The sequence below is a fragment of the Lytechinus variegatus genome, chromosome 6 (assembly GCF_018143015.1).
Source record: "Lytechinus variegatus isolate NC3 chromosome 6, Lvar_3.0, whole genome shotgun sequence".
Taxonomy (NCBI): Eukaryota; Metazoa; Echinodermata; class Echinoidea; order Temnopleuroida; family Toxopneustidae; genus Lytechinus; species Lytechinus variegatus.
The window spans coordinates 17597334-17657563 of NC_054745.1; the positions used below are offsets into that span (position 1 = coordinate 17597334).

Below are 60230 nucleotides of genomic sequence, written 5' to 3' on the forward strand. Positions count from 1 at the left end.
GTAGATTTTTATATGCTATTCACGATAATGTCTTTAAGCAGGCTTATAGAAAAGGTTTTTCTCGGAGAGAGGAATGCCTCCTTCATCAAATCACAATAGGTAAGTGCAAATTAAACTATTATATGTTTCAAATTAAACAGCACTCTTCAGGCCTCTGTGAGGTGTGCAATGTATTTGAGACTATTGAACATTATATTTTATTTTGTTCAAAATATGTAAAGGAGAGACGCATCATGTTTAATAAACTTAAGATGAATGACCCGAATCTAAAACAATTGTTGATTAATCCCGATTATACGCGGGAACTACTATGTTTTATATATGCTACTAACCGTTTTGAAAAGTTAGGTGTGTGTCATTTTCTTCAAACACTAGACATGAAAGGATTGATATTCCTATTTATAAGAAAAGACAAAACAAAATAATAAGAATAACGTGAAATTGTATGTGATGTCACAGTTGAATTGTTATTTGACTAAGACTTTAAGAAATTATCTTTAACTAGTCATGCTAGTAGCCGATTGGTTAGCTGTTGTGCCCTTTTTCACGAAGAACCTTTTAGCACGCGCGATATTTAATTTCTCTATTTGTATTAATATGTTTATTCCTCGAAGATTTTTAATTTCGTAGGACCTACTAAAATAATAGGTGGTTGGGTGATTAATCTGTATTAATACTTCATATAAAAATCGTCACCAATGGTTTGACGTCGTATGGATCCCCTTTGCCGACGACGTCCTACTTACGAAAGCTGCGACTGGCGCGTATTATCTGGAGAGATTGAAGAGCGCCATCATATTCAAAATCAATCAATCAATCCGGTTTTTTGGCAATTAATGCCAAGAGGCCTGTTAATTTGCATTTTCAAAATTTTTAGTCATTAAAGACAAAAATTGAAGAGCCCCGACGGGGGGATTTTGCATTGCAAGTCCCCTAATGGAGGCTGCACGATAGAGAGCCGTCTGTGTACGAGGAGAAAAAAAAGGAAAATGTTAAAAAACTCCTTGAAACAGACGGCTGCCGGCTGTCTACATAGCGCTGTGCATGCACTCGCCATGCATAGAGCGGCTACTAGTCATTATGTAGGGAGTTTCAAAGACATACGTGCATCTCTCGCATGCGGTGCTCACGCTGGACAATTTTGGTTGGGCTGCGCTGGAGAACTGAGATGTCTCGTAACGGGGGTCTTGCGAGCGGGGCTGGGCGGCTTCTGAGCTGTCATTCGGAGTATCTAGAGAACTGAAAATTGGGTCTGAAAAAGAGAGTCATCAAAGTGGCACGTCCCCTTACAGTCAGTCGGCAAGCCCTGAAAAAGTAGCTTCTTTTATCCAAGTGATATTCATGACTATAGGGTTTTTGCATAGTTAATGAGCTTGGTGCGAACCAAAACACCTCTTTTTATTCTGCCATTGCTGCTCTAAATATTAACCAAATTTCATGTTTTTGGTATCTTTGTAAAGAAGAATCATTCTTTCAGGTCATGTGTTTGGAATTCTTTAAAAAATGTTGTAGTATAGGGAAAACTTTTGATATAAAACATGAAACAAAATGATTGTTTTCATGCAACAAATGTTGTTGTTTTCACACTTGATTTCTGTTTGAGTACAAATGATTTTCAGATCATAATAAAGCTGAAGATCTACGCTTTAATATGATATAATTTGTATAAGAAGATGTATCTTAGATGGGTCAGCAGCCAGCTTTTCATAGGCCAAGTACATTTAGCAGCTCAAAAACAAGGATACTGCACTCTGATTGGTCACAGAGACCACACACCCAGGCAAATTCCAATGTTCCCCACACTGGGCCTCTGCAAGGTCACACTCACCATGTGGTAATCTCTTCAAATAACCCGCGCCTGTTGTTGTGAAAACATTATTCAGCCAATCAGAACTCAGGATTTTATGTTACTCAGAAATTTTAGAAATCTCGTCTTGCATCTTGATGGAAAAAGCTGGCTGCTGACCCATCTAAAAGATGCCACATATCAAGAGTGACATTGTAAGAAAGTATAGAGTTTGAGCTTTCTGATGATATAAATAATGTTGGTACCGACAACACAAAATGTTGCACAATTTGCAAGTGAAAACAGAGGAAGAAATTTCTGTTTGATGCATCTTTTCTCGTAAAAAAATTACTTATTTATCAAAATATTTTATTCAAAAGAAATAACCAATATGAAAGAGTAACATTTACTCTTCCCAATGGTACAAAAATAATCAATTTTACTCCAGGAGAAAGTGGTTAAATTCTTTGAGAAAGAAAGTCTCACAATTCACGAGATTTTGCAGGGACATAAATTCAGCCACGAGAGGACTTGGATAAATCTGGCCCATTTGCTCATTAACACAGGGGCTTGCCGACTGACTGCGTACCACCAATATATGTAAGTGCCCCTCCGGGGATGAGATATACTTTGGTTTTATGCCAGAGAAAGGTACGATGGATGATCATGCAATATTCATTTTGAGAAGGTTGCAAGAGGAATAGGGAATTGAAGGGAAGAAACAGTATGGCTTTGACTAAAGCACTAATTTTGATAGAGTAGAGTCCGAAGGATGGTGATGGAGTGGGCGGGGCGATGAAGAACAGTGGTATACCAGAGGTAACGGTTATCTCAACCAAGACAAAATACACGAGAGGCGAGTAAATGCAGTTTCCGTGGAGTTTAATAAAAATTGTTTTCTGAAAAGCATCTTCCAAATGATGTATACCGAAATGTAAAATGATGTGTCATCAAATACATCTGCAAATAAAAAAGGTCCAATCGTTCGCGACGTCCGAGCCAGCGATTGCTCGACGGAGGTAAAACAGCTGTTCGTCTAGTGATTTCGCTCCGCGACAAAGAAATCAAGGGTCTTCCAGTTCGCGGATGTATTGAGTTTTTTATGACTCGGGCACGCGCCGAGTTGTGAGGGCCCGCCCCCATGTAGAGCGGGACTGACCACGTCAGCGAAAGGTGATTTGTCCCCTTCCTCTCGTACGATTCCGTGGAATGCTGACACAGCCCACGTTGAGACTCCCAATAACTGCACATGGAAGAGAGAAAAGGAAAGAAACAGCGGCACCAATTGTACATTCTAAGGGGGGGGGGGTACATAATTACCATAAACATGAGAAGAGTAGCAAAGCCCAAAGTCTAATCACGTACGTGAACCACCTATAGGCTATGTATCAACTCAGCGGAGCCCGCCATTATAAAAGCCCTCTCGCGGTAGGTCGCCTAGCAATCTTTTTTTGCGACGCATGTGAGCACCGTCTTGCTCACTCTCCAAAATGTATGCGATATTAAAATCCTAAAAACTAATGGAATCGTTAAAATTTAGTAGGGCTATGAATACTTATCATTTACATTGACTATCAGTGTATCAACCTATATCAGATTTACAAGCAAGTGTGGATAAGATTTCGAATTACCAGTAATTTTGATGAGTGATACAATATGCCAAAATTTATGAAAATATAGCGTAAATTTCATATAGCATTTCAAAATCGTTATTTTCAATATCTTCACAAATTTTCATTGCTTTAAAAAACATCTTATTACTTTAATTATAATTTTCCCGAACTGATAACGTTGGTAGGCTATTTTCTCCATCGCTTAAAAGGAACTGTCGGGCTTTCGAAATCAGGTTAATTTTTGTTATATTTCTAAAAGAAAATCGTTAGATTCGAGCTACTATACCGTTCTCCCGAAGAAGGGTTATCATCTCATAATGTTGTGTAAATGATACATAACAATACAACTTACGAGTGTAGCAATCCATGTTGGATAACATTTTTCAGTATGAGTTTCGTAATGAAGAGAAAAATTAGGTTCATTCTTAGCATGCTAGCCGCAGAATAATAGATTTTAGCGTGTGCAGACAGGGCTGATCGCCTTGACTGTCCGTTCGGATTATCCAGTCCGATACCGCGTCGGGTTGTATATTCCACGTACCTTTTCCCCTTGCGATGACCACTGTACAGTTTTAGTGTTTAATTTTGATACTCAATCTGTGAAATTAATAGTTTACCGATATCTAAAAAAGCTTGGAATATACCTGACACATAAATTATTTCATTTTCGGTAATTATTATTTCTTTCCTGAATTACAAAAAGTCAAACTGCCTAGTGTCAAAAATGTACAACATTGACAAGGTTTGGGAAATATCTTGTCATCAGTATCTCACGGTATATGTTAAACAGAAAATATAGAAAAAGTGTATATTTTGTAAATTCCACGGCCACCTTTTACCATCATGCGACATATAAAACCGACCTGCATGGCCGCCGGGGGGGGGGGGAGGTACTCAAATTATTTTAAAATCAAAGTAATAGCAATTTTATAGATCTGCAATATTCCTATCCATGCTCTCGTGATAATGACTCGTGATAATGACTTAAAATCATGGTGAGTTGCAATGGGGAGGGGTCGATGAGGGATACTGAAAAGGGCCAAAATGAGATTGCAGGCCGGTAGAAATAAGAGGGGCAAATATTAATAGGTTAGTTTTATTGGAGGAGAACTTGACCATAACAGATGGGAAGGAATAATATGAGACGGTTGAAATTTAGATTGGGAGAGCTGATCTTTGAGATATAAAATGTCACAAACACAAAAACAAAAGGAAGAGAGAACAGGGAGATTATAGGAGGAAAAGAGAAGCCCTTGCAATAAAATATATCAAACAGGCACTTGTCTGGGGCGAAAGTGAGTGATGATAACTTATGCCCGCCCCCCCTCCCTCCACTCCCTAGTCAATCTTGGTAGCAGAGACACCGAGAAGATGATTGATGAAAAAGGGGCTAATGGGACCCACAGAAAAAAAAATCAGTAATCTTGAACAGGACAGCTTGAAAACTTATAGTAGGATCCTCATATTGTATAGAATTATAATTATGATAAAAGGTAAAATTCCACGATAAACAACAGGAATTAATATTAGAAAATAAGGTTATTTGAAAGAGAGTGGGAAAAGGACCCCCCCCCCTTTCTCCCGATCCGCTTGAGACACCTGAACCCGGCTCCCGGCCCTTCCTCTTCTTCTGTATATACCATCTCTTTAAGGCGACCGTGGAATTTACAAAAAATACAGTTCTATATTGTCTGTTTAACATACAGTGAGATACTGATGACATTCGGCAAACTTATATTTTCCAAATCTTGACAATTTCTATCATGATTCTTGACCTATAAGATTGACGTTTTGTAATTCATGCAGGAAAGAAATAATAATTCTCGAAAATTAAATCATTAATATGTTTCAGGTTTATTCCGTGCATTTTTCGATATCGATATTTCACGGATTGAGTATCAAAATGAAGCACTATATAACTCAACAGAGGTCACTGCAAGGGGACAAGGTACGTGGAATATACCACCCGACACCAGTATGGGACTAGATAATCCCGCGGGACACACCAGGGGATCAACCATGTCTGCGCGCGCTAAAAATTATCATTCTGCGGCTCGCGTGCTAAGAATGAACTTGATTTTTCTCTTCATTACGAAACTCATCCTTAAAAATGTTATCTAACATGGATTACTACACTCCTAAAATATATTGTAATGTATCATTTACACAACATTATGAGATGATAACCCTCCTTCGGGCAATCAGTTGGTATAGTAGTTCGAATCTAACAATTTTCTTTTAGAAATATAACAAAGATTAACCTGATTTTGAAGGCCTCCCATTTCCTCATAAAGCCGAGAAACAGTAATCTATCAACGTTATCAGTTCGGGAAAATTATACTAAATGTAATAAGATGTTTTTTAAAACAATGAAAAAATATGTAAATATTTAAATTAAGGATTTTGAAATGCTATACAAAATTTACACTGTATTCTCATAAATTTTGGCACTTTGTATCACTCATTAAAAAGGCTGGTAATTCGTAATATAACCGTCACTTGCTGGTAAATTCGGTACGAGTTTGTACACCGATAGTCAATGTAAATGATAATCATTCACAGCCTTACTAAATTTTAACGATTCTATTGGTTTTTAGGATTTTAATATCGCAGACATTATGGAGAGTGAGCAGATCGATGCTTACAGGCGTTGCTAACGGGGTTGCTAGGCGCGAAAATCCGATTTAGCTCCGCCCACTTTTTACACTGAGTTGGAGGGATTCACGTACGTGTAATAACAGTGGGCGAGCAAGTCTGCCTGCGCCCATGGAGCTATTAGTGGGTAAGGTAACCATCGCCGTCACCATGGCAACAAGCGAGAGAGAGAGTAAAGTTAATATCTACTGCTTGTTAGAGGGTTGTCAATAACAAAATCATAAAAAATTAGGTCGATATTAAATTGGTATTTAAGACAGAAAGGCGATAGACATACTAGCAAAATTGCTTAAATTAAGGGGGAGAGGTCGTCGAATATACAATCTGTGTGTGTTTGAAGCCCAGCGCCCCATATTTTGAATGCAAACATCGGGAACACCCGCCATGGCTGCAGAAGTTGCAGCCCCAATACGGAAAGAATGGGAAGAGAAGTGAGCAACGGGTAAACCGCAAAAAGTAATGGCACGTTTTAAAACTTGGCCAAATTTGTGCCTCGTTAGGGGTGACGAGTCAAAATGACGGAAAAATGCAGAGCCACACGAGCCCCGCAGAGCGAGGTAATCATTTACAGCGCGAAGTGGGCATAAATACAAACAACATTCTGTGGAATTAAAATCGAGCATCCAAGTCTAGTTTGATCTGTTTTAGACTTCGCAATCATAATGCGCAGTTTTGCTTGATTACCCATCCCTTGAATAATAACATCTTTTTCTGACAGTCAGGGAAACTCCCGGTTTTCCGAAATCGTTTGAAAAGTCCCTTTTTCGAGATAATTGCGTTCACCGAAGCGTGAATCACCGCTGAAAACCTTCGCCCTGTGTAGTCTTTCTCGGCTGTTTTCAGACCCTTATGTATGTGTGCGAAACACTCGGTAAGAGCGGTGAAAATGCGTACGCGTGCATTGTTCGGGACATTGTTATCTTTAAAACATGTGCCTCTCTCTTCCCCTCTCTCTCTTATTTATTGTCAAGCATTCAATTTGATTTTCGTTCATCACTTACCCTTAATCCGGACGTTAAATGTGCCGTAATTAGACCATATTTTTGGATCCACCGTCATGTATATCCGTAATATCCAACTTTCATGTTAATTCCACCTGAGCATTCATCTTCAGCTTATGATCTGCTGCACAATCCATAATCAATACATTATAATATTATTTCCACTACTAGTGCCGGCGGAAGTCATGGAAATTATTTAGTCGATATGCAATTTCAAAACATGCCGAATACAGGTCTGTCCTAAAACAATCATTGGCTGGTTGACGAAGCCAACGAATTGGAAAAAAGTATACTGTATTCACCTTCAAAACAAACATACTGCAAAGTATTGGGGCTAGCGGTCATCAAATCAAGTGCATTATAAAAGTCTGCCTGTCAGTTCGATCCATGCATGTCCAAACTTCCCTCAAACGTCCAGCCCAGATGAGTTAAAAGCAATATCATGATGTCATTATGATCATGACCATGATCTATGCTAGCAGTGAACAGGGTGTGAGATCAATGGTTTAGATTATGAACATTATCGAGAACTGCATGTCCATTTTCCATTGCACTAAACCGCCGGAGAGCTGGTTAGAGGTTATTACCATAGGAACGAATATATTTTCCAAGTCTTTCTTATCATATATTACGTAATGCCGTACCCAAATTAACTTTCAGCATGATCATGGAAGGTCCATGGTAGTACCATAGCTCTATGCACACTTTGTACACGCAGTACACACACACCACACGTTCGGCTACAACATGCAGCGGAGTATCGCGGCACAAAGGCTGAACGCAGAGACTAACCTCCTCTTACGAGAACTTTTGCTTGCATTTTTCAGCATAAATGTGTCTTCTTTCTTCAATAGCGTCTAAGCACCACGGTGGCGAATTCTATTTTTTGGAATATAGATGAGAAATTTAGTTTTCTTTAACATATTTGAAAATAAAAATCCGCCACCGTGGTGCTTTTTTTATATGAATTTTTTTAGTGAGGGTATGTCAAAAAAAAACCCCATTCACTTTGTACAGGAAAGCTATTCGGTGAGATCCTAAAAGGTTACGTCATGCGACCACAAATCCCTGTTATTCGAGATTCTGTCGCTCTCGCAAAAGCGGGAGTTTCCTTGACTGTCTGATAAAGAAACGGGTTCATGTCTAGATCGAGACGTGAACTCCCCTACTCGAAGAAAACCAAAGAAAGCGATTAGAAAGGCAGCCCGAAACAATGCCAAATCATAGATCGAGACGTGAACTCCCCTACTCGAAGAAAACCAAAGAAAGCGATTAGAAAGGCAGCCCGAAACAATGCCAAATCATACGTATTAACGCATACGTGAGTCGATGAATTTAGGATGGAATTGAGAATAGGCAGAGTAATGGGACACCGGGTATCACGGCGAGCATTTTTCCGCCTGCACCCGTCTATCAGCCGCCGGATTACAGAAGCGTCAGTCACATCAGGCCAACCCAATGTTTGCATCGTAAAAGCCAGGCCTGAAATATAAGTACTTATTGTTGCCCCCGCATACCCATTCCAAGAGAGATAAGCAATAAATTGAGCAACCTGCTCAACGTCAGGACCTATACTTATATCATAATGATATTGCAGCCGAAACTGCTTAAACACAGACCAAGCGTTCCTATAAGTATGATGAGTGCTGTGCGCCCGCGAGGAAAACAACAGATGCTCTCTCTCTCTATACGAAGCTGCTCCAAAGATGGGCGGGAAGTTTGCTGCCAGCCAGATCTGCGTCTGGAGCTAACCTGCGAAACCTGTCCATCTGAAAACGAGAGAGGGCATCAGCCTTTTCATTGCAAGAGCCTGGCACGTAACGTGCTTTGAACATAATATTATGTTCCAAACAAAGAACTACAAGCAAACGAACCAGTTTCATTACACTAGGACATTTTGAAGTTAAGGAATTAACAACATGAACAACTGTTATCTGACCAATATAAGACCTTGGAATTAGATAGAAGAGCCCCCCTCACATACGTATACCGACTACTATTGGGAAAAGCTCTACAAAAGCGATGGAATAATTTTTCTCCAGTATTTCAGCTGGCCGTCTCCCTTGAGCCCACTTATCCTGGAAGGATATACCAAAGCCAATGCTACCCGCAGCGTCAGTAAAGAACTGAAAATGAGCATTAGTTACCCATGTTGAGTGTGAAAACATAACCGTGCCATTGAAATCGGACAGAAACGTAAGCCAGGCTTGCATGTCCTCTTTCGCGCCGCGTGAAAGCCTTATCTGGTGGTTGGGGGTGCGGACCCCTTTAGTAAGATCGATAAGTCTCCTTAGGAAGGCTCTTCCTGGAGCCACGGCTTTACACACGAAATTAAGGCTGCCAATTAGCGACTGCACCTGCCGCAACGAGAGCTTATCTTAACAAAATCAATGAGCATTGCCTGTAACACGTCTACTTTCTCCTTGGATAACCGAACTTTCTGCTCAGCCGCGTCGATTTCAAGCCCTAAAAATGTGATAGTGGGAACGGGCCCCTCAGTCTTCTCCTCCGCTATCGGGACGCCAAAAACCTCGCACATTGCCCTAAAATGATACATCAAGGAACGACATTCCTGCTGTGTTGCGCCAACGAAAAAGAAATCATCCAAATAATGCAAAATTTGCTCTGAATTCGCAATTTCACGGCAACATGACTCAAGAAAAGTGCTAAACGCTCAAAATGGGCACACGAAATTGAGCAGCCCATTGGCAAGCATTTATCGAAGTAATACGCGCCATCAATGCAAAACCCCAGAAGGTCAAAATCGGAGGGATTTACTGGTAGTAAACGAAAAGCGGATTTGATATCGGTTTTCCCATGAGAGCATTAGTTCCCAAGTGAGCAACGAGATCAACCGCCTCGTCGAAAGAAGTATAATTCACGGAACATAAATCGGAATCAATGTGGTCATTAACCGAAGCCCCGCGAGGAGAGGATAGATGCTGAATTAGCCGGAATTCTCCTGGATTTCGCTTGGGACGAGCCCTACCGTGGAGCAGCGAAAGTTATCGAAAGGCGGGTCTTGGAAAGGACCCGACATTCTCCCTAAACTAACTTCCTTACCAACTTTCTCCAACAGCATGTCCATATGCTCCCTAGCCGATTTCAAATTACGCGAGAACACAGAGCGACGCTCGCCTGTGAAACCCAAGGAAAAGCCAAACCTAAAACCAGAAATCAGAAACGCTGCATTCTGTTTATTATGGTGCCGTCGAAGAAATGGGAGCATGCTGCCAAGTTTAATTGGAGTTGGAGCTAGGTTTCTGTTTGGCAACTGCAGCGGCAGAGTTGCAGGCGTGTGAGCCATGTGCTGCTGAGGAGCATTTTCCGCACCGGTGAGCATAACGGCAGGCAATGCGTTGGCATGACCCAGCGTTAAAGGCGAAACAGACTGGTGAGGAGCGGGAGGGGGCAGGCGCGGCGCCAGGGGCCCGAGTTGCCCCTTGTCTAGTATTGGCATATCCTGAGGATGGGAAATTACCCCGCCGAAACGACCGGTCGTATGGCCGAAAGGGCTGGTTACCCCCAAAAGATGAAAATGCTGCTCGACCGGGAGTCGAAGCTACTGTCAGCCATAGCTCGGTGTCTATGACAGCCCAGGAACGATGTGGATGACGGGCCTGACGTAACCGAAATTGAATGTCATAGGCCCGCCAATTGAAACCCCCAAAACGCACAATAGAACGAACGATATCCATATACTTGAGGAGCTCGCGCGCACGCATACAGTGTCGCTCCAAGTATATAGACGCGTAAATGAGGAACACAGATGTCCACTGCTCTATGCTGGCGATCAGCTGAGCTTTACTTTGGGGGCGAAGCATTAAAGCTGACCCAATGGCACAAAGGCTGAAGGCCTGCAACTGGGAACTTTCCTCACCTAAGCTTTCCCTTTTTAGCAATCCACCTAACTCTAAAAACTCACCCTTCCAAATATTTTCCTTAACACTACAAGGCACCTCCCCGCCCAAATCATCACACACGCAGCTAAGCATATCTGGCTGCGTAGGAAAAGGAGGGTTGAGGGCTGGTGTAATATTATTATGACTACTAAGCCCGTCAGCTACAGGGGCAGGAGGGATAGAAGGGGGAGCTTGAGATTGAATTTGGGGAATCACCGGATCTTGTGGAGAAGTCACAAGAGGCCAGGAGGCCCCCATTGTCCCGAACTCACCGTTAGTTGTCGACGCCGAACTTCCAGCAGCTGGGCTCTGCGTAGGACTAAAAACCTGGCCGACGTCTGTCGCGAGGTCGACAGGAGAAGGCTGGCTGCCGGCATCTCGGACCGAACGACGAGTAGACTTCCTCTGACTTAACTTTTTGCCGGGCTTAACCTTAGGCATGATTGGAATAATGCGGGGTGGCGATGAAATTGAAAAGTCCTAAGAGCAAACTGTGACTCCTAACAACTCAAAAGTTCAATCCGGTAAAGATCCAACAAACGGATATAAACACAAAATATGTACAGGTATCTTCCCAGATAAAGAAAATAATTATCAACTGCGAAGCGTTCTTTAAGAGGTATATGAATGGGTTAAAATTACAATTATGTTGCACAAAACAGGTGAATTGAGATAAAAGATGCTTTCCACTCGACTCCACGAAGAAGAATGCTAACTTGTTAGAAATTGGATTTTGCCCCCTCCCGAAATTACCACGTCAGCTAACGCGACGTAGCATTTTTAGCCACGCCTCCTTGTGATGTCCGAACTACCAAAATTCGCAACGCCACATTTTTTGGGCCACGCCTCCTCGTGAAGTCCGAAAAAATACCATATTTGGCATCGCAACATATCTCCACCAGGGCAAAGGAATTAGTCTGACCATGCCCCTTCCTTGTAAACACCTGTTACGTACCGCTGGCGAGATATGTTGTTGTCCAGCTAGTCTGACCCGAGATAACCTCTCATTAACTCGCTTTGCGCGTTAAGAGGTATTATCGGTTATGACTTTGTGTGAAAGAGCCAAAAGAAAGAATCATAGTGGGTTCTGAGTTGCCTAAGGAGTTTCAGGTGAAGGTGTGTGTGCGACAATGTTTTACAGTGTCTATAAATAAAAAAAATACACTTTTAAAAAGTCCTGAGAATTAAAAATGTATACAAAATAGGGATATTTTTTTACATATATTCTTGGGTTTGGGTCTCATTTATCAAATGAAAGTAAAAATTTAGACAGAATATTACTGTAATATTATAATTATATTATGTTTCATAAGAAACATTTTTGTCATAACTTTAGGAAACATAATTTGCCCAGGGCCTACGTCTTCATTGTTCCTGGTGCTCGCATTGTCTGTTTAACGAGATATAAAACCCTGTTGTACTAAAACATCCCGTTTTCGAGTCAATATAAACGAAATATATTTCCTAGCACTTGAGTTATCATTGTTTTATGTCGTGACATATGCTTCTTTTTCATGACTCAAAAAGTGATTGCCCCATGTTAAGGTCTAACTTCGTATATACATAAAAAAACATTTCCTGTCCGTGATTACGTTCGCATTAGTGGATTGGTGAGATATGTCTGCTCTCATGAATTCCTAAAATCAGTCCTGAAAATGTCCCTTCTTCTGATCTAAATTTAAAAACTTTTCAACTCGCGCTGCGCGCTCGCATCATTTGGTTAATGAAATACGCATGGTCCTAGTTAATTCCTACAAAGAAACCTTAGAATGCCCCACTTCAGGCCTGAATTATCTTAATTTTCAGCTCGCGCTCGCAATATTTGATTAGTGAGATGCGTATAATAATCATGATTGCAATGACTACAAAAAGTGTTTCATGTGTTCAGACGAAATTCTAGTAAAATCCTTCGCACTCGCGTAAGATGACTGGTGAGATATGCATACTCTAGATTCCTAAAATATATTCCTTAAAATCTCGCTGTTTGGGGTCAAAATATACAAGAACTTCAGCTCGTGCTTCGCGCTCGCATTGTTTAGCGAGAGAGGCACTTATCATGATTACACAAATTCGATTATAATGTCCCTTTTTAGGTGTGAATATAAACAAATTTCAGCTCGCGCTTCACGCTCGCATTATTTGATCAGTGAGATACATATCCGTTTCATGGCATTGTCCTTAAAATGTCTCTATTAGGTCAGTATAACTGGCAACTGAGCGCGCTCACTCAGTGATTCAAAAGAATTGCTGGTGCCCCCCCCATGCCGCGACCCACGGTACGCCACTGTGGACATATCAATGACAATTCCTTGTATATCTAGAAACGTGATAATAATAAAATAAGATAAAATATTTCATTCATCCCCCACCCATCAACACTGATTTACGCCAGTGAGCACCAAAGAAAAACAACTTGTGAAAGTTTCACACAGCTAGCTATGACAGTCAAACGTTTAAACATTCTTTTACTCGGAGCTGCAGGTATGGCCTATTGGACTCGATTAGGAAAGGCTGCTTTCCATGGTCATATTGACGTCATCAAATATCTGATCAGTGAGAAAGCTGATGTCAATAAGGAGAAATATAATGGACGGACTGCAATACACCGTGCTGCTTGGAACGGTCATATTGACGTCATCAAATATTTGATCAGTGAGGGAGCTGATGTCAATAAGGAGGATAGTGATGGTCAGACTGTATTACACCATGCTGCTGAGAACGGTCATATTGACGTCATCAAATATCTGATCAGTGAGGGAGCTGAGGTCAATAAGGAGACTAATAATGGGCGGACTCCATTACACCGTGCTGCTCAGAATGGTCATATTGAAGTAATCAAATATTTGATCAATGAGGGAGCTGATGTCAATAAGGAGGACAGTGATAGTCAGACTGTATTACACCGTGCTGCTGAGAACGGTCATATTGACGTCATCAAATATTTGATCAGTGAGGGAGCTGAGGTCAATAAGGACTCTTATCATGGGTCGACTCCGTTACACCAAGCTGCTTTGAACGGTCATATTGACGTCATCAAATATTTGATCAGTGAGGGAGCTGAGGTCAATAAGGAGGATAATGATAGTGGGACTCCATTATACTATGCTGTTAAAAATAGTCATGTTGACGTCATCAAATATCTGATCAGTGAGGGAGCTGATGTCAATAAGGAGGATAATGATGGTTTGACTGCATTACACCGTGCTGCTCTGAATGGTCATATTGAAGTCATCAAATATTTGATCAGTGAGGGAGCTGAGGTCAATAAGGACTCTTATCATGGGTCGACTCCGTTACACCAAGCTGCTTTGAACGGTCATATTGACGTCATCAAATATTTGATCAGTGAGGGAGCTGAGGTCAATAAGGAGGATAATGATAGTGGGACTCCATTATACTATGCTGCTGAAAATGGTCATATTGACGTCATCAAATATCTGATCAGTGAGGGAGCTGAGGTCAATAAGGGTAATAATGGTCAGACTGAATTACACCGTGCTGCTCGCAAAGGTAATATTCACGTCATGAAATATCTGATCAGTGAGGGAGCTGAGGTCAATAAGGAAAGTAATTGCGGGCGGACTGCATTACACAATGCTGCTTGGAAGGGTGATATTGACGTCATCAAATATCTGATCAGTGAGGGAGCTGAGGTCAGTAAGGTGGATAATAATGGGCGGACAGCATTACACTGTGCTGCTTGGAATGATCATATTGACGTCATCAAATATTTGATCAGTGAGGGAGCTGAGGTTAATAAGGAGGGTAGTGATGGTCAGATTGTATTACACCATGCTGCTCGGAATGGTCATATTGACGTCATCAAATATCTGATCAGTGAGGGAGCTGAGGTCAATAAGGAGGATAATGATGGTCGGACTGTATTACACCGTGCTGCTCAGAATGGTCATATTGACGTCATCAAATATCTGATCAGTGAGGGAGCTGAGGTCAATAAGGAGGATAATAATGGTTGGACTGCATTACACCGTGCTGCTTAGAATGGTCATATTGACGTCATCAAATATCTGATCAGTGAGGGAGCTGATGTCAATAAGGTGGATAATGATGGTCTGACTGCATTACACCATGCTGCTGTGTATGGTCATACTGACGTCATCAAATATCTGATCAGTGAGGGAGCTGTGGTCAATAAGGAGGATAATAATGGGCGGACTGCATTACACCGTGCTGCTGAGAACGGTCATATTGACGTCATCAAATATCTGATCAGTGAGGAAGCTGATGTCAATAAGGAGGATAATGATGGGCGGACTGCATTACACCGTGCTTTCTTGAACGGTCATATTGCAGTCATCAAATATCTGATCAGTGAGGGATCTGAGGTCAATAAGGAGGATAATGATGGTCAGACTGTATTACACTGTGCTGCTAAGAATGGTCATATTGGCATCATCAAATATCTGATCCGTGAGGGAGCTGAGGTCAATAAGGAGGATAACGATGGTTTGACTGCATTACACCGTGCTGCTAACAATGGTCATATTGACGTCATCATATATCTGATCAGTGAGGGAGCTGAGTTCAATAAGGTGGATAATGATGGTTTGACTGCATTACACCATGCTGCTAACAATGGTCATATTGACGTCATCATATATCTGATCAGTGGGGGAGCTGAGGTCAATAAGGAGGATAATGATGGTTTGACTGCATTACACCGTGCTGTTTGGAATGGTCATATTGACGTCATCAAATATCTGATCAGTGAGGGAGCTGAGGTCAATAAGGTGGATAATGATGGTTTGACTGCATTACACCATGCTGCTAACAATGGTCATATTGACATCATCAAATATCTGATCAGTGAGGGAGCTGAGGTCAATAAGGAGGATAATAATGGTGAGACTGCATTACACATTGCTGCTAAGAATGGTCGTATTGACTTCATCAAATATCTGATCAGTGAGGGAGGTGAGGTCAATAAGGAGGATAACAATGAGCGGACTGCATTACACAATGCTGCTGAGAATGGTAATATTCACGTCGTCAAACATTTGATCAGTCAACGATGTGATGTCAATAAGGGTGACAAGGAAGGGACAACTGCCTTACATATCGCCGTTCAGAATGGTTACACTGAGGTTGTTAAAGTCCTACTTACGGGTGGAGCGCGATGTGATACAGAAGACATTCACGGCCAGACACCCTTACACCAAACCATAACCCTCGGGTACAGAGATATTGCTGATGTTCTAGTTGACAACAGGGATGCTAAGGTAGGCGATACATACATCCTATAAATGTTCTTTGACGGAGTTATAGATAGCTTAAATGGTGCCGTTTGGTCATTCTGGAAATAATTGCCAATGTAGGAATCTTCTAAACTGTATAGAATATTGATGTAATTTGCAAACATGCATGTTCCGCAAAATTCGGAAAACGGTACAACAGAAAAAAGAGTACTTTAATTACCATTACAAAAATAAGAGTTAAGAATTTCAGTTTGGTATTCAAGGAAGATTTTACCAAATAGATTGATTTCTGTAAAATAAACTGTATGGCATAGGTAAAAAAAAAATGCTGCTTTTCCTATAGTATACAAGAATGCTTATTTTTCTACTACGCTTACATAATTCTGTCAATCCAGAATGATTCAGTGGCCATCCATCTAGCTGTGATGCACGGACATACATCCATCATTGAGAGGATGATTGCTAAAGGATTTCATCTCGATGTACAGACTAATGACGGTCAGACATGTCTTCATAAAGCTATCAAATTATGCTACCAAAGGAAAAGGAATGTTGAAGACACCGAAACACTTAGAAAGGTTAGCCTTGGAAAAGACCTTTGCCTCAGTTTTCAGTGTACACTTGGATTTTATAACATTTAAGTCAACTGAGTACGACATCATGGCGTTTCCGGCATCCGCTGCTAATTGCAATAAGATACAAACTTACATTCAAATAAGATGTAACGAAAAACCATATAAATCTATTTTCACTTTATTAAATTTGTGAGCAAGTTAATATTTTATTCATACCATAAATTGTTTATCGTTGAGCCTTTCAAAAATTTTCATGACATCAAACACTTTAAAGACTAATAAGGCTTAAAGTACTATGTTTTTTTTAAATAACAAAGCGACGACGCGGACTCTCCATTTTGTATGTACAATTACCCCATAAATTTAGTTAATTATCCGTTGCAGATATCCGAAGAATACTACAGTGGGAGGTTATCTCCTAAGAAGGCATTGGTGTTCTATCTTTTAGAACATGGAGCCAGGATTGATATTAAGGATGAAGCAGGTTGCCTACCAATCCACTATGCAAAAGATGAAATGATCAGACAGATGATATTGGCAAGGTAAACAGGAACCCTTTTAAAACTAAATTTCCTGTACAAACGGGTTCTGACGTACATGTATTTTCAATTCAAAGATCAAGTCAACCCCAGAAAAAAATAGAAGAAATGAAATAAGCACAACATTGGAAATTTTATCACAATCAAATGTAAAATCATATGATATTTTGAGGTTTCACTTATTTTTCATGAAAAAGTTATATGCATAAATCATCGACATGTAAATAAAAGAGTCGATTATGTCCCTAACGCTCCCATTTATATTTTATTTGTAATATTCAAAATTTACAGATCTTACAATGAGGACCATCTTGACTTAACAATAAAAAAGCAATGGTGATACCTCATGCTCGGGGTGGAATGAAACCTTGCTTCATATGAGAAAGAGAAATTCTAGAATATTTTATATAATGAAATATTAATGAAATAGTGAGTGGGTGACATCATCCGTCCCCTCTTTTGCATACCGACCAGAATGTGCATATAGAATAAATGTTTTTTTCTTTTGAATCAAGCGAAACTTAAAAAGAGAAAACCTTATTTCAAAACCGATTTTGACTGAGTGTTCAGTGTTATGCTTGTGGGGGTTTTCTCTAATCATTGAAACCAATATTTTGTTGGGATGGAATTGTCCTTTCAATATTTTCTTCGTTTAATTAGTCCATGTAGCTTTAAACAAAATTATATTCGAATACTTTTTACTGATGTATTATTATCAGAAGTCCATCAAAAAATACGTTTTATAATATTCAAAATGATTTTAATGCAGTTAATGTAGTAATTCCAATTTAAGATGTTAGAGGTTAAATGATGTTGTATTAATTGCTTACTGCAGATTACCTTCCTTGGATGATGTACATTCTACCATAGGTAAGAGCATTGAATAAAACACGAAATTGCCACCAAATGCTTCGTACATGGATGCACTTTAATATCATTGACAGTTCATCGAAAAATATAGCACTGTCATGTGTACTTTAGGAACAAGTGGTTTGTACCTATATTCGTACTACATGTATATTTACTTTATTTTTTCAATGTTCTGTCTTTTCATTCAATTACTTGTTTCCGCTCGTTTAATATAGTATTGTTTTTCCACCTTTGATTCTTCTTGCCATTCCACCTCTTCTCTTTTCGTTTTTTTTTCTTCTTCTCGCTCTCGTTATTTTTCCTGTAATTTTTCATAATGCATTACCTATTTTGTAATTTTGTATTAAATTTCTCAATACATTTTCGCTTATTAGTTTCCTATATTCCTATCAACTCCACAATCTGCCTCACCATCATCCTATTCATTCCCATTCTTAATTTTTTTTACGATCTGGAAATTAACATTCTGATTTTGATATTGATTCTTTTTGCACAATTCATATATCTCAATACTTATGATTCATATTTCTAAAACTTTAAATTATTGGAAGCGGATTTTGTTGATGTTATATGTGTTCTGTGATTAAGCTCGCTGACGTCGTGTCGTATGGTCAATGTTCTGTAAAATTTGTTTATCTTAAACTATGTAATAATTGTTGCTTTTGTGTCGTGTTATATTGTACACTGTGCCATGCCTTATTGATTTCAACCGACAAGTGTCTAAACTTTTGTCATTCGTCTTTATGTCTTGATTGATTTTTTATCTAGAACAAACCATATTGAACGGAATTTGAATAACCGAGATCACGACACTAGGCTAAGGTACAGTTTTGTCCCTCTGTATTGCGTGTACCATGACCTTTTTGTTCACCATGTATACGTGCATATATCACAGATCGGCCATCGAACTCTAACGATGCCTCTGTCAAAGTCAACAGAAATTCCAGTCAAGAAGTTAATCTAGAAGACCATGGAATATCAATGTACCTTCCTCCTGGAGCGGTTCCCACTGATGACTATTGTCAGTTCACCCTAGCCATCCTTAGATACAATCCTGGTGTTTATGTCACTGAAGGTGAATCAGTGATCTGCTTTGGGATCAGGTGTGACCCTCACAACTTGATCTTCAACAAACCTGTTAAGATCATTATACCACACTCTTCCTTGGTCGTCAATCCAGAGCATGTAAAACCAGACATCATTTGTCGTGTGTGGGACTCAAATAAGGGTAAGTCCATGAAGATTGAGATTGAACTATTATGGTATCAGTAAAGCATATGGACTATTTTTTTTTCTTTAAATGACTTTGATTCTACCAGATACCAGATATCTAATTTGACATTCTAAGATCATCATAACAATCAGTAAAATTACAAGTAGCATCCATCGTAATCATTCCTACTACACCACCGCAGCGTCATCATTCATTATCAGCTTCCGTCAGTAGGTATTATATGTCACTATTAATCACGTTTCTAATAATCATAAAGTCTAAAACCATTATATCTTTTCTGAACGTCGTGATACATTGCATCTTTTCACTTTTCGACAATTGGTCAAATTAGATCTTCCAAGAACTCTAAGGAAGCAATCTTCCAGCTCACCAGACAAACCACCATACTGCAGACTTTACGAAAGACACCTTGAGCTGTACATTGGCCACTGTGCAGAGTGGTGGGTTCTGATTCCACTCGAACAACAGGTGATCCGACAGCAACTTATTTGTACTCCATACGTCCCAGACAGGATCGAAAGAGGACAAGAGTTTGCAGTTAATCTTCAGTTGTGTAACGACCTACCTGGAAACGAAGCGGTCAGTATTAAACATCGTCACTCCATATAAGTTCAGAATTATCATTCATTCGCTATAAAAACAGCTCTGAAAACCCGAAGACCTTTATCATTTGAGAAATTGTTGATTGAAAATTTTCCACCCTCCAGCCAGATGAGGTGAATGTTTGCGGGTAGAACAAAATTACTTGAATGCTATTGGTTGACGTGATGATTGAAGCGTTCTGAACCATATCACCATTATTGATAATATTATTATCATCATTTTTAATATAATTATCACTGTCATAATCAGTATTGCTCTTATCATCAAAATTATTAAAGATAATTCTGCTTAAAGATATTAGCACCTTTGTAAATAAAAACCAGGATTTTTTTACAATTACCTCAGGTAAAGTAAACTTTTCACTTCTGTAATTGCATGTTGGTAATAACATCAATACACCATATCAATCATTTCAACGGTTGTGTTGGCTCAGCTGGTAGAGAGTCCGATTCACAAACGGCGGGAAGTCGGGAGCTCCGGCCGCGTCAGACAAATATATAGCGCTGCCGCGCCGAAGGTCAATTGGGCAGGCAAAATTAGTTTTCGGAGTTTTTGTACTTCAGATTTCTAGTTAGAATTATAAAATATGGATTTTGATATTTTTTCTAATTTTTTAATAATTGAAATAAAATACAATCGTAATCATCTTTGTAGGCAACACAAGAGGAGTCGAGACAACAATCTTACCACAGATGTCATCGGTCGGTCCCTTTCAATGTTGAAACAAAGGCTGGTGACGTCACAATCACGTGTCATCGTGAGGGAGGAGATATTGAGAGCCGGGTAATTAAGCTTTAGAACTTATTTGATAATCGTAAAACAAATAAGGTGCTCTTAGCAATCAGGCTCCTTGTTAGCATGAAACTGATCCCAAAGCGATTTAAAGTACTCACAAAATAAGGCATACGGGGATGTGCCTCTAGAATGGGTCGTTTTTTTTTGGAACCCCCCCAAACATGCGGTATGGTTTTATGCTGGAAATTCCCTAAACATTGCCCCAATTTTTAGATGCTGGCCTTGAACATGGGTCCATGGCCCCAATCTTTAGATACTGGCCCTAAACATGGGTCCACATTCTCCTCCAAATTTGGGTGAAAACTTCTTTTATTAATGTTTAATTTTTGCTTTTCAAATTTTAATAAATCCCTTATAATGGGTACCCTTTTAGCCAAAATAACCAGTAAATATGGGTATAGGTTTTGAACCTTCAGCCGCACACCCCCGTCCTAACCAATTCTAAGTAGATCCCCTTGCCAGGGGGCTCCTAGAGAGAGAAATCATTTACTAACGTATGCTTTCCACGGAGCCAGGGATTCCTTCCTATTCATCTGCACGTACCGCCAAAAAACAAGACACTTTCGCTCCCGAGATTTCTACTTTCCTTCTAAAAGATCTGGCCCTAAATCATTTAAATGGGATGCAACTTTATTTCCGACAATTCTACGTTATCGATTTCAATTCAATTTCAATTGCAATTCATTTCATTTTCAACAGAACAAATGTGGCGAAATAATTACAATGAACTTATACAGACAAAATAAATTGAGGCATGTACAATTAATGATATTTACCAATAAGTTAAAGTAAAACATTTCATGTTTAAACAAGAATTCATTAAAATAACGTTACGGATGCATGCATCCGTAACGTTGGCAAAGAACAATGAGAAAGAAGATGGCAGCGTCAAGTCCCCCCCCGTCTTTCCATATTTTCCTCGTTTTTAAAATGAATTATTGTTTAAAATGAAATCGATAGCGTAGGAACGTCGGAAATGAAGTTATATCCCATTTACATGATTTAGGGCTAGTTCTTTTAGAAGGAAGGTCAAAATCTCGGGGGCGAAAGTTTCTGATTTTTTTTGGCGGTACACGTACATGAATGGGAAGGGATTCCTGGCTCCGTGGAGAGTAATGATTTTTACTCACCTGGCTAGTACCCCCCCCCCGTTTAAATACATTTTTTTGGTGGTGGATGAAGGCCTGCCCAAACGGCACAGCCTCTTGGTGGCTTGTGCATTTCTATTCTGCTGCTGTATTTTTTCCCAACAGATCGTTTCTCTTAGGGACCTTCTAGCCAAGATAAACCAATGTATATCAATATACGTACCAGCCAGTGAGGACGATCTAAACTTTGCGGTGATTACCATAACAATTACACAGGCTGGGAAGCTTGGGATATCACGATCTATTGCCTTTGTCGTCAGATATACAGGTAGAATTTCATGTTTGATAATTCAATGAGAAAATGTTATGTTTCTTATTTTAATCACCAAAGACTTGGAGAAGGGTATGGATTCAAGAATTACCATGTCCACGATGCCATTCAGCTCCATGAACTAAATGAACGGTATTAAATCATTTATCATAGCAAGGTAAACATATACATCCTTTGACACTATCGCTGACAGCATAAGCATACTTTATATGATCTGTTAATGCCGAAGGTAATTTTTTAAATTATGAAATAAGAGGAGAAGTATTATCATTGTACACAGAAAACGCAGAGGAATTTTCATTTAATGTCAAATTCTCTCTCCATTTTCTCTCTGTAATAGATGGACCTGTGTGCCAATTTCCCTCCGAACAGACAGACATCACTAGGTAAGTTTCCATCGGTTAACATGTTTTCTTTTTCGAGGAAGCTCAAAACAAAATATAAAGAATTATTTCATTTCAGGTAATATGTTTGTTGACTCGATAGAAGGATGAAGACATCAATAATAATTATGATCGTGAACTTTCAGTCAGGTTCGCATATCGGCAACGTTTCGACGAAGGCTTTTAAAATTACATTGCCACGCCATTAATGTATATGCGATATACGAAGGAAAACGGTTTTAAAATAGAGTAATTTAGATTTGTTAATACTGAACAACAGTTCTTTGATATTTCAGCCATGCCTTCTTTCTTTTTTTTTCAATCGATCGTCTAGGACACTAGAAGAAGTAAAGAACAGTGACCTACAATCGGACGTAGACGTCCTAACAATAGCCCAGACAATGGACGTAAATCAGTTCTATGATTTGGGCATAGCTCTTGGTTTCACCATAGCTGAGTTGGATCGGGTAGAGTATAGGAGATTCAGAGATAGGCAACAAGCTACCTTTGACTTGCTACTGGCATGGAGAGGGAGACAAGCATCTACCCAAGCAGCGAGGAATACTCTCATCACAATTATAGAATCATTCAACTTATCTTCAAATGATACAAATTTCCTAGGTTTGACTTAGTGTTTATTGATTTTACTTTTGTTTCAGTCTTTGTTTTTATGATACCTGTCGTATCTAAGTAGATAAATAAGAATTATGTGTGTTACTAGTTTTAGAATAATTACTTCCAGCTGCATGATTACATAATTGCATCTTCATTTGTAAAAGCTCAGAAACATTGCTGTAAAATGGAGATTACGAATATCTGACAATTTCTTAACAGTACATATTTTTGAAGTATTAATTTCCTTTTCCTTTATCATAAAAAAATAGTTGATAATAACATGCAAATTGATTAGCGTTATTCTTGATTATGGTTTGTGGATTAAACTATGAATTTAGTCTAGTTTTTCCCCGTCCGTAGAGATGAGTAATAATTTACTACAGTAACTCCTATATTATTACATGCAAATTGAGTTGCAAGATTCTTTATCTCGTTTGCATCTAAAGATAGTATAGGTTTGTAGGAGGAACGAAATACTTGCTAATATCTATGCAGCCTACTAATGATTAAGTTCATCAATGATTTTTTTCTTCCATAAGTCTATTTTCTCTTTTCTTGACATTGCGCTCACCTCGGATTTGGCTACGTCCATCAAGATATTGACCCGACTGAGTAAGTTTCTTCAGTATGCAATACGTTTTATTGTAGACAAATGAAAAAGAAACAGCACCTTCATTGTGTTACTATTTTTGCTCTACTGAGAACACTGAAGATTAAATTTAATTAGTTAAAACACTAATTTGCCTTTTAGTTATAATAACGTACACTTGTCAGTTTTCTTAAAGTTTGTTTATATAAGATAATGCATGTCATGTTGGTATGAATTACTGATAGTGAATTTCATGATATCAATCCAATGATACAGAGAGATTCCTGACTACACGCTATTACAATTTTCCCGTCACATTAACAAAGAAAAATTCTATGAGATTGGCAAGCAACTGGGATTTGACGAGATAGAGTTACATCACATCGAGCATCGATCCCTGTACAATAGAAAGGATGCTAACATTCAAATGCTCTCGATGTGGAAAGCATCTCAAATATCATCGGATAAACCGGATGAGAAATTGAAGACTGTCTGGAAATCTTTGAATGAGGCTTCAAAAAAGACGGACACGAATGGTATTTGAAACTATTTAACGAAAAGGGATTGCACACAAAACGAAAAATGTGAAGACAAGTTCTTTTAGTAGTCGATTTTGGTTCAGTAACGTATTAACGGTTCAATTAAAAGATCACTTTTTACAGCATGAGTAAAATAACATGCTAATTTATACATTTAAATGTTACTTGGTGCTTTTAAGTAAAAAATAACACGCATCATAACTGAAAAGCCAGCCCGTATAAACTTTGAAGGTTGGTTTGGGATTGACTTTTATTGTCAACTTGTCATATATTTCATTCTCGTTGACAGGAATGGTTGACCAAAGAGGTAGAAATGGTAAAAATTTGCCTGGTAAAAAATCAAGAGTTATAAAAAAATTTATATTACCTGCACATGTGATGAAAACTATAATATTTAGGGGAGGGTTGCGTAAACACACCGAACTATTACTTTCTTACGGCACAAGTGGTGAGTTTTCAATGGTTATTATCAGGTAAGCTTTTTATTTAATGCAACAAAGCCCTCTGGCTATAAATCATATCATGCAGATGACGAGAATAGTGATGACGTGACTCCTCTTGACCCGGATGTGAATTATGACCCATCACCTCAAGAGACAGAAGCGGATGAAGATGAAGAGAATGAAGATTGGAAGATCATCGAATACTCAGAGTCAGGTAGGAATTATAATAAGCGAGGGTGTGGATGAAGGGGGATAGAGAGAGAGAGAGAGGGGGGGGTAATAGAACAAAAAGAGGAAAAAGCCATAGTAACGAATCAAAGGTATAATGTATCAGACGCGTTTTCGATAGAACGAAAACTGATAGACAAAAAATGCACCACGTTATATCGATATAGTACTGGCAGATCTTTATTGAAATTTCTCATAACATTCACCCAACCATATATTATTAAATCGTAGACAAAGATGAAACCGTTGTCGACATCGACGGGTATGGAGGTTCACCTAGTAATTCAGAACTGTGTACAGTCGTTCGTCGGGTGGCGAATGTCACGTTGGCCTTAGAACTGGCCAAAGCACTTCGTTTGGACGTTAGTGACATCATAGTTCTCATTGCTCCTCGCGACCCTGCATTAATGGAGAGACTGGCATGGAAACTCCTTCATCAATGGTGTAGACGTCTAGGAAGACAGGAGAAGGAAGAGAAAGTGTCTGCGCTTCTTCAAGGATACTACATCGAAGACACTCAAGCAGGTATGATCACAGCTTGAATTTTATTAAACTCGCTTTTGGTATTGTTTACAACACGTTTTGTAGAAAGTCGGATGGAATAGAAAACTATAGCCAAAATATTTTATATAATGTTATTGTAGAACTATGTGTTTTGGCAATATGGAAACAGGAGTTGACATTCATTATGAACTTGCAATGTGATTATGTTCCCTAAAAAAGGTATTGGTGAAATCTCTGCCAAAATTCGTACAACTCCAGACCTCATCGACCTCTCTCAAAGGTTGGATCTGTCAGCTTCTGAAATTCTTCAGGTGATGGCTTCATCTTTGACCTTTGAAACTGCCTCGATACGTCGGGTGGTACTACAAATGCTTCAGAAATGGGTCAAACAAGGAGGAACAAGGCTGAGGTTGCTTGAAATGGTTCAAGCTTTTAATTTCAACGATGCTGCAGAACACATAGCTCGAGGTAGGTTTAAGCAGTCAAGGGAAGAAAATATTAAAATCAAAAGTGTATTTTAAAAATCATAAGTATGCTTCTTTTAGCAAAGACGCACAATATTTTTGTTAGTTATTAATACGTGTGCACTCAACTATAAAACTTGAGCATGTCGAAAGCAAATGAAACATGTGTCTTCATCCATGTTTATTTCTTGAGTGTACATTTCAATGTTAGGAAACGTACAACATGTAATTATTCGACTATTGTAATTCAATTAGGAGACAGCATATTGATGTCTCATTTTATCTTAATTATGCTATTTCTAGTTTTAATCATCGAATGTAACACATTTATTAAATCCGCAATATCTGCTTGCTGACCCGACATGTTGTACTTCCCAATAAACAGCAATACCAAACCACCCAGGTTTCTTGGACACTTTTACACATGGCATCATTGATCATGATGGTGGAGACCTGAAGCTAGATGAACCTGATATCTGGGTATCTATTCCTTCAGGAGCGATCCCCAAAGGAATGAAATCACTTGTTACTCTCACTATCTTACACGGAAGTTCATCAGAGTTTCCACTGGATCCTGCCGAAGTTCTTATAACACCGACCATCCGATGTTCCTTCGACCATGATCTTCTCAAACCTGCCACTATAGCGATTCCACACTACATTGCTCCAAATCGATACCAGCAGAAGAAGCAAGACTTGTGTATGAAGCTGTATAGCAAAATAGGACCAGGTAATGTTTATATTGTATACGCTTTTGTGATCGGAATAGCTTGTTTTGTGTGATGTCAAATTTGGGGAGTCGATGTGTAACTTTTAAAATTCATATTCAGTCGCCTTTTTGCTTTTCTTTTGTGCACCAGAAATGAAACATAAAAATGCAGTAATGCTTTATGGTATGGATGAATGTATAGAAAGTTAACATAATGTATGCCTCATGAAGTATATAAGGTCAATGACATAATTCATTTTTATTACTTAACATGGCTGTCAACGCGATAAACTGGCTTTAACATGAAGTATTTTTCTCGTCTATCGTTGCATATTCTAGGAGAATATGGGTACAGGACTTTGCTTCCTGAATCGACAAGAGATTTTTGGATCTCAGAAGACAAGCTTACCTTCTCAACGCGTCATCTTCAATACTTCGCTTTTTCTTCAAACGACATCCATGGAGTTCAATTCATTTGTGAAGTATCACAGTCTCTTTTCATCAGCAACTCCTCACACCCCACTCTGCGAATCTGCATCGCACATCCTTACAAAATAGACTCAACAGTATGTACAGGTGCTAGGTTGATTGGCAAGAGAAGCGTTCGATGCATGAAAATTTATTACATCATATGATAACCTGAACATGTAAACATATCAAAAAAGGGAAAAAATGGGAAACTATTGTGGGTGAATTTGCATAGTGTGTATACAAAAAAAAGTTCACACTTAAACATAATTCTGTAAAATCATATGTTATATCCTGAGGCTTTTTCCACATTAAAACATCGGGCACCGCTTACTCTTTATAAGTTTGTATAAATGATATGCGTAGAGCTTGTAAAAATTGTTATGAATAAAAGTAGACGTTAGTCATGAAAGAGACATGGACTTTAGCTAGGAAGATTAATTTAAAGATATCTTTTACCTTTAACCTGTTTTGTTGAACAAAACACTTCATATACAAGTAGCGCAATTGCGCTTCCCTCTCCTCCCCACACACCGAAGCCATCATGATGATATCTGCTTTTAATACAGGGAGCTGTGATTCACGTGAAATTGCTTAGGCTCGATTTTCTTTTTTTTAATCATTGTCAAGCTCGGGAAAAGTGTGGAGAAACAAGCATTAAATGAACTATGAAATGCTGTCGCACTTTAAATGATAAAAACTTAGTGAAATAATGCTGAAGATATCTGAAATATACATATATATATTTTTGTTTTCATTCAGTTATATCCTCAGATCCAGCTAGCAAAAAGGGAAAGGTTGTTATTACCTATGAAAAAAAATATATTATTTTGGTTGGCAAAGTTGCTAAAAATGTTTAAATGTGAGATTTGCTAAAAATGTACCGCACGGTCAGTTTCTTTCAGCCTTTTTTTCCTTGACACAACGTGAAAATGAGCATTTCTGCACAAACTGAGTCCTGCGAGCTTTTCAAAAATGGACAGTGCCCACTCAAATGTAACATTCTGCCAAAATGTTTACTTTCATTTGATAAATGAGACCCAAACCCAAGAATATATATGATAACAAGTGGAGCGCCTCCGGCAGTCTCACCTGCATCACGCGATTCAATATAGCAGCAGTGCTGACTTTGTAAACCACTATTAAATAATTATTCACAAAAAACACAATTCATATAATGATACAATACTATGTTCACTGAAAACAAATGACATTTGACCTTGATCATGCGACCTAAGACTTGTCGTCAGTGATACTTGATCGCCCCTATATCCCCATTTTATAAACTATATCTATAAACTTTGAAAGTTATGACAGCAATCTAATAATTACCTCCGAAATGACCAAAGTTCATTCACCTAAAATGACCTTTGACTTTTATATGACCTGAAACTCGCATGAGATGTTCAGTGATACTTGATTATTATTATGTTCAAGTTATATCAACTAGACCAATACACTTACAGTTTTATGAATCAGATCCATGAACTTAAACTTTGAAAGTTATGACAGCAATCTAATAATTACCTCCGAAATGACCAAAGTTCATTCACCTAAAATGACCTTTGACTTTTATATGACCTGAAACTCGCATGAGATGTTCAGTGATACTTGATTACTATTATGTTCAAGTTATATCAACTAGACCAATACACTTACAGTTTTATGAATCAGATCCATGAACTTTTGAAGTTATGATGGTAATTCAGCAAATACCCCAACTTTGCAAAATTTCATTGACCTTAAATGGCCTTTGACCTTAATTATGTGACCTGAAACTCGCACAGGATGTTCAGTGATACTTGACTAGTCTTATGTCTAAGTTAGATGAATCGGATTCCTAAACTTTTAAAGTTATGATAGTAATTCAACATATACTCCTAACCTGGTCAAAGTTCATTGACCCTAATTGACATTTGCCATATGACTTGCAACTCAGGCAGGGTGTACAATAATACTTGATTACTTTTATGGCTACATTTCATGAACTAGGTTTATATACTTTCGAAGTTATGACAAATGTCAAAAACTTAACCTGGGGTTAAGATTTTGATGTTGTTTCCCCAAACATGGTCTAGGTTTATTGACCCTAAATGACCTTTGACCTTGGTCATGTTACCTGAAACTCAGGCAGAATGTTAAGTAATACTTGATCAACCCTATGTTTAGGTTTCATGAACTAGGTCCATATACTCTCCACACTTCCCAAGCTTGGCAATGATTAACAAAATGAAAATCAAGCCTAAGCCATTTCATGTAAATCACAGCTCAGTGTAAAGCATATATCGTCACGATGGACTCGGTGTGTGGGGGAGTGGGGTGGGGCGCAATGCACTCTTCGAACTGTTTTTGGCAAGGAAACAAGTTTAAAAAGGTAAAAGATATCTTCAAATCAATTTTACTAGCTAATTTTCACGTGTTTTTGTCTCACCTGCGAAGCAGAGTGAGACTATAGGCGCCGCTTTTCCGACGGCGACGGCGGCGTCAACATCAAATCTTAACCTGAGGTTAAGTTTTTGAAATGACGTCATAACTTAGAAAGTATATGGACCTAGTTAATAAAACTTGGCCATAAGGTTAATCAAGTATTACTAAACATCCTATTAGAGTTTCATGTCACATGACCAAGGTCAAAGGTCATTTAGGGTCAATGAACTTAGACCACGTTGGAGAGATCAAAATCTTAACCTGAGGTTAAGTTTTTGAAATGTCATCATAACTTAGAAAATATATGGACCTAGTTCATGAAACTTGGACATAAGGTTAATCAAGTATCACTGAACATCCTGCACGAGTTTCACGTCACATGACCAAGGTCAAAGGTCATTTAGGGTCAATGAACTTTGGCCGAATTGGGGATATCTGTTGAATTCCCATCATAACTTTGAAAGTTTATGGATCTGATTCATGAAACTTGGACATAATAGTAATCAAGCATCACTGAACATTTTGTGCAAGTTTCAGGTCTCATGATTAAGGTCAAAGGTCATTTAGGGTCAATGAACTTTGGCCGAATTGGGGGTATCTGTTGAATTACCATAACTTTGAAAGTTTATTGGTCTAGTTCATTAAACTTGGATATTATAGTAATCAAGTATCTCTGAACATCCTGTGCGCGTTTCAGGTCACATGACTAAGGTCAAAGGTCAATGAACTTTGGCCGAACTGGGTGTATCTGTTGAATTATCATCATAACTTTGAAAGTTTATGGATCTGATTCATGAAACTTGTACATAAGAGTAATCAAGTATCACTGAACATCCTGTGCGAGTTTCAGGTCACATGATCAAGGTCACAGGTCATGTAAGGTCAATGAACTTTGGCCATGTTGGGTTTTTTTGTTGAATAACCATCATATCTCTGTAAGTTTATTGGTCTAGTTCATAAAAAGTGGACATAAGAGTAACCATGTATCACTGAACATCTTGTGCGAGTTAGAGTAGTATTCAAAGTCAATACTGCTGCTATATTGAACCGCGTGATGCAGGTGAGACGGCCAGAGGCATTCCACTTGTTCATGATTAAGGTCTACTTTTATTCGCATAATTATTTCAAAGTTCTGCGCAAATCATTTTTCACTAACTTTTCAAAAGTAAGTGGTGCTCACTCAAGCGGTAATATTTTTCGAAAGTTATATCGTCATTTGCTTAAATGGATCTGTACCAATGCTAAAATGTGGAAAATCGTCAGGATATTACAAATATATAATTTTACAGGATTTTTTCTAAGTGTAAACTTTTTTTTGATACGCACTGTATATTTTTTTATATTCCCTGAAAATTTTCAAAGTGTAAAACATTTTATTGATACGCACTGTATATTGATTCACGCTGCAATGAATGCGTCTTACTTGAGAAAGAAAATGCATTCATTTTATCCAAACAGTGAATCACATGACATCTAGATTTTATCAACGTTTCTTTCCAGTTTGTAAGAGGACAGAATTACAGCTTATCGGAACCATTCTACGGAGTAACGACTGTAATCAAATTCTGTCTAGCATCTGCTGAAGATGACATCAAGCTGTCATGTCTTTCTGGATCGGAGAAGACCCAAGAAGCTGTAAGCATCTGAATGACTCTTTTTTGTATATTTGTTTTTATGTCATCCCTCTTCGAGTTCATGTCACAAATAAATTTATTACCAAAGTCAGTTTCTTGTCAAACGGGAATGGTTCGCCGATGGTTGACGTCATAGCGTGCAAGTAGCGCATGCGCGCACAGGCTTCTCATTGACTCATTTTTTTTGTAAATGAGTCAATCGTCGATCTTGACTCACTTCTTACAACTATGTGAGTCAGTCGGGGCATTCTGCAAGTGAGTCATTTCGTTATTGACTCACTTGTTAATTACAAATGAGTCAACTAAGACTCATTTAAATTTGTTAGTGAGTCAAGTTTCGCCTGACTCACAAATATTATATATAAATGAGTCACATGACTCACTTTTATCTGTGTGTGTGTATAGTTGACAGTGAAATTTTTCGAACAAAAGCAAGTCTAAAGGGAAAATAAAATATCAACACTCACCGAAAATGTTCAAGAATGACAATTAGATGCTGGAACTTGTTGTATCGAAACAAATTTGATGATGAATGTTATATCAAAATTATATGTTTTATCCTAAACCTATTAATAAATATTCATGACTCAGATTCCATTGTTTCATTTTAAAGGTTCATACGCGTTCTCTATTATCTGGAGGTTGTAATACTATACACGTCAATCTACCGCGCTCTTCTGATAACAAGAGTGTTCGTATTTGCATTGAGCAGGGCCCGTCAACATTAGCAGAACAAGAAATTAATATCTCTAGAGAAGGTATGTGAAAAGGGAAAGATCATCTTACCTTGAGAAAGACGGGTGATTAAAAAGGACATAAAATACATCCAGTCGAAAATTAATAAATGTATATTCATTAGAAAGAAATTCCATCATTGTACTTTGAGAACAGAAGTACTTAAACAATCATATCGATTTACATGACATTTGCCCGGTATCACGTCAAACAAAAACTGTATCAGAAGTGAATTGAATAATTATTATCTGGTAAATAATCATTTCATTAAAAAAATGTCATATTGCTTAAAAAAAAACTCGTTTAGTACATGAATTATTACAGTTTAATTATTTTTGGTTGCCTTTGTTGTTTGTTCTTTAAACAGTGGAACCTGACTATGAAAAAAATCAAAGGTAAGGAATGTCATTCTTTCAGCATACTGCATAATTTAGGTTATCCGAAAAGAAATGTGATGAATTTAAAACAAAATAAAAATTGCAAAATATTAAAATATAATGTATATCAATAGTGGACTAAGGGATCATCTTTAACTATCATGACTATAAAAACATCATAGAAATTGCATTTCACATATGCATGCAATCAAATGACCATCCGAGATTTTTCCCTTTTTTTAAGGGATGAAACATACGTGCAAAATGGTTTTGGTAGAAAATGCGTAAGTTACTTATAATAATTATGAGCAGATGCCATGAAAAATTATTAATTACAATTTATTTTCCTGAATTTATGATTCTTTTTCTTTTAAGACCCGAGTCGTAAGAATCCTCGCTATTACATTATGTGCAGTTTCCAAACTGTTTGTTCAGGATTTTGACATAACGAAGCTCGATCGCCGACATTAAAAACATTTTCCAGTTGTGATGACAAGAATAAGTTTGTACAAATGCAATGAAGTAACCCTTCGTGCCATGTCTATGACACATAACTGTGTCCAAAATGATTCGGGTTTCCCCCAAAAAATAATGTAAATATTGTCGATTGGTGGCGTGCTCGTGTGAGTAAAAAGAACAACGAAATCTCTCAAATCCTCAATTTAAGGAAGAAATATGTCATGAACACGTGATTATAATGTATGGCCTGAAAGAGTGTGTTCTCCATGGTTCTTTAGAATAATTTGATACCACATTTATGTGGTATCCGTTAACGCTTTGACGATTGCAGTGATGTAAATTTTGATTTGCGCCAAAGTAATGCATGACTGCAATGAATGACTGCATACGTCAATGACGTCATAATCCTATACGGGTTGCATTAAAATCAATTTCAACACGCATTGTCAGTAATTAACATTATAATTGTGTAATAAACACCTTATAGTATCAATTCTCAAGTTAATTTCAATGAAAAGGGATTAGCTAATATATTTACTAACTCATGTAGGATTCTGACATCACCGGCATCTGGATTCATTAATAGCAGTCATGCCTTAGTTTGGCGCAAATTAATTTAGATCATTGCAAAGAATAGCCATTGATTATCCATGCGAGAAGACATACAACATAAATATTGTTTCATTATTTTGGGAAAACAAACTCTTTCAGACATATTTTATCGATAAATTAGGGATTTTGAGGTGTAAATTTTTTTTTGACTCACACGGTAATTTATTGTTTTTGGCATTATGTGAAAAATTTCCCTGGAATTTAAAGATGTTGTTGGTTAATGAAATCAGTTGATGCGTTCCATTTAGTTTAACCTATAAGATTAATATTGTTTCTCTCTCTTTCCATTTCCTATTTTAGAAGTGGCCGAATAAAGTTCGTTTCGAACGACATGATAGAACTCTTGATTAATTTAGTCTATGAAGCAAAGGATGCTCGTGAACTTGGCTACAAGCTCAGTTGTTTCTCCCACTCACAGGTGGAGAAATACCTTGTCAGGGCAGATTCACCAGCTAGCAGTGTTTCAAAATCTGGTCTTAAAGAGATGCTTCAAGACTGGAGAAAGTGTGTCCGACCTAGTGAACAGGTTCAAAAACTTCAACTTGCTTTAGAGGCCGTTGGGTTAAGTCACGAATCTGAAATCATTATTTCATGACCCTTAAAGTATAGTTGATCCTCACCGGCTCAACTAAGTTCCTTCGACCATTCCATTTCCTCTGAAGTAGTAACTAGAAGGGAATGTTTTTCTTTTATACACTATAATATTCAGGTCGTTTCGTTACTGCATTTCAGGTACGTATTTTCAATATTTTAAAGGAGTGCCTTTGGTGAGTAGATTGAAAATTATACCCACTCTGTAAAAGCATACAGGGGTACGTAGTATTTTTAGATTTGTAAAATATGCATGGCAGTAGTGTCATGATTAAATGTTCTTGTTCTTGTAAGGTTTAATGAACTGTAGAGTTTATTTTACTTTAAGTAATTCAGTTTATTCATATTAAATGGACACCAAGTATTTAGAAATATAGAAATATATGATTTTTGGAATGAAAGGAAGTACATATTTCAATTACCACATGATAGATAGTACCATGTAGGTGTACAGAGAGGGTCCATGATGGTGATACGTCGATGTTCATGACATAATCTATAACAGACCTAACATGTAGCTTCAGTTAATCGTTCTCATGTTGGCAAAGGTTGTGAGGGAATTGTTTTGTAGCTCCAATTATAAATAATATTTAATATGATGTTGAATACTATTTTCTTTGTCAAAATTGTTATCTTTGACAGACATGATCTCCAACTGGGAAAACTCATATTATGCAGAGAATTATAGGTACATACAATGTTAGAATTACAACATTTATTCATTTCATTTTGTCCACCTTCATGTGTGTGCGTGTGCGTGTGTGTATATATACATTTTATATATATATATATATATATATATATATATATATATGTGTGTGTGTGTGTGTATATAAAAAAAATTATCTATATATATATATATATATATGTATGTATGTTTAGGTTTTAAAATTTAATTAAACATCTATCCATAAACTGTGAGCCCCTAAAAAGCAGAGGGCTTATCAGAGGGGGACAAGCATACATGTAGCTTAACAATGCGTATAACATGAAAAAAATAATTATAAGAGTAATAATGGAAATCAGTGGTTTGTACAACTTGCTACTGGTAACGATATAACACAATAAAATAATAAAGTAAACAAAAAAATTAACAACTAATTTTGAAATGACAGAAAATGAAAATAATTGCATACCATATGAGTATTATACATTGACCAATATTACCAGAATGTATGTATGGAAGTTTGAATGCCCCCTGTGTATACATGCAGCTTTTTATCATGAAGTGTCTGCAATAGTATAACCAAAACCTTACCAGTCATAATGTATTACATCTAAAGTAGATACAGAGCTCATAATTTAGGTAACTCTTTCTAAATCTAAGAAAGTTGTATAGCATTAGTATCCCAGAATCTGACTTACCACTTTCTAGACCCTATAAATACCATTTATGTTGCATTATTTAAATTGTTTTGTCTTAAGTCATTTGTCATAATGTAGGCCATGAAGTCCTGCAAGAATGCATTATGTGATTTATTTTTTTTGTGTGTGTGTGTACAGTACTAGTGATATTTGATAAAATTCTGACTCTTTCATGTTTTTTTTCTTAAATTTTGCAACGTAAAATATATAAATTAAGTGCAAAGAGTGCAGGAGCTTTGTGTAAAATGATTAAAGAATAATTATTTTCTTGTAAATGACGTGTATACTTACATAGCTAACATACTGGTGAAATCTCTTAGTGAAAATAGTTATTTTCTGCTTAATTATACACCATTTTATGAAAGATAGAAATATAATTATATAAAAGGCAGATTTGTTATTATGATACATACTGTATCAAATCTTAGCTTCCTACTTCATTCATTGGGTAAGGTAGTATGATGAAAGATTTACTAATTTCAAGTCTACGATATTTGCAGATTTACTTAAATATATTTGTTCGGTGTTTATAATCTCGTTTGTTACATTTTATTGTTTATATAGCCTGTTTTGTGTAATCCTTATTAGCCTTTTACTGAGATGTTAAACGTCGATCGACCTATGTTACAACCCACTCCGATTTTCTCAGTTCAGATTGCAAGTTTCAAGTTGTCGTTTAATTTATGAAAGGTACCATCTGGTTGACAATTCATGTTCTTTAATGTTATAGTCATATCTGATTCATTTGACCTAACTACAATTTCATTTATCATTCCATTAAATTTAGATTTGAAGGCCATCTAACGTGTAAAAGTTTTTGGTAAATTTCACAATGTGACTCATTTCCATATCAGATTCTGTTAAAACTATTTTACAAATATTTTGGAACTTGTAATTGATTTGTAATCATTATCATATTTCATTTGTATTTGTTTATATTTATAATGTATGTTTGATTTGTATTTGCTTATAATGTTGATAATGGAAAGGAAAATAGAATTAAAACTTGAACTTGAACTTGACTAAAATTACAAGCGAGCATACAAATCTTAGACAAAAAGATTATATTGTTTCTTTTTAAATATTTCGATGCTGCTTTTGTAAATAGTTATCACACACTCTTGGTTATTCACGTTTTCAATGTCAAATAAAATATTCTTACGACTTACTAGTGGTAGCCTATCAGAAAGATATAAGCAAAGATTATTTCATTTCATCTTCAGGTTATTCCACACTTGCTGAGTCATTTTATATCAACAAGTCAAGAAAAAAAATCATTTTGAACGTGATGAAAACATTTCATAGAAATATACATCCACTGGAACGCGTCTTTATTCTGTACTATCCACACAAGTCACAAGACATACAACGTTCATATAGCATGAACAAGAATAGCTGACAAAAGAAACAATGAGTGGATTTCCAAAACAAAGGATGTCTCGTGCAATTTATTTGCTCTCTATCATTCATACTTCATATTAAAGTATACCGTAATGTTTTCCATGGTTATCCTTGATTTTATAAAATTGACAGTCGATCAACAATCAAAATCAAATACAGCTACGTATTCAAAATTACTTGTAAATATAATATTGGTATTCGATATACGCTTCGTGATGTTGAAGAGACAAGCTATGTAGAAATGTGTACTGCAGCTGAAATGATCGCTTTATATGCAATGATCATGCATTATGATGTTCATAAAATTATTATTATGATGGTGACAAAGCTTCTGCGACGATGGTTCGATAGTATTTTCTAAACAAGCTGTATATATATATAATAATAATGTTTTCATATCAATGCTATTCCATATCGTTTTCAAGTACATATAAATTGATTTGAGAATCTTTTATAATTTTGCGTATGTTACACAAGTTTGAGGTGAGTCAGACGCTTATATCTGATTATTATTTTGTTTAACTTTACGATTCGTTTGACTTGTTTGAAGTAGTTTAGAATTGTACTCATGTTTTTTTCTTAGTGTAATTATGATGCTAAAGGAGTAGGAATATTTGTGAAGCAGCCATTAACCCTATATAGCCCGGGCTATTTTGAAATTGCATAGCCCCCCCTCAGATCTCGGCCATTTATCGACCGATAGCGACCAAATTTGGTGTGTGGGTGTCTCATTATGTATTTTACAAGAATGCGTTGTCAAATTTGTGATATTTATTATCATTTTTTATCTATCTAATTAATTATGCAAATATTCAAGTTTTTTCAAGGAATTTTCATTTTTGTAGTTTTCTCCCCATTTTTTGAGAAAATGCAATGTAATCAAGCATGTTAATAGCCAATCATGTAATCTAAAAGACAGCTCACTCAACTGTATTGAAATTGTATAATTATTAGATTATGATAGTAATTATGCGCATATGCTAATTTTTCTCGATAATATTCTTGTTTCCTTCTGTGTTTCCAAATTCTTGTATTTCTTAGTTTTTTATTTATTATGTATTTCTTTGTTTTGAAATCTCTATTTCTTATTGTTTTTTTAAATCTAGAATAGTTGGTGATAGCCGAAAAGAAAGTTGTGTGAGGAAAAACGAAAAAAAAACATTCATCTGACAACACTTCTTGTAAAACCCATACATTGTACACACAAAAGTCAATGGAAATTGTCATTTTCGGTGACATTGGTCACGAATATGTGCTATATCTCCGCAAGTGTACCCCCGATTTTCGCAAACAGGGTCTCAAAATGTGCGGGAGATGTGAAAAAAAAGTCATAAATTTCAGCGTATTATTTTCTTGCATTTAGAAATTATCGCGAAAAATGTCGAGGTAAGGCCTAAATGCCCCCCCCCCTCCCCCGGGCTATATAGGGTTAAGGATCAAACAAAGTCAACAACAACGTGATTAGACTAAACGTGTCTACAAAAACCTTTCTCAAGATTTGGAATTTTATCATAATCTCACATCTTGAGAATGGAGATGAAAAACAATAATGTTAAGTGTCAACATCGTACTTTATATTACTTGGTGTACTGCATTCTTTGAAAAGGTTTGATCTCTGTGTCTTGATAATAAACTTCTATTATACATTGGGATATAAACGCATTATACAACTCAATATATTACTGTGTTCATAGCATGTTTTTGTGATATTGTACATTGCAAAATCTCATGTGTTGATTTATCACCAGCCCAGAATCTATATATGTCCACACCAGAGAAGTATTGAAACAGCACCAGTTTGGAATCAAACCCATGCTGTTTTAATACTAATTGGTGTTGTATAAACACCTATTGGTGTTAGGCCGAAACCAAAGTGGTTTACACTTCTCTGGTGTGGACATAACTAGATTCCTTGCTGGTGTGAAATCAACACCGGTGCTTTTGCAGTGTAATATTTCCTTGTTCTGTCGATTTATGACAAGAGGAGGGGAGCAACAGCGTTTAAAGCAATTAAATGAGTGTGATGTGTTTCATGAATGAATAGGCTCACAACACAATCTAAGCGAATTCTATTCCAAGATTACTTACCACAGCAGCGATCACCTTTATTGCCTGACCTATAAATGCTCTGATGTCAAGACAGCCTTGTTGTTAGAAACACAGACACGAAGATCAACAACACTCTGCCACATTTTGGTAATTTACCAGAATGTACCGTAACGGGGACCATCAGCGTTACCAGGAGAATAATTGGGAAACAGCAAAGAGAAAGAGAGCGAGAGCTAGGATTAAGAGAATGGCACCTGTTCGATTCAACAGCAGCGTAACTGACCCTACTAGGTCGTAGCCACTGTATTTTAGACTTTTCAGAACAGTAACTACCTGAAGTCGCAAAACTCAAATTGGAAATACTGAAACTTGTATGAAACCGGTATTTAATCTCAATAATGGAAATAATAAGATCACCCACACAATTTTATTGTTTTGAGCTTGGCATTGAGTGCTGATTACTTATTTTTCAACCTTCATTGAGGCGTGTATTACAGCTAAAGTAGTACCAATAGTGGCATCTGTTCTCATGGTTGTACTCCATCTCAATATCATAAAGAAACAAAATACAGAAAGTAAATGTATTACCTTAACTTATTCTAGTTCATCTTTGCAGACTTTCATACTGGGCCTATAAGGGAGTACTTCAAAGAAAAAAGCTGTGACGAAATCATCTTCATCAGCCCTTCCCTGCATGGAGAGACCAGTAAAGATGAGGGTATTTATCAGTCGATCTGTATAACCCCTGCACTTTGTCATGAATTAAAGGTTGCCAGGTTTTGAAATGGGAGAGTACAATTGAGACTACAAAATTTCAAGATTTCATAACAAAAGTGAAATGAATTCCATCACAAAATAAGAGTGTTGACGGAGCTGGATAAACTCTAACTTCAAGTGTATGCTTCTGAAGAAGTTGTCATTTTTCTAATGCCATTCATTTTCCAGAGCGAGACGATCAGTATTCAAGTTCGATGCAAATTTGATCATTTGTCCCGCCCCTTGCGCTCAAAGTGGAGTCATGCACTGATATATACACATTTACACGTAGCCTAGTACATGAATGTTTATGAATCATAAATGATGAGGATACACCGTCAGTGTCTGTGGTAATACATTCGTCGTTGATTGGTCATTGATGATATCATTCTATTAATGTCCGCTATGTAAATTAGGGACAAATGTAAAGTTTCATGCTACTTCGGTTGGTGCTTACTGCGCGCGGCCCGATTGGCGTCAGCATTGGCAGCGGAAGCCAGAAAATTTAGGGGGTGTCCACCTGAAATTTTTGGATGGACACAGGTAAAAAATTTGACAAGCGCCCCCCAAAAAGGATTTGAACCTAAATTTTATGAGGTGCTAACCAAAAAATTTTTGACAAGCAAAAAAAATAGAAGAAAAAAAAGTTCACCAACCTAAATTTCAGGGGGGGGGGGGTGTCAGGAAAATGCTTGGACACAAACAGAGTACAGAGTCGAGGAGGTTAAGTTTAGACTCCGTTTATTATCAGAGTACTCATGATGCAATTAATGAAATCACAGTTACTTAAAATTGGATGTCAATCAGAATATAATTAAATACTACAAATATATAACCAGGAAATTATGTTCAGTAACCAGTCTTGCATAAATCAAATCGTTTAAATAAAATTGTGTGTGACTTCTATGGAAGCTGGCTAGAGTTCAAGGTCCGGAGATTTTGAAGTAAATGTTCCTTGCTTTAGGCAAAGCAAGTAGTGCGGACATGTAATAGCCAGATGGTACTGTTCTTACTTTCCTTTTGAAGATTAGCGAGTTGCAAATGGGTACAGCACGAAGATTCCATAACAGTTCCCCACCACACAGAGGCTTGACGCCATCATCTCTCACTCAGTATTGCGAGATTCACGAAGTTATAAATTCATCACACAGGAGGGGGAAGTTCTGTCACACGCTGTCCAACCCTTCAGTTGGCTTTATACTCTGTCCTAGTCCCCAAAGGGAGGAGCCACCTGTAATTACAATCCAAACTTCCATAGATAGCGATATGCAAATAATACCTTACCTCTATATAATACAATTGTAACAGTTTATTTCTGTTTGACACCCACAATTACTTTAGATCAAATAACAATAAAATCACAAGCAAATCATCATTTAGAAATATCTAAGTGAAGTTAAAGATTAAGGTAAATACTTGTTTTACTGAATGAAATGTTAACTAATTTACATGCAATAACGAGACCACTATAAATCAGGATTAATCCTGAGCGGCAATTATTAATCAATCATCGATCTATCTTCACACATTATGCCTGATACAACTCCAGTCTTTATACTAAAACATCCTTAAAATTCAATATCAAATTCATGAGAGAATAACACATCACTATATAAGTGTGAAAACAAGACAATTTATAACTTACAATTCAGCTTTGGTAGTGCTTGGCTTCAAAATAAATTCAGTAACATGGCTGATAAGGAATGGACATGCTAGAAGTCTTTCCTCTATGACCACCTAAATGGCTTCCTCAATTAGCAGTGAGACAAACTGAGAAACCCCTCACATACAACCCATTCACTTGTACACACTCATTCAAATCCGCTCAACCATCCTAGAGTCACTCTCACTACCACTCACACTCCTGCTCTAGCAACTTATTTGCATTACAAAGAAAAGCGAATTGCAGCTCCTGTATATCTGAAATGAAGAAAAAGTATTTGGTTACAAAGAAGGGTAGTTTTCTGACAATTTCCTCCCTCCTTAGATAAAAAAAAAATTGTGTAAGCATAATTTTTTTTGGAATGAGAAAACATTCTTAAACATTCTGAACAATTTCAAATATGGACTCAAGCGATGCAGGGGTTTATTCGTTGAACTCAGCTCGACTTAGGAAGTCAGCGCCCACATTCTGAGAACTTTTAAGACTCTCAACTCTGAAGCGATAGGGCTGAAGAGTGAGTGCCCAGCGCATGATCCGCGCGTTTGTCTGTTTTGCGCGATGAAGATACGTCAGGGCTTGATGGTCAGTCTGAAGTACGAACTCTCTACCATACAGGTATGGTTCATACTTCTGTATTCCCCATACAATGGCCAGAGCCTCTTTCTCAACTGTGGCGTATGATTTCTCACGAGGCAGTAACTTCTTACTTGAATAGCTCACAGGAAACTTCTCCTTTGTCTCTTCATTCTCCTGAAGTAGGACGGCACCTATACCGTTATTCGACGCATCCGTGCGAAGAAAGTATGGCTTATCACTGTTAGGCAACTGAAGGATTGGCGAAGAGGCGAGATGCGCTTTCAATGCATTGAAAGCGCCTTCCTGGCTATCCCCCCATTCGATGCGATTGGGCAGCTTAGCCTTCGTGAGATCAGTTAGTGGAGATGCCACTGCCGCAAAGTTGGGAATAAATCGGCGGTAATAACCCACGAAGCCCAGGAAAGAACGCAGCTCTTTCTTGGTGCGAGGAGGCTTGGCATCCTGGATCTTGAGGAGCTTGTCACTCTGAGGTCGTAAGGTCCCTTTACCCACTACATGGCCAAGAAACTCTAGTGATTGACAACCAACTTCGCACTTGCTCGGTTTAGCAGTCAGGTGAACCGATCGCAACCTCTCAAGGAGTGCTGTGAGAACCTCGATGTGATCCTCCCATGTCTTGGTATGGATCAATATGTCGTCAATGAAATTATCGGTCTTCTCCAAGCCTTGTAGTACCTGTCGCATCATCCTGGTGAACGTGGCTGGCGCGTTGACGAGGCCAAAGGCCATAATTCTAAATTGGAACAAGCCAGCTGGTGTAAGGAATGCAGTGTAGGGCTTGGCACTTTCAGCAACTGGTACCTGCCAATAACCTTTGGTGAGGTCCAACTTGCTGAAATAACAATCTTGAGATATTGACGCAAAGATGTGTTCTGGATCAGGGAGTGGCTCTGCATCAAACACCGTCATCCGATTCAAGGTCCGAAAGTCGATGCAGAATCGTTTACTACCATCCTTTTTGTCAATTAGCACAATGGGAGAAGCGTAAGGTGACTGGGACGGCTCAATAATCTCCATGGTAAGCATGTCTTCCACTTCTTTCCTCACTGTCGTCTGTAAGGCATGGGGAATTGGATACTGCTTCTTCCGAAAAGGCTCGCTCGATGTAAGCTGGATGTCATGTGTCATAACATCGGTTTTCCCTGGCAAGTCAGTGAGAACGTCAGCATATTCTCCAAGGACTTCACGAAGTTGGGTCTTTTGAGTTTCTGACAACTCCTCATTGACATGTACTTGGGAAGGCCCCTCTTTTGCAGTCAGTGCAGGAGTTTGACAACAGACCGACTTGTTTGGCAACGGGATGTCAAAGTCTTGTGTTATCATGGCAGCGGCCTCATTTCGTTCATGATAGGCTTTAAGTAAGTTCGCATGAAAGGTCTTGATTTGACCGTTGAGGTCTATCTTATAATCACATTGACCTTGACGACCAACTACGGGGAATGGTCCCTTCCAGTGGAGAAGTAACTTGTTGTTTGCAGTAGGGAGTAACAGCAACACCTTATCCCCAATAGCAAAGGAGCGATTGCGGCTTTTCTTGTTGTAGTAGGCTTGTTGTGACTCTTTTGCCTTCTTCAGGTGTTCGTGGGCTAACTTACATGTGTCTTGTAGTTTGTTCTGCAAATCAAAGACGTATTCGTAGGTACTGCGGGTCTCATCATGTGGGGATTCACCTGTCCACAGCTCCTTAAGCAGGGTTAGAGGCCCACGGACCCGCCTGCCATAAATCAACTCAAACGGAGAGAAGCCTAAGCTTGCCTGAGGGGCTTCACGATAGGCGAACAGCAGTGCTCCAAGATATCTATCCCAATCAGTTGGTTTCTCTGCACACATTCGGCGGAGCATCAACTTCAGGGTTCCGTTGAATCTTTCCACCAAACCGTTCCCAGCAGGATGATAAGGAGTGGTGAACAGTTGGCGCAACGACAGCAGTTTAGTCACTTCTGCGAACAAACCCGAAGTAAACTGAGATCCTCTGTCACTAAGAATTTCCTGTGGCACACCAATACGAGAAAAAATATCGACAAGAGCATCAACAATGGTTACTGCTTCAATATTTTTCATAGCAATAGCTTCGGGGTACCGGGTGGCAAAATCTACTAAGGTAAGTATGTACTTATTACCCCGAGATGTCCTTGGTTCTATAGGACCCACAATGTCAACAGCCACACGTTTGAATGGCGTGTCGATGATGGGCATGTCACCCAAGGGAACTTTCTGAACTCTTCCTTTCGGGAAGGTTCTTTGGCAAATGTCACAAGATTGGACAAAACGGGATATATCTCCAATTATACCCGGCCAATAGAAGTTTCTCAATATCCGGTCAGAGGTCTTCTTGATTCCTTGGTGACCACCAAGGAGTGATTCATGGGCAATCTTCATCACTTGCTGGCGAAGTGATGTTGGAAGAACTACCTGCAAATCAGTTACATCGGTCTTAGGGTCTTTGTTTTCCCTATAAAGGATCCCCTTTTCCACAAGAAACCGTGATACAGATCCATCTTTACTAACCTTTGGATCACTGTCTTGTGCTAGCTGGAAGCAACGACTAAGGGATGAATCAGACTGTTGCTCACAACATCGGTGATGGGAGGAGGTACTCTCAAAGGTTGAGCTGGTTTGTCAGTTCTTGCTTTCTGTGCTCGGGTCTGAACAGCTTGAGCCTGGTCGAGTATTCCATCAGTGCTTGGTTGCTCTTTCTCTGATGGTGAGTAGTCTGGCTTCCACTCTGGGTCTGGGTCTGATGGACAGCGGACACCTGATATGTTTCCTAAAACAAGATCATAAATTGGGTTTTTAACACATAGAGCAGTAACATCACCCTTATAAAATGGGGTATCAATGTGAACACGTGCTACTGGCATCTTTCTGACTGTGTGATCAATCAACACACAAACCCTGATCTCACCGGTCAATTGATCCTCGTGGACTAGGCCCCTTCGGATGATAACTCCGCTACATCCACTATCCCTAAGGACTTTAACTTGATGTTTACCAACGAATCCTGCAACTACTGGCATGTCCTCGGAGTTCCTCTCTCCACAGGCAGCAGATAGTATAGGGATTTGGTGACCGCATTTCAGTGTTACCCGGTCTGAGTCAACACAGCATTCTTCTAGCTGTTCAGGAAAGGCACAAAAGGCGACAACATCCTGTTCAGGATGTGTCAGGTTATCATTAGGATCATGGTTAGAGTGATCATTATCTTCCAATTGTGCATCTGGGGAAATATCATTAAGATAGTTACCTGTTTCATCATCAGCTAACTCTTCAACATCGTTTCCAGTTTCTTGAAGAAAGGACGCATGAACTGGTGTTGAACGGAAACGGCAGTCATTAGCAAGATGACCTGGTCTCTTACAGATGTAACAGGTCCTAGGAGGACGCAGACGATTCGGTGGTCCCATAGGGCGGGTTGACTGGTTCATCTTCTGAGGTTGACTAGTCGAAGGACGATTAGAAGTTATTACCAATATTTGCAAGTTGTAACCATCTATCAAACAAATTATCTAATCTGAGAATGAATTCGTGTGAATTTTCATCTTTTTCTGGTCTAGCATTGCGGAATTTTTTACGGAAGCCTTCCTCTGTCAAGTTAAAACGTTTAAAGAGGGCTTCTCTCAATTGATCATAGTCTTGGGAACTCCTTGCAGGCAACCTAGCATATACCTGCAAGGCCTTGCCAGAGAGCAGGGCACTAAGGTTCAATGCCCAGGTGTCCCTAGGCCACCCGTGCACCACGGCATATTTTTCAAACCTGAGAAGATAGCTATCAAGATCATCCTTTTCCTCATTAAAAATGGGGAGTTTAGGCACTTTTACTTTTGGTTTAGAGAGTGTTTCCTCATTTTCAATTCTCGATTCAGAGAGTTTTGTTTTGGGTTCCAAAATAGCTATTTCATTTCTTTTCAATTCAAGTAACTGCACTCGCTCTTCTCTAGCTGCAGACTCTCTTTCTCTAACAAACTGCAATAAGCTCTCACCTTCTAAGCCTTCTGCTTTTCCAATCTCTGCCCACTTTTCCATTTCATTTAGTTTTAGCTATTTACATCAAATACCTTCAATTAAGGTGAGGTGGCTATGATCCAAAGCTTACGTAACAGTCAAAGAAACATGGATAACATTCATATGATAATAATTATAGGTTACATAAAAATATAGCATAATTGACTGATAATGAATTAAAAGATCATTCACAAATACAAATATCTAGTCCAAGCAAAACTTCCTGTTGAGTTAAATTTCCCGGGTCTAGGCACCAAAATGTCAGGAAAATGCTTGGACACAAACAGAGTACAGAGTCGAGGAGGTTAAGTTTAGACTCCGTTTATTACCAGAGTACTTATGATGCAATTAATGAAATCACAGTTACTTAAAATTGGATGTCAATCAGAATATAATTAAATACTACAAATATATAACCAGGACATTATGTTCAGTAACCAGTCTTGCATAAATCAAATCGTTTAAATAAAATTGTGTGTGACTTCTATGGAAGCTGGCTAGAGTTCAAGGTCCGGAGATTTTGAAGTAAATGTTCCTTGCTTTAGGCAAAGCAAGTAGTGCGGACATGTAATAGCCAGATGGTACTGTTCTTACTTTCCTTTTGAAGATTAGCGAGTTGCAAATGGGTACAGCACGAAGATTCCATAACAGTTCCCCACCACACAGAGGCTTGACGCCATCATCTCTCACTCAGTATTGCGAGATTCACGAAGTTATAAATTCATCACACAGGAGGGGGAAGTTCTGTCACACGCTGTCCAACCCTTCAGTTGGCTTTATACTCTGTCCTAGTCCCCAAAGGGAGGAGCCACCTGTAATTACAATCCAAACTTCCATAGATAGCGATATGCAAATAATACCTTACCTCTATATAATACAATTGTAACAGTTTATTTCTGTTTGACACCCACAATTACTTTAGATCAAATAACAATAAAATCACAAGCAAATCATCATTTAGAAATATCTAAGTGAAGTTAAAGATTAAGGTAAATACTTGTTTTACTGAATGAAATGTTAACTAATTTACATGCAGTAACGAGACCACTATAAATCAGGATTAATCCTGAGCGGCAATTATTAATCAATCATCGATCTATCTTCACACATTATGCCTGATACAACTCCAGTCTTTATACTAAAACATCCTTAAAATTCAATATCAAATTCATCAGAGAATAACACATCACGTTATAAGTGTGAAAACAAGACAATTTATAACTTACAATTCAGCTTTGGTAGTGCTTGGCTTCAAAATAAATTCAGTAACATGGCTGATAAGGAATGGACATGCTAGAAGTCTTTCCTCTATGACCACCTAAATGGCTTCCTCAATTAGCAGTGAGACAAACTGAGAAACCCCTCACATACAACCCATTCACTTGTACACACTCATTCAAATCCGCTCAACCATCCTAGAGTCACTCTCACTACCACTCACACTCCTGCTCTAGCAACTTATTTGCATTACAAAGAAAAGCGAATTGCAGCTCCTGTATATCTGAAATGAAGACAAAGTATTAGGTTACAAAGAAGGGTAGTTTTCTGACAGGGGGCAACACAAGTTTTTAGGGGGGTCCACGTGAACTTAGGGGGGGGGGGGACGCAGGAGAAAAAGTTGACAAGCAAAAAAAAAATCAAAAAAAATTTAGGGGGGGGGGACCGTCCCCCCAACTAAAATTTAGGGGGGGACACGTCCCCCCCCCCTTTGTCACCCCAGCGTCCGCCGCCTATGGGCGTCAGACTCGGGGCTAAGTTAGTGCAATTAAATCTAATTTCAATTAGAGTATATTTTTGCTTTCGTAGGATTACATTCGCGTAGTTGAGCAAGCAAAGCAGCCAATTCTGACGCCATCCACCAAGATAACAACTCAATTTTAATGATTTTATGACGAGCAAGCTAGTAGTCAAGCGAGACTACTCAGTTTAACGCCAAGAACTTGGAGATCGGTGGAATTCAAGCACGGCGGCTGCATTTCATAATCATACGCAAAAACGATCGCGAATCTCGCAGCATAGGACCTGGGTCAAGGACTTTCCTAAATCTTTAATGCTATTCTTGCTACAATAAGAGGCTAGAGATTTTCTTGCATCTTATTCATCGTTACTGGATCTTGATCCAATGTATTGTTTTCATGATATGACTGAGAATGGATTACCATGTCATGTTACATCATTTTTTTGGATAGTACTTCAACAGCTAGCCTCAGTATCCCCCAGAAGCCAGAACTCTGTCGTTAGCTGTAAGTGAACCGCGACTGCATCGATGCTGAGTTTTGACTTACTATTGCCAAGATTACAGGTACGCCATTATGTAATTGTGTATGAGTTTTGTGCGTCGTAGTTTTAATAATAGCCCTTTCTACTAGATTTAATAGATGTGTAGACTCTTAAAGGTATACATTTTGCCATGCCCATGCAGTAAATATGAATGAAACCTGGGGGTGTTTCACAAAGATTTAAGTATGACTTAGAGTCGCACTTAAATGCCGAGTTGCGTACGGTATGAAAGGCTTGACCACATTGGTCAGATCGTGCCATGAGGACGCGCACTACTGCGTATCTCTCAATAAGATCGCGCGTTGCATATCATGTACGCGTCGGCATTAAGTGTGACTTAAGTCATACTTAAATCCTTGTGAAACACCCCCCTGGTGGGTGGGTGTTTCATGATGCCGTTCGTAAGATACGAATGACAGTATGCACTGAATTATGACCTAAGAACATGTTCCAGTCGTGCATAAAGTCGTTCGTAACTTTACGAACAGCTTTATGAAACACCCACCAAGGACGTGAGAGGGAGACTGAGCTTATAACTTTACTTTTGTAAAGCCATACATTAGTACATCTATTTGTATTGTATTGCAGCAGACTTACATATCCTAACTAAAGCTGATTCTGAACGCAGGCTTGAAGGGAAAGTTCAACCTGACTAAAAGTTCACTGTAAAAACAGCAGAAAAGAGTAAAAAAAAGTATGCTTAAGGTCTGAAAAAATTCCATCAAAGAATAAAAAAGTACTTGATTTTTGACATCCTTTGCGAGCGGCTTTGGTTCGTCCAAAAAAAAATCAATGAAATGTCACTTTCTAAGAAAACCTAATTTTTTTATTATTGTAGTTTGAGTATATCAATACACACAACATTTATCACACCCGTTGTAGCTATTTCTGATCGCATTGTAATCGATTATAAATATCTTAATTTTTCTTGGTGAATATTTTGCCTGTCAATCTTTTAACTCCATTTGATTATATAAAAAATGCAATGTTTTGATACTTTTTTCAAACAAAAGAAAAATGTTCGAATGAAAAAATTAAACTTCCTTGTTACAATTAAAAGGAAAAAATTATTTATACCGTTTTGAATATTTTAAAATAATAAAATATGATAAAAAAAAGTTTCCTGAAACGATGCGGTTAGTAAAATATGCATGTTTTTGTAGGAGGAGAAACCTTACTTCTGCTTTAAGTGTTACATCAATGCAGTACTTCCATTCTACTCTTAATGAATTTCCTGGAAGTTTGCTCTTTCCCAGGATTGCTTCAGAAAGTGCAGTGAGAAATTTCAGGAAGTTTATTGGGAATGACATCTTCTGTATATCAAGTCAAAATCTTTCACAAAATTAAAATCGTTTTAATTAACATGCTATTTTTTTACTCTTTATGAACTTTGCGCGTTACAAAATGGATGATGGACTTCAACATCAAAAAGTGTGCAGTGTCAACTATTACACTCACATGCACTCCCAACTTCCAGGAGTATCATCTGACAAATAGTGTAATCCCGAGTGTTAGCATGGTTAGCAACTACAAGTACTTGGGTGATACCGTTTCTTCTGATCTGCGATGGAACAAACATTGCCAACTCGTCCGGCAGAAAGCAAGTCGTACTTTTGGTCTCCTGCGTAGGACTCTGGGGCCGATTGCACGAAAGGGTCTTTGCAAGGACCGTCTTTCGTGTCTCGCATCTTTTATGATGCGCCATGTGAAACGCATTTTAAATAAATCATTTGCAAACATATTTCATTCGTCCAATAAAATAAACAAAATATTTGTTTATAAAATGATGTGATATATCATGAAATTGTATAAAATTTGATTTAAAAGCAAGATAACGAATCTTATTCTTTATCATAAATTTCAGAAACACCCCGCTTATAGCGTTTCATAAAAGATGGGCGACACGAAAGACAGTCCTTGGAAAGACCCTTTCGTGTAATCGGCTCCTGTCCTCTTGTACAACAGATGTGAAGACAAGGGCCTACCCATCCTTAGTGCGCCCCCAACTAGAGTATGGCTGTGAGGCTTGGAATCCATACACAGTCTGCAATGGAAATGGGGACAGACAATTTCATAAAAATTCGGTTTTGCCTGACTATGGAATCCAAATAATTCTGTTGTATGCCAATATTGGCAAAAAGAAGCTGCTGTATGCCAATATTGTTTGAAAACGTGATTTTTATGAAATATATAATTTTCTCTCCGACGTTGACTTTCAAAATGGCCGCTACAAGCCCTAACTAAATTATGTACTATTAAGCGGATAGGTAAACTAATTTTCACAAGAATGAGAACCCAAAATGCACGTAACTGTTATGTATAAGTAAAATATTGTCTTGAATGTGATTTTAACTAAATACATATCATATTGGTCGAGAAGGTGATAAATGCCTTTCAAAATGGCCGACAAGGCCCCAATGTATTAGATACATTGTTACTGGGGACAGATAATTTTGAAAGAAATTTACATTTGACTCTTAAAATTGCATAAGTTTAAGAGTAAAGTAAGTGCAAAATGTTGTATAAACTCATTATGGCGGCCATTTTAAATATCGAGAAAATAAATATTTTGTCAAAAATCATTTCTTTGTATTTCACTCCGGCAGCTCAATTGCATGTACTTTAAAGCAAATGTGTGGGCAAGTTCATGATGTTCATGGGCAATTTTAATATTTTGGCGGCCATATTGGATTTTGCCAATCTGCAGAAAATTCCCAAGGTTACACGAGTGGCATCATTCAGATTCGGAATCAGCTCACTCAAATTGACAAGAAACCATCACAGTCAAACCCAATACTTAAAGGTGAAAGGTGTTTGTGTGTGTGTCAGGGGGTACGTTTGTATTGGGTGTGGTTTGAAGGGAAATGTTAAGGTCTACGATGTGTGTATGCTGTAAAATTACATAGATGTTTCATTGCATGTTATCAACGGTGCGTAGGCAGGGGTGCATGTGCACCCTCCCATTGAGGCAGAGGAGTTCCGACCCTGGCAAGCAACAAAGAAATTTGTAGCACTTCTGCTTTCTAGAGAGGTCATGTGGGCCAGTGGTTAGAGCATTGGACTCATAATCGCAAGGTTGTGAGTTCGAACCCACACAAAAAGCCCGAGAGCAATATCTGTCGTCGATAAGGCCAGTGCCTATGACTGATTAAGCTAGACGTAAGATTGTTCCCAGGTAATTGGTTAAATACCAGCTTGGCGTTTACCAGCAAATACGTTGTCCTGCCGAGTTCTTGAGGGAGTTACCAGAAACAGAAACATCTTATATTCCAAATCTTTATTCCACCTCTCTAAGATGTGCACCCAAATACCATTTCTATATAGATCCTCTCCTTAGGATGTGCACCTCCCCATTCTCAAACCAGCCGATACCCTTGATATATAATATGAGATCTTGATATAAATTCGCTCATTTTTTTTTACTTATCGTTATAAAACCATTCACAGATGTGTATTATATGGAAGGAAACGAAAGAAATTCTTGATAGCAGTGACATTGCATTGTTGTTTTTAATGTTTTATTTGTTCAAAAATTGCAACGATTTGTGTAAATGTTGAAATTCCCTTTGCATTGTTATTCTTAGAGTGCATACAACTTCAGGTCACAGAACTTTGTATTATCTGTTATACGCACGCTGATCAACAACAAATGCATTTTCCCGGCAATTTTCTAATGCCATTCATTTCCCAGAGTCAGACGATCAGCATTCAAGTTGGACGTAATAGTTCAACATTTGCCCCACTCGTTGCACTCAAAGTGTAGTCATGCACTGATATACATACATTTACACGTAGCCTAGTACATGGATGTGTATAAATCATAAGTAATGAGGATACACAGTCAGTGTCTATGATGATACATTCGTCGCTGATTGGTCACTGATGATATCATTATATTAATGTGTGTTATGTAAATTAGGGACAAATAAAAAGTTTCATGTTATTTTGGTTGGTGCTTACTGCGCGCGGCCCGAATGGCGTCAGACTCAGGGCTATAGTTTGGTGCAGTTCTAATCTATACAAACTTTAGAGTATATTTTTACTTTCGTAGAATTACACCCGCGAAGTTGAGTCCCCAAAGCAGCCAATTCTGACGCCACCAACCACAATAACAACTTAATTTTAATGATTTTATAGAGAGCGAGTAGTCAAACGAGACAACTTTAGAACGCCAAGAACTTGGAGATCGTAACTTAGAATTCACGTACGGCGACTGCATTTTACACGTAACGGGGAATACCCCTTATGTACACGCCCATAACCATACGCAAAAGCACAAGAAACGCGAATCCCAGAGCAGAAAGGGCCGAGCTGTGTCAAGGACTTTCCTCAAACTTCAATGCTATTCTTGTCACGATACTCGTGTCACGATAAGAGGCTACAAATTTTCTTACATCAAAATCATCATTACTCGGTCTTGATTCAATGTATTGTTTTCATGATGTGACTGAATGATGGCAGTACCCCGGGGTAGTACTCTTACCAGCAGGCCTATCCCCAGAAGCCAGAACTCTGTCGTTAGCTGTAACTATGTGAACCCATGGTGAACCTAACCCATCGATTGCATCGATGTTGACTTTTGACTTACTACTGCCAAGATTACAGGTATGTCATTATGTAAATTTATATGAGTTTTTTGAGCATTTGTTTAAAGCATGTGTACACATGTACCTTATTTAGTGTGGTTTGGTTATGGTTAGTGTTCTACTAATAAACTTTTAATCTATGGCAATTGAGCCATTCAACATTTATGGGTATTTCATTGTTTGTTACTGATTCTTTACATGTTTCTCAAACTAATGTTTTAACTGGAAAATGGTAAATGATAAAAAAAGTAAATTGCAAAACAATAAAATAAATTGTATTTATGCATGTATTATGGAAATAAACTGATCATAAAGTCATGATCCCCATTCAAACCAATTGGTTACGTTGTCCCCTTAATTTTGAAACCAATTGACTGTTTGTCCCAGTTGGACCAAATCGACTCTTGGTCCCAAATAAAACTAATTCGGGGACCAAGTGGCCCAGTGGGTCCAATTAAAATGAGTCTGAAACCAATTGGCCATTTGCAAGGGGTCCCATTATAATTCTATTGGGGACCAATTGAAGACCTATTGGACCAATTGGTCCAATTAGACATCAATTGGACCATCATTGAATTCTAATGTGGCCAGTTTGCCCAATTGAGACCAACTGACCCTACAACAGGAACTCAACTGGTATCTAATTACGGACTCATTGGACCTATTGAGACCCGTTGATACCAATTGAATCCAATTTGAAAGCAATTGAAAATTTAGGGGATGTTCAATGGGTTTCATAGAATTTTGTCCTGGGAGACTTTCGGATACTTATTGAAGCAGCTTTTGAACACGGGCTCAATGGTCAAGTTAACCTTGACAAAAAGTTAATTGTAAAATAGCAGAAAGATGAAAAATATTGCTTAAGGTTTGAAAAAATCCATCAAAGAATAAAAAAAAGTATTTGATTTGTGACGTCATATGCGAGCAGCTTTGGAACATGCTAAAAAGTCAATGAAATGTCATTTTCTCAAAAAATAGAAAGTTTTTTCTTGTACCTTGAGTATATCAATACACAAAACATTAATCACACCCGCTCCTAAACGCAAATAAAAAAAAAAGTCATCACAAACCTAAAAAAACCCCGAGATTTCATGCATTTTATAATACATAACATATGGAGCGGCTGCCCGTTTAAGACGTCACAAATCTCAAACTTGAAATTCTATTAACTTTTTAAATCTTTAAATGTATTTCAATAATTAATGTATTATCCTCAAGCATTCACCAATGTTTTACAATCTTTTCTGCTATTTTAACGCAAACTGTTCCTCAGGGTGAACTTCCCCTCTAAGCCTCTATTCATTTACGATCCATATTCTGTCTTCTCTATAGGTTGGTTGGAGATGACCTGGTGGGGACTTCAAATCCAGTCTAATCAAGGCTTTAAAAGAGTAAACTTTGTCCTTGATCTTGTGCTGATAAAAAAAATTCTTGTTATTATATTCATGCTAACTCACGAACTTTACACATTGAGCAAAAATTATTATTTATTTATTTATTTGAAAATGATATAACTATTTACTCGCAGGTCAATATACTGAATGGAAGATTCTACATTCTATTCCACATGTAAAAAATAATGTTTAAAACATTGTTTAACCTCTGTCATGTTGGGAAAATATTTCTTTCCTGAGTTTGATACAGATTTAGTATTGGGAGATTCGAACCCTGACGGCCTTGACGTCGCGGTTGGTGAAAATCACAACTCTGTTCGCGTTGTAGGCCTTTGTGATTTAGGGGGCTTTTTCATAATTTGGGGCGTTTTTGACACTGTATTCGCGTTCCGCTCCGACCCGCGAAAAACACCCCCTTTCCTGCGTTTTATTTGTCGCGGATGCTGACCTCTGTCCAATGGCAGCGACCCCCCCCCCCTCTAGGGTGCGAGAAGAAATTTGAAATAGTAAAAAAATGATGAATTCTGTACGCAAGATTCATTTTCTTTTATAAAGGAGCTTAAAACTAAGAACCTACAAGAAAAGTTTTAGTGTCATTTGATGTCACTAGTTTATTCACAAATATTCCTGTAGACGAGACTATTGAACTTGCTGCTGATAGTATTCTGAAGTATAACAATGATGTATGTTTTAGTAAAGATGAACTGATTGAATTGTTCAAATATGCTACCAAACAGACCCATTTCCTATTCAATGGTGAAATGTATGACCAGGTTGATGGAGTTGCTATGGGCTCTCCTCTTGCCCCTACACTGGCAAACCTATTTATGGGTCATCATGAAAAGAAATGGTTGGAAGAGTTTGAAGGACCCAATGTTCCATTCTATCGCAGATATGTAGACGATGTGTTTTGTATTTTTAACAATGAAGATGAGGTTCAAACCTTTCATGACTATTTGAACTCCAGGCATCCCAATATAAATTTCACTGTTGAAAAGGAAGAACATGGACAGTTGCCCTTTTTTAGATATTTTAATCAACAATAGCACAGATGTTTATACTACTTCAGTCTTTCATAAGAATTACACTGGGTTGTATACAAATTTTCTCAGTTTTACTTGTTACAAATACAGAACCGGTTTGATTAGAACACTGATAGATGGGGCTTACAAAATTTGCAGACACTCTCATCTCTTTGATACTTGTATCGAGAATTTGAAGAAGGTGTTGAACAGAAACATGTACCCAGGTTGGTTGATCGAAAGGTCATTAAACCAATACTTTCAAAACATCCAAAACCCAAACAATGATCAGGAGAAAAAGACTACAAGATTTTTCAAGTTACCATATATTGGTAAAGCATCAAAGGAGCTTGAAAAGAGAATCAACATTATGGTTAAACAATATTGCCAAGATCTTCATATTACTCCTTCTTTCTCATCTTTCAAGCTCAGTTCTTTACCTTCTGTGAAAGACTCCATTCCCCAGGAGCTTCGTGCTCGTGACATACATCAATTTACATGTGCGAGATGTAAAGCTCGCTATATTGGTCAAACCAAGCGTCATTATAAGACACGAGTACAGGAACACATGGGTAAGGACAAGAACTCCCATGTCTGGAGACACTTGCAATCGTCACCCTAATGCTTGTTAGAATGCAATACCCACTGTTTCAAAATTCTCGATACTGCTCAAACAGATTTTCAACTAAAAATAAAAGAAGGGTTTTTCATCAAATGGAAACAACCTCAACTAAACCAACAGGTGTACAATTACCAAATAATGTTATCCATTTAATTTAACCCACCCCTATCTGATGACTCCATAGACTTGTATTTTTTTTTTTACTTCATTCCATTTACCTTGAATTCACACCTTGTAATCCTGTGTAACAACATTCTTGAAATTCTTACTTGACGTCCTAACTGTATAAATACCAATGACTCTGTTAATAATTTTCAGGCTGAGGATGAGGTGCGACACCTCGAAACATGTTCCGTTTTTTAAAATGTTATGTTCTATTCTTTATATTCGTCTTCAATTTAGTAAAAAAAAGGGTTTAAAAACTTTTCCGAACATGTCACAGACTAATTTGAGATGCTTACTATCATAGTGCAGCAAGAACACAGATGCTTATGCAAAACAGGTACGTTTCAGGGTTCATTGATAACTATTATTAATGCCATATCGCTTTCCTTTCATTGCTAGGCATGACGCATTACACACATAACGAATGATACTCACTGATCAAAAAGTTTTTGCATGAACTGATCACTCAGCCATCAATGGAACATGCCTACCCTCTTTCTCTCTCTCTTTCTCTCTCTCTCTTAGTAGACTTGTTAAGAGGTTGAACGCTGCATTTTTTAGTACAAATGTCCCACTTGGCACAAATGTTCCTTGAGTCAAAAGAAAAAGATTCATCCAAAGAGACACGCTGTATCTATGCAAATAAGCATGAAATTTGCATAAATTTGCATATTAGGTCGATATAGTGAAAACAAGTATTTAAGAATACATATTTAACCAGAACTGCCCTAAAATTGGAAATAAAGACTTAAGGTAAGAGAGGGAAGAAAATTGTCATAAAATAATTGAGATATCCTTGTTTATTATTACCTAATTTACATAAATTATGCAAATCATAATTTTAAATAGAGTATTTTTTCATGAATCCTGAACTGTTCTTTACAAAACAGCAACTAATACACAATGTCAACATTCTACATGAAAGAGATATATATTAGCAAAAACATCGATATGCTTCATGACAGTATTAGTGTCTTAATTTGCTTAGAAAGAGGGCAAATATGTCAAAATGTATGACGTGATATTGCGCTAAAACGAGACCAAAACAACCTCTTTGTCACAGTCACACTCACGAGTCGGACAATAAAGCGATCAATGGTATGTCATTCCAGATAACACAATCTCAACACAATAGCTTCCATAGGCTTCTCGTATCGCTTTTGGTGGTGTGTCTGCCACACCGTAATCTATGATACATACGGGCAAAATGCATTTCGGTATCGGTAAAACACTATTAATTTTGTTTTATTTGTTTCTAATTAGTTTTTCTTGGAAAATTTACAGGAAACATTGTTTTGCAGGTTACTGCTTTAATGAAGCTCTGATGGCACATGAATCATGACGAATTTATCTTACCTCAATCCATGTTTTAACTTTATTAAAATATATATCTTTTGGAGACCCCGAAGTGGCAAAACTGCATCCCCCGGCATTCCCGCCACTTTACAAAACCAGTTTGACATGTATAATCATAGAGCTATTAATATATTCGACTTGAAAAAGACAGATGTATGAGTATGAGACATCAGTCAACATGAAAACAATAAACATTAAAAAAACATGATTCCTGAAGAAAGTTTGTTTATTTAAGCCTACGCCCACGGAAGCCCGCCGAATTTACCCCCATCCCCTCTCCGTATTTCGACTTTAAATAAAAAAAAAATATCGTATATTTACATTAATCACTATTGATATTATTATAGTTATTATTAATATTACTATTATTATTACTATTATCATTATTATTGTTATTGTTGTTCTGCCGTTTGTAATAGTTCTCTAGCACAGTAAAGGCTATAACCCAACAAGAGCATGCCTAGGATACCTTTTCCCTTTTTGGTTTTATGTATTGAAAAATAGTTTATTGTCTTTAGAACTCTTAAAAGATTATTTTTGTTTGTATTGATATCTTGGAATAGATTGAGGAGAAAATACTCTACAATTGACACGTAGAGGAGCTGTGGTACATTGAAGAACAGCCACACAGCCCTTTATTGATTCCACTCTATGTTAATTTAAATATTTTAGTGCCCAATCGGAAGAAAGATGCATTTCTACTACACACAGTAAAGCCTCTTTGCGTTCTCCTCTTGAAGAAAAAAAAAACATAGAAGGCATTGTTTTATATCTCATAAAATAAGTTCGTGTACGTGACGGTGGCCTGTCGAAGTTGCCCAACCGTTTATTTTCTTTTGACAATATATATGTAGAATATCGTCTAAATGAAGCCCTCATCTCGAAAAGCGCACTTATTAAAGGCAGCATCTACATTACATGTATACGTGTACACATAAACATGGTTCCATAATTTGAAGGGCTGCGGAACCGGGGGGGGGGGCTTGAGGGGGCCTCCGCCCCCACTCCACTTTTTCCAAAACCGTGTACAAAAAAGTAAAAATGACCATCTAATTGTGATTTTTTCAGACTCTTCTAGTCAGAAACTAGCTGACCCTATTAACTAGTCATTTTTGACTGATTTGTTTTTAGAGTGCATGGTCAGCACCGAATTTCGTCTCACCCCCCCCCCCCCTCTCCCATTTTAAAATCGTTCCGAGGACTCGTTTTGTAGGGAAAAAATTCGTACATGCTTGACAGAAGAAAGAATCTTCTCTTTCATAGTTTATTTGTGTAATTGCTGATGTGGTTTACGGTACACCATGTGGAGTGTAATAGAAACAGCCCGGGGGGCCACTTACATTGACGAGTGGATACCATGCGCGACCAAAAAAAAACACGTAAAAAGGATGTATTTTTCACGATAGGGCACGTTACGTACGTAACGTGATAAGGGTGTCAAAAACACAAAAATAATGAAAAAAGGGTATCTATTTCGCTAGGAAAACTACGTGTTTAGGGTCGAATTTGCAGGGATGATAAAACACAATCAAAATGTTTTATAAAGGATGTACTTTCTGCCCCAACACTTCGTGTTTAGAGTCCGATTTGTGAGAGGTGTAGAAGGTGGGTCGTACTAAACCAAATAAGATAAAGCCGACGACCGAAGGACCCGTAACAATAAAAAAAAATCCTGTACTTGTTTAGGGGTTCATTTCAGGGAATATTTGCCAAGGGTATCATTTTGTTTCCAATACTTGTTAAGGGCAGGGTTTCACACGCCGATACTTGTTACGGAGTGCATTTTCAGAATATTAAAATTACGTGTTTAGGGTGCTTTTCGAAACCCCATGTTCGTGCATGGTATCCACTCGTAAATGGAAGTGCCCCCCCCCCCTGAAGAAACAGTGGAGAGAAGAAAGGAAGAAATGGATAGTCGAGAATGTGGAGATTTGATAATTGGGTTTACGAAAGGGGTATCATACCCCTTTAATAAACCCAATTATGCGGCAAATAGCAGCATAATTTGGTCGTAAAATTGGAGGAGGACCAGAGTTATCCGCATAATAGCAGCAAGGTCACCCTTTTCCAACACAACCGCATCGGAAGGGGCGTGTCCAGTTGTCATGACGATTATCCGCCTTTTTTAGGACGTAAAAATAATGCGGCTTATTTTCGGAGTTTGTGAACGCAATTTTTATTGAGTTATCCGCATTACTCTTAAACATTCCATCGACCAAAACATGATGACTCGGGGTAACATCTGAAAACATGATTGACATAGCATCCAGTGTTGTAGTGCCTTGATGCTCGGCCTTGGCCTTAAGGCGCCTTAAGGCCTACTTTTTCAAAGCCTTGGCCTTGAAGATTTTGAGCCTTTAAATTTCAAGGCATTTTCAAGGCTTTTTAAGGCATTTTGTGTTTTGTACTTTATTTACTTTTAAATGTTTCAATTGTTCTGTATATCTAATGACACAAATGGTCAATACTACCAGTCAGCAGTAGCAGCAGCTGTAGTAGTAAATGTACTAGCAGAGCCATCAATTGTGATTATCACCATTATCAATAATTATCATCACATAATTATGTAACAAAGAGAAGGGAATGAAAACATTATTTATTGGTAATCATGAATAATGATGATAATAACAATATCAATAATTATAATAATGATTATGATAAAGATTATAGTCATTTTATGACAGGGATAATTCTGACAGATCTGACTGCAGTTTTGACAAAAAAATTTCAGACTTTAAACATTTGATTTGATTTATCGTTTTCTTCTACAGCCATAACATTTGTATAATACATTTTTCATAACATAATAAACATAATATGTTAGCATTTTTGGCATGAATCATAAATAAAGAGTACTTAAAAAATAATTCCAGACAAAACTGATTAACTATATGATATTCCCAATTTGCAGGAGAAGGATTGTCATCGTAAGCAGATTGCGTGAATAAAAAATGACAATGGCTAACTCTAAATAATGATAACAAGGT

General features: G+C 37.8%; 3 protein-coding genes and 1 long non-coding RNA gene across 4 annotated transcripts; 2 read left to right on the forward strand and 2 right to left on the reverse strand.

Moving 5' to 3' along the window:
• Positions 1 to 13741: 13741 nt before the first annotated feature.
• Positions 13742 to 16814, forward strand: LOC121417598 (serine/threonine-protein phosphatase 6 regulatory ankyrin repeat subunit B-like). Its single transcript, XM_041611333.1, has 3 exons — positions 13742 to 13788; positions 14964 to 16197; positions 16569 to 16814. Exons 1-3 carry the CDS (start codon positions 13742 to 13744, stop codon positions 16812 to 16814), a joined length of 1527 nt encoding a protein of 508 aa, XP_041467267.1.
• LOC121416547 lies at positions 16689 to 27475 on the forward strand. The gene is made up of 16 exons (XM_041610039.1): positions 16689 to 16751; positions 17133 to 17290; positions 18123 to 18157; positions 19053 to 19385; positions 19723 to 19970; positions 20649 to 20777; positions 22043 to 22205; positions 22549 to 22594; positions 22926 to 23212; positions 23803 to 23818; positions 24072 to 24331; positions 24863 to 24991; positions 25237 to 25530; positions 25729 to 25977; positions 26359 to 26703; positions 27022 to 27475. The coding sequence occupies exons 2-16, from the start codon at positions 17265 to 17267 to the stop codon at positions 27315 to 27317; spliced, it is 2856 nt and encodes a 951-aa protein (XP_041465973.1). The 5' UTR covers positions 16689 to 16751; positions 17133 to 17264; the 3' UTR covers positions 27318 to 27475.
• Positions 27476 to 44344: 16869 nt separating this feature from the next.
• LOC121417599 lies at positions 44345 to 45272 on the reverse strand. Its single transcript, XM_041611336.1, has 2 exons — positions 45061 to 45272; positions 44345 to 44583 (listed from the first exon to the last, which is right to left on the reverse strand). The coding sequence occupies exons 1-2, from the start codon at positions 45239 to 45241 to the stop codon at positions 44345 to 44347; spliced, it is 420 nt and encodes a 139-aa protein (XP_041467270.1). The 5' UTR covers positions 45242 to 45272.
• Positions 45273 to 46599: 1327 nt separating this feature from the next.
• On the reverse strand, positions 46600 to 47335 carry LOC121416548. Its single transcript, XR_005970198.1, has 2 exons — positions 47045 to 47335; positions 46600 to 46630 (listed from the first exon to the last, which is right to left on the reverse strand). It is a non-coding gene; the product is annotated as an uncharacterized LOC121416548 (long non-coding RNA).
• Between the last annotated feature and the right edge of the window lie 12895 nt (positions 47336 to 60230).

What these genes read in the sequence shown, in the direction of transcription:
- LOC121417599 (XM_041611336.1), bottom strand. Translation starts at nt 45,241, where the DNA reads ATGAACCAGTCAACCCGCCCTATGGGACCACCGAATCGTCTGCGTCCT. An exon ending in GTTAGCTGATGATGAAACAG is followed by an intron (nt 44,584 to 45,060) that starts GTAACTATCTTA and finishes ATCTTGTTTTAG; the next exon opens with GAAACATATCAGGTGTCCGC.
- LOC121417598 (XM_041611333.1), top strand. Translation starts at nt 13,742, where the DNA reads ATGGGCGGACTCCATTACACCGTGCTGCTCAGAATGGTCATATTGAA. An exon ending in CTCAGAATGGTCATATTGAA is followed by an intron (nt 13,789 to 14,963) that starts GTAATCAAATAT and finishes TGCTTAGAATGG; the next exon opens with TCATATTGACGTCATCAAAT. An exon ending in TTGACAACAGGGATGCTAAG is followed by an intron (nt 16,198 to 16,568) that starts GTAGGCGATACA and finishes CTGTCAATCCAG; the next exon opens with AATGATTCAGTGGCCATCCA.
- LOC121416547 (XM_041610039.1), top strand. Translation starts at nt 17,265, where the DNA reads ATGATCAGACAGATGATATTGGCAAG. An exon ending in AGACAGATGATATTGGCAAG is followed by an intron (nt 17,291 to 18,122) that starts GTAAACAGGAAC and finishes TGCTTACTGCAG; the next exon opens with ATTACCTTCCTTGGATGATG. An exon ending in CTTTGTCGTCAGATATACAG is followed by an intron (nt 22,206 to 22,548) that starts GTAGAATTTCAT and finishes TCTCTGTAATAG; the next exon opens with ATGGACCTGTGTGCCAATTT.